A 51952-nucleotide genomic window follows, 5' to 3' on the forward strand; every position below is an offset into this window, starting at 1 on the left:
TACCCATGTCAACAGTCTCTGTTACAACCCATCCAAAGTAGAAAAACTGGATGCAAAATGGGAAAAGTACTGGACTGTAGAAAACCTAGGAATGAGTGGGAGCAGGTTGGGAAGTAAATGTCCAAAAGGGGAGAGATGGGTTTGTTTCGCATCTATTGTTGGGAATAAAGTCTCAAGCTTAGTAAAAGAACAACTAGTAAATAAAGAGGCAAAGCCAGCACAACAATCTAACTCTGTATCGACCCAGTTCAAGACATGTAGTTGAAACTCAAACAACAATTAAAAAAATGAAATCTCAAAATTGAGAAAAAAAATCTGTTTGTGGAATTAGGGGAAAGGATAGGTAAGGAGCCGAATGTAACCAACTGCTGGGTCTGTGGAGGGCCTCTGATGACAGAGTAATGGCCAGGGAAAGGCAGGAGCTTGAGTCCAATAGAACTCCGTAAGTGTTTTTCACACCTCCGCGGCCGGACCTCCAGCTCCAGGACACGGACAGGATCGCGGCCGCCTCTCCCACATCCCTCAACCAGATCCAGCCTGGAACACTCACCCGGCACGAGCACAGCGCCAGCCTCTTCCACGGGGTGTCCCTCAACGGAGATTTTTCACCCACAACCGGAGACTCTTTCCTTTGACCCTCCTAAAGGCCACCAAAGACACCGCGTGGCCCCCGGGACCCCCCGGCCCAAGTCCCGACCCCAAAAGCGCTCCCGGTTCCCGCGGCTCCTCTGCCCGGACCGAGGCCCCCTCACAGCCCCTGGACGTCACCGCCGCGCCGCCGCCTGCCCTTGGTCGCTTCTGGCCCCGCGCCTGCGCACTGCGCGCCCGGAGCAGCGCTGCTCCCGCTCCCGCTGCTCCGCCGCTCCCGCTGCTCCCGCCGCTCCCGTGCCCGCGGTGCCCGCTGCTCCCGCCGCTCCGTGCTCCCGTGCCCGCTGTTCCCGCTTCCCGCCGCTCCCGTGCCCCGTGCCCGCGCTGTTCCCGCTCCCGCTCCCGCTCCCTGCCGCGCTGTTCCCGCTGCTCCCGGTGCTCCCCGTGCCCGCGCTGTTCCCGCTGCTCCCGGTGCTCCCCGTGCCCGCGCTGTTCCCGCTGCTCCCGCCGCTCCCGGTGCTCCCCGTGCCCGCGCTGTTCCCGCTGCTCCCGCCGCTCCCGGTGCTCCCCGTGCCCGCGTTTGTTCCCGCTGCTCCCGCCGCTTCCCGCTCGGGCAGCGCAGCCCCTCCGTGTCTGAGGCGGCGCGGCAGCTCCTGCAGAGCTTCTTCCTTCTGCTGCCCGCGCTCATTCCCGGCTTGGAAAAATCCCTTCCCGGAGCCAGCGACCTCCTCCCCGGCCTGATCCCTGCTGCTTTTCCCGGAGACAGGAACGGAAATTGTCCATTTTTGCCGTTCACTGCTGTGTAGGTTTCTGGCGGGTTCAGTCGGGACGGATGGGAGACGGAGAGATCTCTATAGGCAGGTCTTGGGACACAGTCGGTTTATTGTAAAAAGCTTGGGTATAGGGGCACTGCTCAGAGCTGCCAGACTCAGCTCTGAGCAGGCCCAAGAGAGCAAGCAGGAGAGAGAGAGAGAGAGAGAGGGTGTAAGAGCGAGAGTGGAAGTAAGAGCAGGAGTAAGGAAAGGAGTGGAAGAGAAGAGAGAATGGAAGTGAGAATTGAAGTGTGAATGTCTGAAGTCCTGGTTACAATACAATAAATCATCTTCTGTACTGAATATTCTAATTGTCACTAACCAATCTAATACAAGATACAAATCCTATAGTATTTACATACAGCCTATAAGAGTTCTTATATTACCATAGAGTGTTACATCTTAACTTCTAAAAACTACTCTTTGGACCCCTTCTGCTGAGCTAGTAGGGTCTGCTCTGACCCTTGGACCTGTTTGCAAGCAGAGGGTATTGTTCCATCAAGAGGGGATTACTTCAGTCGGCCATACCATTGTTTTCCAGTTGTTCAGTAACTAAGACTTGGTATTTCAAAAGTGGCTTTCATTTCGATGTTGCCTGTAATTTTCATATTCCCAAAATCTTTTGTCAGGCAGTCATATTTACAAGGCTTTCCTGTTTCATCTTCCCCAACACTGCTGGTTCACTGGTTTTTAGTGAAAAAACCCCTTTTTCAGTGAGTCCCCAGGTGCTGCAGCGCTGGTTGTGTCCAATCCCACAGCCCAGAGCAGAGCAGTGGGACAGAGCTGAGGCAGGAACGCCCTGGAACATCCCAGGGCTGATTTAGTCTGGATTTTTTCCTCCTCCTGGAGGAGTTTCTGGGGGTATCAAGGGTCCCCTAAACTGCCTCCCTCCTCCATTATTTGATCCAGTTCATTTGGGATCACTCAGAAAATCCTGTTCCCCTCATATCACCTGGCACCATTTGTTATCCTTGGTTCCATCTCTAGAGCAAACAGAAACTTCGAATTTAATTTAAATGAGATTCTATAACATTCAAGCATCACTTTTTACCACCTGCTCTTCCCTTTTCCTCTTCCTCACTTTTTTCTTTCCCTTTCTCTCTTCCACCTCTTTCTTTCCCTTTCCCTTTCCCTTCACATTCCCTTTCTCTTTCTCTTTTCCATCTCTTTCTTTCCCTGATTCCTGAATTTTTTTTGCCCCAGAATCCACAGCCCAAGCCACGTGCACACACTGCAGATGTGAAGTGTATTTTTACTGCCAGCAAGCACCTGGGAATAAAAAAAACCTTAGCCCCAAAGCTTGATGTCTAAACAGCAACACAGAAGTTCTAAACCAGCTGTCGAGAGAAACAAAACACAGCAAAAACAAAGCAGAAAGGGAGCAAAAACTTGTCACGCTGGCCGTGTTTCCGTGGGTGACAGGTTCTGCTGTGCTGGGAATGCAGCACCAAACACAAAAATCCTACTGCAACTCCTGGGTCCCACAGCAGGAAGGACATGGAGAGTCCCAGTGGGAATCAGGGATGCAGGACTCGGCTGTGCTGCCATCACTCCCTCAGGAATAGCCAGGTTTAGCTCATTCTGTCTGCCCAGAGAGGGGGGATTTGCTCCTGAATCCCCTGGAATGTTCCAGGCCAGGCTGGACACTGGGGCTGGGAGCAGCCCGGGACAGTGGGAGGTGTCCCTGCCCGTGGCAGCGCTGGCACTGGATGAGCTTTAAGGTCTTTCCAACCCCAAATCGTTCTGTGAGTCTTAGAGCCCTGAAATTCTCATGACAGAGGTGGAACTGCAAGAGCTTAAGGTCCCTTCCCAAAAAAACCCCATTGCACGACTCTGCAGCTTCTGGAGCCCTGGGTCCATGGAAATGCAGTTTCAGAGGAGCTCCGAGGAAATGGTGTTTTGGGGAGAGCAGAGTGGCTGGAACAGAGGAACAGGAACAGTCTCCTCGAGCAAGCCCTTGTGTCTCAGGGAGCGGGATCGGCTCGCTCCTAACGCACCTGGTGACTCCCAGAGCGGGGGATGGAAATGCAGCCCTGGTCCGAAAGAAACCCTGCCCGGGAAGGCGGGCTGGGATTGTGAGCTGGCTGCGGGAGCTCGCTGTTAAAGGCGATCTTTTGGCTGTAAAGGTGCGCCTTTGTCTCTGTGCGAAGCACCCGGCCGTAGCGCCCTTTGTGCTGCTGTCTCCTGATTTCCTTCAACTTTTATTAAACCGTCCCTTTTCTTCAACTTTCCTTCAAATTCTAGAGTGAAGCTCGTTTTGGCAGCTGCGCGTGCGAGGATCCTTGTGCGTGCGCAGATGGCCGCGGGTGCGCGGATCAGTGCGCATGCGCGGGCGGGGAGGCATCACCGCCGATCCCTCCGCGGGCAGGACCGCATCACAAATAGTCCCTCCTGGCGGATCACTCCGCCTGCGCATGCGCATAATCGCTGAGCCCTCCGCGGGCGGGCCGCATCACCGCCGATCCCTCTGTTCTGAACGGGATTGTGATGTTGGCTTTTTGCATGTTCCATCATTGTTAGGAATGGATTGTGATGTTGATTTTTTCATGGTCCTTAATGTGAGAAAAGCTTTGCCTGGGTTCTGTGATGTAATGCTGTAGAATGTCTGCAGTTTGGGTGCTCAGTTTGGGAAGGATGGGGAGGGGGTCTTCGCATTCCTGAAAAATCTTACCAGAAGAAAAGAACCCGAAACCAGACGGAATGGAGCCAAGGAAAAAGATAAGACTGATAAGATGATACTCAGCAACTCCAAAGAATTAATGAATGATGCATGATGGTGATGAATAAAAATAAGCGATGTACTTTTAAAGCCGATCTTTTGGCTGTAGAGGTGCGCCTTTGGCTCTCTGCCGAAGCAGTGAGGGCACTGGGGCCTTACTGGGAGCTCTGTGAGGGCACTGGCGCCCATACTGGGAGAACTGGGAGGAGAGCACTGAGGACATACTTGGAGCACTGGGGCCATACTGGGAGCACTGGGAGGTCACTGAGGCCATACTGGGAGCACTGGGAGGGCACTGAGGCCATACTGGGAGGTCACTGAGGCCATACTGAGAGCACTGGGATGTCACTGAGGCCATACTGGGTGTGCTGGGAGGGCACTGGGGCCATACTGGCAGCATGGGACCGCCGTGGGTCCACCGGTGCAGCTCTTTTAGTGACACGGGGCAGCGGCCACTCCTGCTGCAGTACCTTTTGAATATTTCTTAGACCATTGTCAATATTTTATTCCGCTCACACTTCCCAGCCTTTCCCGTGCTGCTCTTTTTAACCAGCAGCGCTGCCCCGATGGTCCCGCGGTGCAGCTCTTTTAGTGACACGGGGCAGCGGCCACTTCTTCTGCAGCAGTACTATTAAAGCATTTTCGACCATTCTATTTTATTCCCTTCACAGATGCGACCTTTGCCATGACACCTTTGAAGCAGCACCCGTGCCCCAGCTGCCCCTCGGTGCAGCTCATTTTATCCTGAGGAAGCGGCTCCTCCTGCTACGGTGCTGTTATTAATTCTTAGACCATTCTCTATATTTTATTTGTGAGCAGATATTTCTACTGCAAGGTATGAAAGAAACAACTGAACTTCTTTGCATTCCATTTCTTACATATCTCAAAGATAAGGTCAAGGACAGCTGATAGATTAAATTATGAATCATCAAAACACCCAAATTGTGTTCTTGTACTATAGGATGCTCCTGCTGAGTTTTACACAGCTTTCAATTTACAGAATACAACAACAAAGCCCTGCATTTTGAGCTTACTGTCTGGCCACAAGCTGACCTACCACTCCCATGAAGCACCACTGTTCTACTGGAACCAGAATACGACCTAAACTGTCTTTCCTGCATACTGTCTACTCAGGGATTGCAGTAGTACACTCATTGTCTGTCTTCCACCAATTATCCATCCTAGACGTTTTGCTATACATTCTATGTACATTTAGATAAAATTCTTCCATTCTGTTTCCACTATTCATTCTTTTTCAAACCTTAGCTCACCTTAAGATCCCTACTTTGGGACTGGAGAAGGTCTTGGATGTATCCTTTAGGATCCTTGGAGAAACTCAGCATAAAATCACGTTGTATTTTCAGCTGATTTATGGACTCAATTGTCTCATGAATCTGACAGAAAAAAAACCAAAGCAGATATTCTTTAATTTCTCCCATGCTCCAGTGACCATCAGGTCAGCTGTTACTATCTTTGCATTCCTGGTAATGTACAAAGGTGACAATTCTACACCACAGACTTGTGCAGGCTCCTAGGGGTTTTTCAATTAAAAAAGCGGCAACTTAACTGCAATCCTGCCACTACATTTTGGTTTCACTTGCACTTATGCAATACAAGTATGTACAAGTATGTACTTCCTGCACTGAACTCCTGCATGGCACGCAGAGCTAAGCCATGTCACTGTACAATGTACGGCTTCATGTTCTTTGCCGGAATCCACTTGATTCCTTCACCTGTGGAGAGACATGCAAATCCCTTTCCCCATGTTATAAGATCATATGGTCTTTATATTTTTCCTGCTTCTAAATTCTTAATTAAAACTGGGGGGTGTTCTTTCAATTTTGCTTTTTTGTTGTTCAAGAAATATCTGTAAATGAGGGGGTCAGGCTCTTCTGCAGAGCTGTTCAAGAAATTATAAACATACAAGGCTTTATTCAACCTTCTTTGAGGTGTAGCCTGGGCTTCTCCCCCTTTCTGTTGATCTAAAATGCGTTTTAAAGTTTGATGTGTTCTTTTTAGGGTACTTTTTAGCAGTTGTTTAAGATACGGTGAGCAAATACCACTGTATCTTACAGCTCTTCTTAGTTCTTTAATTTGGAAAGTGGGGATGGGAACCCACGTTTTAGGACTGTCAGGCTGTTGGCTAGCTATCACAGGCTTAGTTAATAGACTAAGACTTTCATCTTTACAGATTTGGCGTCTTATTTCATGCCAATCTGTTAATTGAGAAGAATCTGAGCACTTTGGAGGATTTTTTGATTCAGAAGGTAGCGCTGACAAACTCTCAGACCTCGTTTTCTCTTTCTGGGTCGCAAGATCCCCGCCGCTCGCTGGCGGGACTCTGGGGCTCATTGCAAACAAATCTGGCTGCTTTTCAGGGTTTACCTGTGTTAGATTTAAAGCACCAGCTCTGGCAGAGCGGCTCTCCGTCTCCCTTGCCACTAGAGCTGCATAATTCCCATCCGTTCCCCCCCTGCTCGCGGCTTCTGAGGCGAGGCTGCGCTGCGCGGAGGGATACGGCTTGGCGGCGGAGGGATACAGCTGCACGGTGTCGGGATACGACTGCACGGTGCCGGGGGACCCCGGCGGGGGCGGTGATGGCACGGCCGATCTCCGTGGTGGCGGGCGAGGAGGCGGTGGAGCCGCGGGGGACTGGCTCCGTGACTCCGGCACGGCCGATCGAGGCGGCGACGGGCGAGGGGCGGGCGGAGCTGCGCGGCGGTGGGGGGGGGGGGGGGGGGGGGGGACGGCGAATATTTCCACTCACGCTGCACAAGCCGGGATGAGTTTTGCGGTTCTCTTGTCCCGGCGTGATATGGCATTAAATAATTTGATTCCCACTGAGTCCCAAAAGTCTCTGGTGTAGACTGCTTTAGAGTCAGCGATTGGGACGTGGGTCACAGTCCATGCTATGAGATCTTTCAGTTCTTTTTTTGCCAATTTAGTTGGACGGGACTTAATGAGAGGTTTTAGGTGCTGATAGACATCCTTCTGTTGGGCAGACACATGCTGACCCATGACTGGATTACTCGGTGCTCACCTTTGCCGGCCCGTCGCGGCAGGTGTCTCTCGTTGAGGTCCGGTCCAGGCTCTGACCCGTCGCAGTGTCCGTCCGGCCTCCACGCGCCTTCCTTTCAGGCATCTCCTCTCGTTAGCAGCTGCACACGCTTTCCTTTCAGGCGTCTCGTTTGCAGCTCCTCAGGTCACTTCGTTTCAGCGACCGACTACACGTTCACCGAGAAGTCTCCTATATGCGGAAAAAATCCCTTTTTGCCCCTCTAAAACGCGGGCGCCAATTTATAGGAGAAAGTTTCACGAAGGATGTCCGGACTTCAGGCGGCTCTCATGAAAGCTGTTTATTGCATAGGCGAAGTTACAGCATTTCAGGGAGTGGGTATCCAGAGCCAGCTCTACAGCTGCCAGCTCCAGCTGTAGGCATACCTGAAGCCACTTTCTGTTCAAGTTACAAAGCATTATATACTTTTCTTTGCAGAGTATCTTAACACATAACAACACCTTTACATTTGCCTATAGCCTATCATAACTACTACCATCACCATATTATAGTCATTATTATCCAATCACAAGAGTAAGTAAGTTACAATTTAAGCTTACAGTAGAAAATTCTCAGACCTTTCTTCTTCTTGCTACATCAACATTTCTTGTTTGGCTGCCATATCTCTCTTTTTGGTGAAGACATGTTTTCTATTTACTTACGCTCTTCTTGAGACTTATTTACTTGGTGAAAAACATGTCTTTGTAGTCACATACCTTTGTCCTACTCCTAGAAATCTCCTTCCAACTCATCTCCAACCTTTGCCTTCTCAGTTACTCATCGATCACTGTTTCAGCAAAACATCTTTTATTCTATACCAAAACTTGCTTCCATTTCTACCTCATCCCCAGTTTCTACATTCACAGATCTTTCTGCCAAGCCTACATACCTGTGAAGCTTTCTTACCAAACTTTCATCCTCCCCAACAGGAAAGGGAATGGGGGACTGGCTTGTGCAGAATTCACCTTTATGTGATTATGGGAGTATATGGCTCCTACCAGAACCTGCTGGAAGTAGAGAAGCACAGCCCCAAATCTCTGCACTGTGGGTGGAGTCACAGAACCTAAACTGGCACAAACTGGAACCCCAAAGTTAACCATGAGAGAACAGGCCAAAATAAAGATCACTGTCCCTATGGAAAGGCAAAAGGAATTGTCTGGGACTTGGATTGTCCCTTTAGGTGATGCTGGTTGCTGTGATTTATATAATTCCATCCGACTGCCAGAATTTCCCAGCCCAGGGGTTTTGGCTGACACAGCAGCACGAAGATCGTTCTCTGTGTGGTGGCAAGATTTGGGTTTCAGTATCGGCTTTCCTAGTTTAGATGAATTATACCTATAGCCTTGACTTCCATGCTGAATTCCTCCTGGAATAGCCTCACAGTGCCTCACAGGGAGTATTCCTGTCCCCATGCGGAACTGCCGTTTAACACCAGCTTTGTCAGAAAAGGTCCCAAGGAAGATCAGTGGGATCAGGACAAAGACAGGTTTATATTCCATAGAATTTTCTATTTATAACCCTTGTCCCCCAGCCCCACTGATGTTCTTGTGGGGGTCTTGACCAAGTTCCCTGGAATTCAGCTGATTTTCACCCACCCTGAGGTCGAGCTCCAATGGGTGTTTTAAAGCAGGAGAAGGTGGTAGCTGGGCATGCTCCCAGCCCAGAAAGCTGATTTCATTTCAGAGCCTGAGGAGTGGCCTCTGGAAGTTCTTTTCCCTGAGGAAAGGGATGCACATACCCACCTTCAGGGCACCTCAAGTCTGACTTGCCTGTTAAAACCTTCCCTAAGGTTCTGCAGTTCTGGTTGGATCCCTGAAAAACTCAAAGCTTAATCCAAACAAAACTGTATCAGACTTTAACCTTTTATTTTACAGCATCTCCAAGGGCTGTTGCTTGGGATCTAATTTTTGTGAGGTAAGATTCCCTTGGCTTTAATAACTGCTCTTGCGTGATATCCTCAGGCTGGAAAGGAAGGGATTCAGACACACCTGGGTGAGTGTGTAGGAGCTCTGAGAGGTTAGCCCTGGGAATTGCTGACTGAGCCCCTCCTCAGAGACAATGTGCTGACATTCCCTAGTCCCAGCTGGTTTCTTGGGGTATTTTTGGGGTGCTGGTGGGGTCTGTCTGGGGCGAAGGATCTCAGGGTGCCTGTTCAGAGCAGCCCACCGAGGGCAGAGCTTTATCTGTGCTCATCCAAGCACTACCTGGGCATCCCAGTGCCCATCACTGTGTTCCCATCCCGGGGATGTGTGTTTTGCAGAGGAGACCCGACTGGGAGACAGCTCCATCTTGTGCCAGATGGAAGTGCTGGCCTGGCGCTGCTCCATCCCTGGCTCCCCCAAACTGTGCCACGAGTCCTGTAGCCGGAAGGCAGCACCTTCTCGCTGCCCGGCCCACCTGGAACTGCTGGGAAGGAGTGGGACGTGGCACCGGTCCCAGGCGACCCGCCAAGGGCTCCAGTCGTGCCCGTGCCTGCGGTGCACCCCCAGGCTCAGCTGCTGCCTGGGAGCAGTTCTCCGGGACAGCCGCCTTCGGTAGCAGAAAAGGCCTAGTGGCACCTCCAGCCCCGAGCCCAAAGGCACTGGTGTTCCACACTGGAGAGGTGCTCCGGCCAGGAAGGCTTTCTGGCTGTTGGCTTTGCCACGCCATTCTCTGCCACAGCAGCAGCCTTGGCCATCGCACTGCCCCGGCTGCAGCTCTGCTTCTGGTGCCAGCAGAGAACACAGTAGTGGAGGGTCCTGTGCTGGCCAGGACCTCTGGGAAGGGCAAGGAGCCTGTTGGGAAATGATGGCCTCTGAAGGCTGCCCTGCTGGGGGCTGGAAGGCTTGTGGAGGATAGCCATGCAACGGGGCTGTGTGTGGCCCTCCGGTTGAGCTTCCCTGACCTCTGGACGCTGCGGAGTGTGCTGCGTGCCATGGGCAGGACACCGCAGGGTGCAGCTCATCCCCCGTAAACACAAGGACAGGAAGTGCTGGTTCGCTTTCTGCGGCTGCCAGCCTCCTCCTGCCCTGCACTCCCTGGCGAGCTGGGACACACAGAGAAAACAGTACAGCATTTTCAGTGGTCACAAATAAATGCATTTGAAGAGTTTTTACTATTACTGAATTCAGGTATTTTGGTTTGACAAAAAACCAAGACAAGACCACACAGAGTCTCCAAATCTCCAGTATGTGAAAGGAAAAATAACAGAGTAAGTGTGGCAGTGTACAGCCATTACCAATATAAGCAGTGTTAGTCAGCTTCTCAACATTGCTTTTTAGTATTTTATGGGAAAAACATTCAGCCTAAAACTTCTTATCCGTAAGCTATTGGGGGTTATAGGAGAGGGAACCTGACACTTAGTAAATTGCATAGGAACCACAGCTTAAAGTTACTCGATGTCTTCTGGCCTCACAGGATGAGGCAGAGGTATAACTGATTTCTTCTCTGTATCTCTGGAAAGAGCTTTTCTCATATCTATAGCAAAAGGAAAAAATGTTGTTATAGTAACACAGTCGTACAAAGCCATATTAAGTGACTTCTCCATTAAAATAAGGTAATTTTGAATCAAGAAAATTTCCTAGAATCATATGACTACCTCAAATTGGAAGGGACCTATAAGGATGCAACACCTTGCTCTGCACAGAACTACCTAAAACTATACTGTATGATTAGGAGCATTGTCCCGATATTCCTTGAACTTCGATGGGCTTGGTGTCATGACCATTTCCCTGGAGAGAGACCATTGCAGTTACCAACCACCCTCTCAGTGAAGAAGTTTCAAGTCCCTGTTATGGGAGGAAAGGAAGAAAGCACTGCCATTCCTTTGCGTTTACTCTTGTTTTGCAGTTGATTTTGCCAGAGATGCTACAAAATGCGTAAATGGCAAGATTAAGTTTTGTAACTGATATAATCTTAAGTAGGAAAAGTTACCTAAAGGAGGATACAAAAATCCCACTAATCAGCTATCTGAAATTGTTTCATATACCAAAAAAAATAATAATACTCTTACAAACAAGCCCAGGAACCCTAAATGTGAGAATCGTTCCATTCAATTTGAGACAGAACAAGAACTTACCGTAAGCATCTTCATCTGGCTCCCCACTGCTAGCTGAGTAGTACTCTAAGACTGTCCGGTACACACTGTAGCCTAGTTGCTTATACATATTTACAGCAACCTGATTTGATACTCTCACAAAGAGATCGACAAAAAATCCACCCTTTCTTTAGCAGGGGAGGAAAAAAACAAACAAACAAATAAACAAAACCACAATAAGGAATCGTACGTCAATGTATTTCTAAATAACAACCCATAAATTGTAATCAAACCAAAGTGAGTCTGATGTAGTACACTAATCAAACATCTTTCACAATGTAATAACAGATACACTCCTTTACCAAGGGAAAATTCAAATATAGACACAAATTTCATTTTATTTTTGTTGCACGGCCCTTCTACACCAGTTAGTGAGTGCAGAAATTTGGACAGAAAGAACGGGACAAGATAAACACCCCCACAGGCCTAAATCCATACGATACGATTAAAAAAAAAAAATCCATGTTTTAGATTGCTTGGATTAGGAGGAGTGGAATCGGTCACAAAATCCAGTTGCCTAACAGGAGATAGCCCCTTAACTTCACAAGGCAAATTTTTTCAAAACATGGTACTATTTTCCAATTTTACCAACCATAGTACGGTTACCCTACCAGAATCAGTTAAGGACATTTCCCAGTGGGTTCATCTGACACTAAATTAAATTTTCTCAGGTACAAGTAACCAAACACGGAATGGCAAGTAAGCTGAGATACTCTCTGCAGTACAAAATTTGTTCAAGATTGTGCCTGAGGGTATTGCACAAAGCCCACAATTACTGAACAAGTATGTTGGAGGCCCTACAGGAAACAGTGGTGACATTTCACAAAGCTCTTTTCCTGTCAAGAAATGTTCTTTTACACAGTATCTCTACTGGAATTCAGGCCACGTACTCCTCACTCTGGCAAGTTAGCTTTCAGAAAAACTGTGAGATTTTAAACTGCTAAGCAACTTTCGTAACTCTTTTTCTCCAACTATGAGGAATTTCAGAAAATCAGAACACTACGTAAAGCCAAATTCTGCATGTAAACCAGGGACAGGTGTCTGTAGAAATATTACTTTAAAATATAAATTTAAACTAGACATACTACTCACTTTTCTGAAATTTCTTCCAGGAGCTCCATCAATTTAGCAGCCAAACCCAGACGTCGAAATTCTGGTGCAACAGAGAGAGCAGTAACATGTCCATGCCATTCTTCCCTAGCCACAGAGCCTTCGGCTTTGCCCATGACTGTGAACATACAGAGCGCATCAGCACAGCAGTGCCTTTGGAGTAATGCACTGCTCGCAGCCAGACGACTTCACAAGAGGAATACGCCATGGATAAACAAATGTTACAATGGTCACGGTAAAGGCTCAAACAGGGGTGTCTACCTTATCACTCTATGATTCGGCGGCCACTAAAAATGTCATTTTGCTCAAATATTACAACAGTTTCTTGACTAGTGTAAAAAAACACTGAACAAGTTTGCAGATTCTTGCTTGAGGTGGCTTCTAATGCAAATTTTAAGCAATTCTCATGAGTCTTTCCCTGAACCAAAATTTAAGATCTGACTAAAATAATGGAGGAGCAGAGGGCTAGAAGCTCAAAACTACCATTCCAGCAACTACTGGGGACTTCTGGAGATTATGGGGGAATAGAGCTTGGGAAGCTTCACCAATCTGGAAACAGAAAGCTAGGGCCCTGCAAACACGACGTGTCGAAGGGGAAAAAAAAAAGAAGTGGAGGTGGGGATGGTGTTTTGGGGAGCTTCCTTCTAGTTTCTCTCCTTTCCACACTGGGCTGATCCAATGTGAGTTTATTAATGAACATTCACACATCCACAATGTGCTTTTACAGGTATCACAGTCACTGCTAATAAGCAACTAGTGTGGTGGGTACAGAGAAATGTTCTATATAGCACGCATACTTGCAGCTTTAGTATGTCAAATACTTTATTTCTCGGGTCCCTGCAAAAAAGATTACTCTGCCCCACCCCACCTCCTGGCAGTTCTCTTTGGCATGATTTCTGAAAAACACAAATATTACACAGCAAATCAGCAAATGACATCCAGGCCCAAAGCTTTCCCTTACAGGGCAATGCAAAACGCAAACCCAGCACTTTTACTGACTCTGTGTAGGGAGTGTAGGGACTTAATTCCAGATTACAGAAACACCCATTCACCAAATACGGGTGGATGTTACCACAGCTGCGCTAGGAACATCAAACTGGAAGCTACTGCCGTGAGTCCTGCATAATACCCTAAGACATTTAAGAAACGGGAAGATGCAACGCAACGTTCCTCTTCCATGTTGGATATTTGGTAAACGCGAAGAGTAAGAAAAGCTCCCGCGTCACAATCCCCGAAATAGGCAACGAAGGGAGACGTTACCGCCGGAACACCCGGCACTCACTGTAACCCATCAGCTCCCCGCCGGGCGCCTCGGCGACGATGAAATACTCGGGCCAGTGGGCGAGGTACTGCAAGTAGAACGGAATCCCGTACTGGGCGCTCGGTTAAGGAGCAACTGCGGCCGCCACGGCTGCGCCGCCCGCGCCCGCGCCCGGCCCCGCGCCCCTGCCCCGGCGGGAAGGATACGGTCTCGGTCAGCGGGTCCAGGTTGCTGTGGGGGAAGAGAGAGCGGCGCTCACCACGGGGTCGGCCCGCCCGGCCGGCGGGGCGCCCCGAGGACCCCGCGGGGTGGGGAAGCGCGCAGGGGCTCGGGGGCAGGGAGAGGGTACAGCCGGCGCTCACATGTTGTTGAATCGGAAGAGATCGTCGCACGTGAAGGCGCGGAGCGTTGTCATGATGATGGTGATCACGACGATGACGGCGAGGGTGACGGTGATGACGCTGCCCCGGAAGCGCTCCCGCGCCCAAGGGCCACTTTCGCCACGGAAAGCCGGGAGACGGGGCACCCCCACCCCCTACACAGCCCTGCCCCGCCCCGTAGAACTAGCCCGGCCCCATCTCGCCCCAGTCCTGTCTCGCCCCGCAGAACCGCCCTGGCCCGGCCCGGCCCGGCCCCGTCCCCGCCTCGCGGACCCACCCCGGCCTGGCTCCCGCCTGAGAGCTGCCGCAGCGGGCCGTGCCGAGCCGGGCGCGGCGCGGGATCCCTGACCGAGAGCAGCGGGCGGCCGGGCGGCCGGCAAGGCTGAGCCGGCCCGTAGTGGCGGGAGGCGCGGTGGGGCGGGGCCCAGCGAGGCCGCAGTACCAGGAGCGCTCTGAGCTTGTGCAGCTCCACCCCGAGCGCACACACACACTACACGTAACGCGACATGACCACACGCGGGAAAAACAACTCTGCATCTGGAAAGACGCCGCCGGACGAGGCCGGACACAGGCTGGAACTGCCGTGCCCAGCACATGCTCCTCTCAAGAGGAAAGAATCCCCCACCGGCTCTCAGCACCAAAACATGACTGATCTTGAACACCCCTCACCACTACACTGACTTAAGCAGCTCGCCCGTCCCACTTTGCAGTCTCTCCACCCCACCCCCTCAGATCACTGGCCCTTCAACTTCGCTTTCAGAGGGCTGCGTGTCAGAATCCATTCTCAAGAAGGACCTCATCAATTTAACTGGGATGCTGCTGCAATCAGCAGGCAGGTCCCTCTTAATCATTTGCAAAAACACGGGGCTGGAGGTCATGCCAGCCAACATTGACCTCTTCCACAGAAACACTGTCCTCAGTAGTGCACAATACTCCAGTCACTTCTTCTACAGCATCTCCTGTGGCACCCAGAAAAACAAAGAAACAAGATATCAGCTATGCCCATAAGCATTCACCTACTCCACACGACCCGCTGTGCCATTCCTCTCACCTCCATCAGTGTAATTCAAATGCTCAGCTATTTCTGAACAAAGTTACCTCTGCAAGGGACCCAGATCACTCTCCAGTTACTCTGAAGAAAGGTTTGCTCCAACGTTTGAGGCTATACTGTGGGTTTGATTTTTGTCTTCAAAAATTCTGCATGAGATACAGTGCATGGAGTTTGGGTACATGTTTTGGGAAAATGAAGGATGTCTTCCTTAACCTGGAATATGGAATCAGGAGATGCTGGCAAGGCTACGCCAGACAGAGCGTAGCAATTGGAGATCCGTCAGAGTTCGGATAATTTAAGGGTCAACATTTTGGTAGGAAGAAGTTGATTCAAGGTCTGTAGTTACGGTGCAACAGTGATGTGGGATGATAGGAAGAGACTATGCTTTTCAGGATGGTGGTGGAGGTGTGAGGGGGGATATGAAACTTGGGAAAAGGAATAGACCATTTCAAGGCTGATTCTTGGTCCTTTGCGGTGTTAGCGAATGTACAGCTTCATAATACTCTCCCACCTGAGGCATTCTTTTCCTGCAGAACTACAAGAATGATAGATATGATGACACACCCTTAAGAGGAGAAAAAGCTCAACCATTCCCTTGACTGCCATGACTAAGACACTCTCTCCAGTCACCCCGGACTTTGGGCTGTTTTGCTGTACTCAAGATAAAGCCTTTACTGCTGAGGTGCTCAAAGGCACTCCTGTTACTGTGACTGAAGTTGGTTCAAAAGCCGGTCATGGCTACAGCGGTCTTACTCTTATCAAATTAATTCCCAGTACTGTAGCCTAAACCAGTATTTCCTATTCAGTGAGTTTGGGTTTTTATTTTAAATGACTGACTACACATCAATATATAGTTCTGCTAGTATGAAAACTGTGCAGGCCAAATCTTGGGTGGCTATCTCTGCTGAGTGAAGAACAGGTAAAACAACTTTAGGCCTTACTTAAGCATAAGTACAGAGATTATCAAAGACTTTCTCCCTTTCACAATTACCTTTTACTGTATATTACAAGTGGAATACCATTCAGTCTCAGCTACGATGTGTGGAATGTAAATTAAAAGGCAATTTTAGCACTCCTATGAAGACAAAGGGGATTTCACCCTTCAGAGAACAAGTATTTTCCACAGCTATTTTTATTTTCAATTACACCATAATCGAGCATTGACAATTAGTGTCTTAAAAGCTACAAAAGCAGGATTTCAACCCAGCAAGAAATTTAGAATCAACTTTAAATTCAATTACAAGTCACTGTCCTACAGGGACCTTCTCTAGAATGTTTAATGTTAGCAAGTTTCACTATACATACTCAAGGTATGCTGTATTTCAAGTATCAGTGGAATTTTGTCTACGGGACTCATCAATAAATGAAGACATTCACATATTTAGAAGAATCATAATTGTGGTTTTACTGGTATCAATTACCGTGAGAAGAAGCAGCTGTTTCTCAATATAGAAAAGTGATGGCAAACTTAATAAATACTTAAGTGTGTGGTATTTAAGTGCATGGCTTAGGTAAAATTTTGTTGGTTGTTGTTTTTTTGGGTTTTTTTGTTATTTTTTTTACTATTCTTTTAAAGTGCTTTGCATGATCTACCATCAAAAGAGGCCTGTGTGAAGGCCAGTACTGGCATGGCTGATATTGCAGGAAAAGAAAAGTTAAGCATTCACACAGTCAAACTTTAATTTGAATATTATATTTTTAAAAAAAAAAAAAAAGCGCCAAGGCCCACACATTTAGATACAGATTAGAAATGTTTCTAGGTATCTTAGAATACAACCAAAGAACATGTTACACTCAGGTCAGGAGAACCAGCCTGTTCTGATACAATTTATAAACTGACAAAGTCCACAGCAAAGCAATTGCTTTACTTCCATAATGTAAACACATCTGAAAGAAGAATATGCTGACAGTTTCACAGATGAGATTATAAATCAGTAAAACCAAAGCAACTGGTCATGTAAACCTTTTGTCTCCACAAGGCTTAGCTTACAAGCTCAGGCTGTACATTTATTCTTCGAAGGACATCTTCTGGCATACAAAAGACAGGATTGACGGCCTTAATTTGTTCTTCTCCTAGTAAAGATAGTCCAGCAATTCCAAATAAGGTGTGAAATGGATCAACCTGGGAGAAAAAAGAAAGCTTGTGTTTGTTCCCAAAAGTTAATCAGTTTTTCACTTGTACGGAATGAAACTTTTGTTTGCCAGCAGGAGAACTGAAAATCTCCATGGCTGGGGAAGACAATACAACTGAACAAACTTTCATTTGCGCTAACATGTGTTGACAGGCAAGACAATATCCATAGCAGGCTTTTACAATACTACAATTTACTCAGAAATGCTTATCAATTATCTGCTGCTAAGACGATTTTCAACTCTGAGTTAGACAGAAAGCACTCACATGTGTCTATTAGCATGTGGTATCACAGAATGGTAGAAGCGAAGATAATTAACACTTTAAAAGTAAACTGGATCATCTACAGGTACCACTTCCATAAATTCCCCATTTGTTCTTCAGAAACATCATAATGCTCTTTAATGGTCTCCAAATACAGAGCTATGCTGTAAAACCTTGAGAGGGAAGCTGCAACCTATTTTGCTAGAAAACCTCCCAGAACTATAAATAAAAACACCCCTCCCAACCTCTACTGCTAAAACCACGTGACCACCACCTCCTCCCAAACGAACAGATGTAAAAACAACCCAAACACAAAATCCCCCAAAACAACAAGGTCTGTTAGGAATGAGTTTCTGCAGGAACAAAGCAAAAACCTGGGCATCAGCATTTCTACAGGAGTAGAAATTTCTACACTTCAGCAATTGAAGACAGGTAAAAATCATACAAAATGACTGCTAATATAACACGGAAAAATTCTCCCAAAGGTGCTCTCATTAGATATAGAGAAAAGGCTCTGCAGAGCTGCTCTTTAAGAAGATACAAATATTTCAATACTTAAAGCCAGAAAAACATTTAGACTAAGTGCTGGGCTTTTCTTGGAGAATGCTGAAAAGGGAAAACGTCTTCCTGTAAGTGCCTTAAAAATACAAAACACTTCATATCTTAAGAACACAAAAACACTTTCTAAATGACAGATAGGAGTTAACAGATTTCTCCCCCAACTGGGAACAAAGTAGTGGTTTACAAAAAAATAAAAAGTTACTTTATTTTTTAATGCATTTCTGGAGAAGGGAGCAGACACGGGCAGCCACAATAAAAACAGCTAATACCTCCCCAGACCGTTAACAAATAAGCCAAGTGTTCTATAGGAATTGCAATGAAGTCTCATAATACCTTTTATTTTATCTGTCCAGCACTCTTGGAAGATACGAACTTTATCTGCCATTTCACTGGGACAATCTCAATTACTTCCAGTTGAGATCAGAGAGAACAGACCGGCTAAACGGTAACTGCTCTCTCAACAAGCAAAAAATCCATACCACCAGCCTCTTGACGATGTTATCACAAAAGCTTCTTCCTCCCTCATCTAGAAAAATGCCAGCTAGAAGATGTATTCAGTGGCTGGAGTGGCAAAGAATGAAAATTAATGTATAGGGATTCTTAATAAAAACTTATGATTTATTTAGAACAGACAAAACCACCAAGAGAGTTGAAGACTACTTCAACTGCACCAGACTTTAGCTTGCAGATCATGTCACAAAACAAAATAATAAACCCAAAAAACCCACCATCAAAGGCAGTGTTTTTACATAGATCTTCCAAATGCTCTTGTGAGAAATGGTCTGTGTTGCATGTGTTACGGGAACCAAACCAGATTTTGTAAGGAATGGCCACTGACTTCACTGGGTCATACAAGTGCATTGTACAGTATGTACTCCCCAAGTATGCCTTCAATGGCAGTTCTACCCTCTTCTTCCTTCAGAGTAAACTGCAGCCTCTGCAAAATCCACCTGAACCGTGAGTTGAGTTACACTCAAACAAAAGCTGAAATTTCCTGTTGAAATTTTCACGTGTATTTTATTTAGAAAAAATATTACTTACCATATCTCCTGGTCTGTCAGCAAACCCTCCAGTCTCCTCATCCTGGCAAGCCAAAATAAAGCAGCGCAGTTTCTCTCTGTCAATCCACTGTATCCTACCAATCATCTTCAAAGAAGCAAGCACCCACCACGAATAACATACGTCAGGTAACTGGCAAGCAGAGAAGCAGATTAATATTTGATTTTGTTTTAAACCTAACATTGCAAATTTTACTGGTAATTCTGCACATTACCAGGTGTGCTGTCATAATACTGTTGCAGAGACACAACATTTAAGAATGTCTCTGGAGTAAATGAGTTTCTTGACAGAGTCTCCTTTCAGCAGGCTTCTGTTTTCAGGAAGGGGAACTTCCTGAAAACTTCTTCCCTTCTTCAAGAAACAAGACCACAAGAATGTGATTTTTAAAGACTTCACCTTCTGTGAGAGAGGCTGAAAAACCACAGCGCTTTTTTCAGGAGGAAATACAAAGAAGTTCGTATCAACTATTTGTATTTTTGGGGGGAGGGGGGCAGCAGGGGAATCTGTTAGTTGTGACTATCCATTTGCCACAGATTATTCTAGGTTCCTAGTGTGATGTGGAACACTATGACACTCGGGATTTATATCCAGTAAAACAGTAATTTTTATACAAATCCTATAGAAAAGATCCTTCCCGAAGTCAGAAAATATTAAAGACCCAGTTTAACAGGATAATGGTTCAAGCGGTCACCAAGACATCCTTCAGTATGTGTACTTCGCTATACTGAGGACTCAAACGAAGCATAGCTAAGGACTGTGTGAAAAGTGCTAGTATCAAAATAAAGAATCAAGATGAAGGACTGACTTCCTTGAAAAGGTTACTAAGTACTTTATAGAAGTCCTGACATTTTGCAGAAGTAGTTCAGCTTTAGAAAAAACAATCGCTACTGAGGTTTGAACAAAGAAAAGCAGCCACACAATACCTTCTCTGGTCGTCCATTGAGACCTCCAGAAGGTAACTGACGTTCACAAAGCCACCAACCCAGCAAGTCAACATTTACTTGATGCAGCTGGTCTGTTATAGCCAGAAATCCTGTGCAACAATAGATCTAAAATTACAGACATAAATTTTTTGTGTATTTAAAAACTAAGTATAGTTTAGCAGACTAAAAGCAGGAAGATCTCAAAACAGCAATACGGTCATGTAAACAATGCAAAATAAGCGCGCACACATATCAACTTTTAGTTTCAATGACTTTTCCTTCAGAAAAGTATGTTATTGTTACAGTCGCTTTTGTACAAAAGTACCAGTAACACAATTTATTTACATAGCAGTAGTATTTTACTAATATAAGACACTAATAAAAGGTGTGGAAAGTGATCCTAGGAGATCTGACAGAGCCATATAATGTTGTTTTAAAAACACAGATTCTCAAGCCACAGTAGTCAAACTGACTGCTGCAGGCTGGATATGGCCTTTATCAAAATTCTGTGTTCAGTCTATGGTTTGTTCCCATACCTGCCTTTTACCCTAATGCTTGCAGAGAGTAAACTAAAGACCAAATGAATTCCCCAGCAGAAACAGGCTAACCCAGATCATTAACTACCTTGGCAATTCCACATATATTCAGTCATGTCACGCTTACTTTCAAAGTGCCATATAATACATCTGCATTGATTAATCCCCTTTTAATAATTAACTTAAAAATTAACATTTTTTTTCTGGGAGATAACATTTACAGTGCAAGAGCATACTTCGGTCACATTTCACGTGGTCACTAAGAAAGCAGCGAAGCACAAAAAGCCAAGAATCATCAAATCACTAAAGTTGGAAAAGACCTCTAAACTCATCAAGTCCAACCTTTAACCTCATAGCACCTAATACTACTAAACTGTATCACAAAGTTCCACATCTACTCATTTTTTGAACACTTCCAGGGATGGAGACTCTACCACTTTCCTAGGGAGCCTGTTCCAATGCTTAACCATTCCTCAGTGAAGAAATTTTTCCCAATATCCAACCTGGATCTCCTGCAGTGCAACTTGAGGCCATTTTCCCTTGTCCTGTTACTAACTGAGTGGGAGAAGAGGCCGACCCCCACCTTGCCACAACCTCCTTTCAGGTAGTTGTACAACAGTGAAGTCTCTCCTGAACCTTCTTTTCTCAGGACTAAACACTCCAGTACCCTCACGCTGCTCCTCACAGGCCTTATGTTCCAGACCCTTCCCCAGCTCTATTACCCTTCTCTAGACATGCTCCAGCACCATCGTGTTCTTTTTGAAGTGACAGGCCCAAAACTGCCCTCAGGATTGGAGGTGCCCCAGCGATGGCCAGCACAGGGGACAGCAACTGCCCAGGTCTAGTGGCCACGCTGTGGCTGGTACAGCCGAGGTGCCACTGGCCTTCTTGCCCACCTGGGCACACCTGGGCTGATGTTCAGCTCCTGTTGACCAGCACTCCTAGGTCCTTTGCTGCTGGACAGCTTTCCAGCCACTCTTCCCCAAACCTGGAGCATTCCAGGGGGTTGTTGTGACACAAGCGCAGGATCCGGCACTTGGCCTTGTTGAACATCACACAGTTGGTGGTGGCCGATGGATCCAGCCTGTCCAGACCCCTCTGCAGAGCCTTCTGCCCTCACATGAATCAACACTCTCACACAAACTGGTCCTTCCTGTGAACTTACTGAGGATGCACTTGATTTCTTTGTCCAGACCACTGACGAGGGTATCAAACAGGACTGGCCCCAAAACTGAGCCCTGGAATATTCCACTCGTGACCCTTCGCCAACTGGATTTAACATCATTCCCCACTGCTCTCTGGGTCCGGCCACACAGCCCGTTTTTCACCCAACTGCACCTGTCCAAGCCATGGGCTGCAGCTTCTCTGGGAGAATACTGTGGGAAAGCGTGTCAAAGGCTTTACTCAGGTCTAGGTAGACAAATCCACTGCCTTTCTCTCATCCACTAGGCAGGTTGCCCAGTCATAAAAGGAGATCAGGTTTGGCAACATTCCCAGGAAACTACTGAACTTCCATGGAGGTGAAAGAGATAGCTTTTTAAGGAGTATGTGAATAAGCACAACAGGGCTAATCCTCACAGGAAATGCCAGCTGCAACCAGAGTAGGGTTCAGCTATTGAACCGACTTCCTTGAACACCAGAATATGGTCCAGCCATTTAGACTATATGGGCAATGCTACTGTACATAAAACTATAAGGTAAGTACATGTAACAGATTTAACTTTTTTTTCCTGATTTTAAACAAAGAAGGGGCAGGAAACCCAACACTTGTCAACAAAACGCCTCCAGTATTTTCATGTGATGAGGTGAATCCTGACTATGGCATTACTCACCATAATTATGCAAAATAAACAGGTAACTGCAACAGCATTCAAAGTTGATTTTTTTCACACATTCAGGCTAAGTGCAATAAACTCTTCCACGAAAAGAAATAAATATAGGAAAGGTAAATTTAAAATTAAAATTATTTAAATTATTTAAATTATTTAAATTTCCTGTTAAGATTGTCTTCCTCAGGAGATCCCTTAATTTGTTCTAATTATACTACTGCATTTTCTTCTCAAGTAGATTTTACTGAGCATTTTTCAGAATTCACTGTCACCAGTAACACTAGTAACTAGTGACTAGAGCTGATAAATATTCCCATTACTAAGTTAGGTATGTCATCTTAAAACTGACTTTCCTCAAAAAATTAAGTAATGCTTGACAGGATTCTTGGTTCATTTTTATTTGGGTTCATTGGCTGATAAATCTCAAACATGCTATACGATTGATCTTTATGTCTCATTATGATCTGTGTCAGAAACAGTGATAAATCTTGTCCACTGTCCCTTGATACCCATCTCAAATTCTCTAAAAATCCTCAGGCTAGCAATTTCAACATCACTATGCAAAGACTGAAATAGAGTCCTAAAAGTTATTCCATTATGATCTTTTTTTCGACCTAGACTAAACTCTCAAGTCTCGACCCACCTTCTCAGATTAGGTTACATATCTGTTCATTTATTTTAACTGAGACACTAGAATCAGGCATTTGGGAAACAAGAGGTACATCACTTGTCATCACTGATACGTGTTGTAAAGAAACATTTATAGGCAGCATGTGATGCTTGCTAATTGAAAATATTTCCCTACAAAGAGAAACTCACCTGTCCTGCATGTGATTCAGAACCAGGTCTACAACCAAATCCTCCATCAAAGTTCATACAGGACAAAACGAATTCTACTGCTTTTCCCACATCAATAGCATCCAGCTTTCCCTGCAAGTCAGAAAATAACTAATGCACTTGGTATTCTACCAAACTCATCTTCTACAGAAACTTCAGCAGTACCAAAGAGCAGTACTAATCGATTCCCTACTTGTGCAAGTGATGGTTTAGGACTTACTTACCAGAAGTGCAAGAGTTGCTGCAGCGCAGAAAGAGAACCTTGTATCTATTTCTCCTATAATGTAGGGGGTAAGGAATGACATAAAGATTATTTTTTCAACAAACATACATTTAAATCACTACTGAAAGTATGGAACAAAATGTGAAAATCCTAGGTTCTACACAGAAAACCAAAAATCAGCTAAAAAAATTCCCCCCATACAATTTAATTTTCCAACTTACCAATTATTCCCCCAGTAATTTAGAAAATGTACCTTACTATTTAAGTGATGTTTTAGTATGCATAAAAGTCAACAACTCATTTAGAGCTGGACAGCTACATATCCAAATCAATTCAACTAGCGGTAATTTACAAAAAACTGTATAACTTTGGATTTTATCTGTAGTCCTCTACAGATCATTGCAGAGCAACGGAAATAATGCAAAAATAATCAGACAACTCTTACTCTCCCTTAAATCCAGGCAAAAGTAGAAGCCATTTCTTGTTTTACAGGAAAACTAATTAAAAGTTACAAGGTTTCTTTTGCATATTTGTACCTGGAAGAAAAACCAAAGCTCCTACACCTGTAACAGAATGATTGCTCGTCAAGTCCAATACAACTCTTGTAGCACAAACTCCAAGCAATTAATACTTGAAGTCACAATTTTAAATTGAACTGAGCTGCAAACATTCATTCTTTTGGTCAAACTTACTCAAGACTTCTCTTCTTAAGAAATTCACCAGCTGAAACACATAAACCAACAATCTGCTGCTCTGTCCTACATCAGGTATTGCACTCCTTCAGCTGCACCTCTCAGAAATAATGCCAAGCCATTGTGCAATCAGTACACTTGTGACAATACTTCAACAAAAAGGATGCGGCACTTGTGACAATACTTCAACAAAAAGGATGCAGCAAGCTATGAACCAATTTAACGCATAGCATATAATCTACCTTTACAGTAGCATACATATACTGGTAAGATCTCAATTGCTGAATTTTACCCAGACAAGAACATGAGTGATATGCAATAGATTTTATTAAAATTTAGGTCTTCCATGGTGATAAATACTTTTAGAGTGACTAAATATTTACGCCACAGCTTAAAAATGCCATGTTTGTTCATAAAGAATTTGTATGCAGAAACAAAATTAGTATTAACAGAAGTTCATGAGTACAAACACAGTTTTTCTCGCTCCCACAGTGAAAAATCCTTTCACAGTTGACATGGATATGGATCATTACTGACTACCATCAAATACCAAGTATAAAATGTTCCTTATGAAACAGCGTATCTAGTATATCCAAGTACTGTTAAGTTACAAATGCCCAAAAGTTTTCTTCTTTAAGAACTGGACACTTTATTCTAATACAAGAATGGAACTGAAGTTTAGAATATTTATGAAAGGAATGAAACATAATTCTGTCCTTCACAAACCCTTCTTTTTCATGACTCAGAAAATACAAGTGCTCACATACAATACATATACAAAAAGACCATCCAAGGAAACTTAAGTTTACAGACTTACACAAGTCAACCTAGACACTACATTTAAAAGAACTAAAAATTACCCCATTCGTCTCCAGCAAATGATCCGTCTTCTTTTTGCAAGCTCTGTATATATTCAACAATTTTATTTACATCAACTACATGGAGACTATCATATAAGATAAGAATCTGGGGGGAAAAAAATGACACAGTAACAATTAAAGAGAAGCAAAATTTAATTTTTTTTTTTTAACAAAAAAAATAGTGGATTTATAAAAGATGTGATTTAATTCACTCTGAATACTATTTGGTATGGTTTATTAAAAAAACCCTTTTTTTCACTTTAGTAGTTAATCTCTGCACTGTAGATTACCTCTATCTAAAAACTTTAACAAATTCTCAAAGGAAAATACAGACAATTCAAACTGGAACTCTTTCATGCTTTGTTACTTTCCAATGTTGAGGTCTCCTTTCAAAAGCATAACCAGGTTTATTCGTTTTATCTTAGCAATACGTAGAACAAAGATTTGATTATGGTTAATACTGTAACGGGACAATGACATCTTAGAGGTGCCAATTTTTTGTTTTGCACTGCGGCTACTTGGATATGTGTATGTTAAGCTGCTAGTTACTAATTCCACTTACAGTGCAAACTTGTCAACAATTATTAATTTCAAATTATTAGATTTTTATTTACATTCACTTTTAAAATATAACTAATAGAACCAAAATGCAACAATTTAAGAAAAAGTATGAACAATATGATTATACACCAAATATACAGTGAATATATTCTGGAAGAAAAGATAAAGGTTATAGTAGGGAATACAATTTTCCAAACCAGCACTGATTTAAACCAGCAAACCTGTAGGACACAATGTCGTGTGAAAATAACAATACTGTTTCTGCGCCTCATCTGACTTCATGTTTTTACTTCCAACTTGCATAATAGGTAAAGAGTAATTAGGAATTTATTATTTACAACCAAATGAAAAAAAAAAATCCCAGTTGAAACTAAGCAATATTATAGTGCCAATCCTGAAAAACACTGGACATTATGACTTTAAACCTCGTTAGCTGGAATCTTTCAATTGTTAGATAAAATTTAAGTCTTACGGAAAATTCAAAAAAAAGAATGTACGACTCCAACAGAAAATATATTATCACAGCATGCACCTTAAATGCAAATCTGAACAAATTACTATTAACTGTGATCACAAGAACATATGACCAGACCCTTTAAACATCCTGGATATGTGGATAGGACTAAACAGTTTGTTCACTAACACCATGCATACTCAGTACGATATGCTGGTTAAGTTTACCACAGAAATTTTACATCAGCATTTGCGAACACTTTTTCAGTCTGCACAACTAGAGCTCAATTCAGTTAACATGAAAACATCTCCTAGTAATATCAAGTATATATTTAAGAACTAACATCTCTAATACGTTAAGTAACGACCTCAAATTGTACCCCCTTATACTGAACTAGAATTTGTGAAAGGAGTTGGATTGGACAGTTTGGAAAAGTTCAGACATCACAGCCTAAAGAAACTTTAGTTTCCTGGTTCTCAAGAGTATTCAGAGTAATTCCAGTGCTAAAGTGGTAATAAAAATCAACCTTAGAGTATTCCGTCCTACCTAAGGGGTTCAAACCCAGTATCTTAAATCTAGCATCGTTTCTGCCTAAAAAACCATTCCGTATTATTTATTTGTAATGCCATTAAAATACTTCATCCGCAAGATTGAATGAGAGAGGCGCGCTGCAAGCAATCAAGCGAATTGTTTGGAAGTGTTTGAGCCTTTTCGGTACTTTTTCACACAACGGTTTGCACGAGCAGAACAAACCAAAACAAAAACCAGAACAAAACAAGGGCACAAGCAATAGTGAGAAAATAAGTCTATAGTGGAGATTAGTTGCACTGAAAAAATAAGATTGAGAGTTACTTCTTATCAGGGGGAGTGTATGCACCAAATAAATAAATAAAATGCTCAACAGACTAGTATCATTTTTAAATTATACTCCCTAAAAAAACCCAGATAAAAATAAAATCAAAATTTTGCTCTTATTCCGGTCATATGTATCTTTCACCTCAATGTACGCTAAGAAGAATTTAAAAAATCAAAAATTATCTACAAAATGCTCTGGAAAAACCTGTAGCCAAGGAGTATTTCACGATAACTTACAAAATTGCTAACAGAATGCAGTAGCCATTGACTGACCATTAAAAGTAAAACATTCCCAAATACAACAACTTTTAGAAAGTGATACAGATAATCCTAAAGTTTTGTCCATTCGATTTTTTTAATAAGATAATGAAATAATTTTTGCCATGGGCTTCCAACAGTAACTGGTTCATAAATCTGCAATCATCAAAATCTTACTCACAAACACTTTTTTCTAAAACTACCCTACTACACTTACCTGGACAGCACTGAGGGTATACAGAAGATGAGGATCATGGCCTATGCTGGCACTTATTCCACCACATTCATGTTGACACGATTTAATGAATGACAGAATTTCTTCTTTGTTCATTCGGTGCAGCTGCCCCATGAGATCCATTGCTGTCAGTCCCCAGTACACACCACTCATCCTCAAATACTCTGACATACAGTATTCCTAAACAGTGCATTATTTTAGCTCTTGATCAGATAAGCACACCATCAATACAGATCAATGAAAATACATTAGTTAACTTTGACAGTTTCTAGTTAGTCAACCATCTTCCATCCGTTTAGCAACTATGCATCAGCCACTCATAGATATTCTGTACATCATGCACATGTGTATATACACACATATATACAGGAAAATGCACACGTATATACCTACACACACCACCCTCCCTTCCTGTATTTTTCTAGTTCAAAGCATCAAGCTCATCAAATTAGGCACAAACAAGTAGTTGGGCGCCAATTCACTTCAGAACGCTTATTATCTTGGCATTCAAAGAACCCCTCAAATTGCCACCCCAACTAGTCCCAAAAAATAACAAGTCTATTATTTCCAAGTGCCGAAACTCTCACAATCTGAAGTTGCACCAGGAAGTAAAATTTTAGATTGAATTCTCTTACATTGATTACATCACCTACACTACATAAACGTTATTTTTTTATATGCAGTACAATCAAAAGCAACAGTGCTTGGCGTGCTTTTGTGAACAATAAAGATAACCGCAACTTTTCTTCACATAAGCAGTTATTGACAACTTTCACCTACTAGAAGCAGAATCCCATTGTTGTGGACTACATCCAATCACGACTATAAAATTGATATTAGTTGTCCCATCAAAAGAATAACATGCAAATGCAACTCTACTTGTGCATTCTAGTGGTTGAAGAAGCTAGTAGCTTTTTTCTCAGGTCTCAGAGTAATTATAGAGCTAAAATGATAATCTTCAAATTTATACTCAGATAATACATGCCAAAACTCATCACAGACCTAGAGAAATTAACAAATACATCTTTATTTTATACTTTGGATTGCGGGGTAAAAAACAATTAGCTTGTCAACATTAATCTAATCCTTAACTCTGAGCCAATAAATAAAAGCTATTATTACTCTCTGTAACAAACTGATACCTACATAATCATCTTTCTTTGTTCCATATGAAGCTATATAGTCCGCATGTTTTTCTGAAAGTAATGTGCTTGGGGCATCGGGTTTTATTACAACATCCTTTTGCGGTGTCCCCTGTAAAAAGCACCAACAAGTCAGTTGCAATGTCAGGACAAAATGCTTTAGCAACTTGGCATAATTTAGTCAACACCCGTGACCGTGACTCTGGGAAAAAACATCTCTCCAAGTCTTCTGAGCCTAGGTCAGGTTGCGTATCTCACGCCATCACTGTTCAGCCTGGCTAAACCTTTCCCCGGGAAAGGCTGCGAACCAAACCTTGCAATAAATCTAAGAAAGAACCCCAACTTGCCAGGAATAACCTGAAGCGCCGGACGCAGGAGCCCTTTCCCGGGCCCGGCCCTGCCGCCCAATGCCCCCCCGGCCCCGCGGGGCCCGGACCAGCCCGCGCCTCCCGGGGCCGCTGCGCAGCTGGAGAGGCGAGCGCCACCCCGTCCGCCCGAGCGGACCCAGCGCGACTCGCGGTCCCCCAAGGCCCATACAGCCGCGCGCTGGAAAACAACGCCTTCCCGCAGGCGAGAGAGCCGCAACACGCCGCGGGCCCCGATACCCACCATGTTCACGGCAGGCACAGGAAGAGGCAAAGCGGAAGGCAGCGGAAGGCAGCGGAAGGCAGCGGCCGGCGCGGCCTCGCTGTTCCCGCCCCGGACCCGCTCGGGCCCCGCCCGCCGGCGGCTGCGCAGAACCGGACGGCGCTGCTCGCCACGCGTCCGCGGCCCGACGCTGTGCCCTTCAGGGGCCGGTAGCGGCAGTGGCGTTGTGACTTGCTGCAGCTAAAGTCTATTCTGAAACAGATAGTAAATTTAAGGTACACTAACTACAGCTGTGCACTTTCTTGCATCACAGCAAACAGGACAGCATTCAGAAATAACTTCGGTTTCCTTCCTCAGCTCTACGGAAAAGCAAATCCAAGAATTTAGTCACAGGTAAAACGGATAAACATAACTGCCCCTTTGCTCAAAACTGTCTCTTTTGCTTCCTAATTAAAACTGTCTTGGGTGATTATGCTCATGATTACCAACTCTTGATGCTGGCACATGTTCCCCTTGAAGTATACCAGGCAGGAACATCAAACAAGAAGTAGTATGTATAATGCTGGGTTGCATAGGACAGTCAAAAATAAGATCTATTTCTTGCATACGTCAAATACTAAGCAAAGATGTTGCATTATGGGTCTTCCTGGAGGTAAGCCAGTAATTTATAGGGATTAAACACTTTCTTTAAAGAACTAACTTCCCAGGTACCCTACCCAAGAAGTAAGGATGGCTGAACTTATACCTGATGATAGTACCATCCAGCACTAAGTTCAGATGAGACATAAAAGAGACCAGACAGAGGCAGGGATATTTTGGAGGGAAATTGGAAATGAATTAATAGAATTATTGAGGTTTGAAGATACCTCTTGAAATCATGGACCACAACCCATCTACACCAAGTAGGCTTAGCTAGAGCAGGTTGTTCAAGACCACTACCAGTTGAGTTTTGAGTGTCAGATGGAGGCTCCACCACCGCTGCCAGCATGTGACATCCCTCACAATAATAAAAAAAAAAAATTCTTGTGTTCCAGTGAAATGTCATGTATTTTAATTTGTCCACGTTGCCTCTTGTCCTGTCAGTGGGTACTACGGAGGCTGGCTCCCTCTTCATTGCATCCCATCAGGTATTTATGCACATAGATAAAATTATCCCTGAGTTTTCTCTTGTCCAGGCTAAAAAGTCAGCCTCTTCTCACATGAGAGATGCTTCAGGCCCTGAATATTTTTGTTCAAATTCCTGGGGCAAGAGCATAGAGAAACTGAAATATGGCTATTAACATACTTCAGAATTCGTATTTTGGATTACTTGTCCGGTGTAAGTGATTTGACAAGCAAAATGAATACAAACCACAACCACACTTCTCTCAAAAATATTTTATTAGAATGTAGCACTGACTGTCAGAATGACATTTGGATTACCTTATTTTATAGTGAGAACAGAATCAGTGCTTAATAATGAACAGAATAAAAATATATTGAAGGATTTTTTTTCTTCATCCCTTTTTAATTCTGTTGAGAAACACACTAAAATCTTTTTCCATAAGAACACAGAACACTACAGCAGCGCCAGATGCACTTTATACATTTCTTTAAGCCTTAAATTTGCCAACATGTTCACGAGCTATGATCATCCTTTGAATCTGAGCAGTTCCCTCATAAATCTGAAAAGAAGAATTGCAATAATGTTACTGGGTGATTTTAAAAAAGTTTTAACAGGTATACATTTGTAAACCTCCACGACACTAATCCACTGTGGATTAGGATGTACAGGAAGACAGAGAAAACAGAGAAAATTCCAGTGTGACAGAGTAATTACAGTGGGCTAAATGAAATGTAACTCATACAAGATACTGAGAAAGTCTTGTTCTCTCAGGTGCTCTTACCTAAAGTCAGTAGGGCTCTCATGAAAATAGGCAGGTGATAACATTCCTCTTATTTCAGGAAGAAAATACATAATTTAGATTTTACAAAGTAGGATCTGAAATCATGGGTAGACGGGAAAACATTACTTGTCCTTAAGTGTTGTATTTTCTTTGACTAGCCTTTCAGGGTCATACCATATGTTATCTTTGATCCACTTATTTCCATTGCTTCTTGTTAACTAGTACTGTCTCCCATACAGTTTTGCTTATGGTTTTCTTTATTCTTGCATTTTCTTCTTCTTGCATCATCACTCTATTCTGTTTGTTTGCTGGCAGCAAAGTCAGAAATAGAAAAAAAAGCACCTCTGAAGTTCTAATGCCAGAGGAGGCTGTATGCTCCATAGTCACACTGCAATGTAATGCAAGGACTGAGGCGACATAGCTTAGAGGTTTTAATGTTTCAGCTCCCAATTCTGCCAGAACTTGGTTTGGCAAATTGCTGAAAATCATGCAAATTCACTTATAGGAATAATCTTTCCAGGAACCTTAAAGAGCATTTTAAAAATAAGGATGCTATAACCCGTGTTCACATTAGTGTTCTGGTTCAGAACAAGCTGTTGATTGCCAAGGTGAATTCTCTGCTGCTACTTACCCCATGTTGATCCAGTCCACAGAGCAGACTGTGTTTTGTGAATACTAGGTGCCTTCTGAAACCAACTCAAATGGAAGTTCTGTTTTCTCCCTGTACTAAACACTCACCAAACCCTAGGAAAGCCATAATGGTCCAAGCCTACAACTGGACCCTAACAACTGCATGCCTATCAGGGACATACATTCCAAGGGACCAAACAGGCTTGCTATGAATTCAGCCTGCTCAAACTGCTTAGTGTGTGGCTGTCGGGGTCTCAGCAGCCGTTCCTGCAATCTACCAAACTGCTCCTATTGCACTAAATTTGCACTTGCTGATGAAGACAGGCAGGAAATTCAAGTGTAAAGACTTGAATCACAACTCACAATCCTCTTAAGTAATTATAGGAAAGGTTTTGGTTCATAAGCTGATGGAAATAGTTTCAAAATTCCTCGACTATTAAAGAAAGGAAGTTTTCCAAATTCAAGAGTTTCCAAACCTAAGAATTTCTACCAAAGCAGCCTAGATTTGTAGCCAGACAATACTAGGGCAGAGTAGGGACATGTAAAAATGTTAGCAGTAAACACAATAAAAGGATCATGTAATACCAAAAAGGATCAAACATATGAAAGACAAGTTGAAAAATCAAGTTTTTGTGCATGCAACGTATGGCCAAAAGTATATACCATCTGGAATTGAGCAGTAATACAGCAAAGCATAGTGAAGTGCAAGATATAATCAAGAGACATGGACAAAATAATTGCAAGACAAAAGCCTTTCCTGAATTCTTTTGGGGATGAAGTGGAACTGACAGTCATCAAAAATTTAATACTAAATCAGATTAATTACAAAAACAAGCCTACTTAGCCATGCATTTGGATCACTGTGATGAAAAAACTAAGCAATAATGGGATTCTGTAAAATCAATCTCAATCAATCTGAGTTTCAACCCTCACACCATCGTTCTCTAAATAGCATGCAACCTGACAGGAAAAAAATCCCAATCATAAAGTTCAATTAATCATTCATTTCTTCACTCACATAAGTGAAGTTAGTTATAGGGACCTTTAGATTCCAGCATAGCAGTTGTCTTTCCTTAAACTGAGAAAAATAAATTCTTGGCTAGTGGCAATAATAGTTTTCATTTTGAAGTCAGCTGTAAGGCAAATATTAACTTCCTAGAATCTTGAGAATGACAGCTGTTATAGCTAACAATCATTACAGGTCACAGTCTATGTGCATTTCTTGATATCATCTATTTTGTTATGTTTTATCTAGTCACTATTTATGTTAGATAATGTCAGTAAAGATTACGCCTTTTGCTGAATGCAATTAAAATATTCTTGCTGAATGAAGAACTGTAGCATAGTATATGCCAATATACTAATTACAAGATGTCATGGAATAATTTCTTGACAGTAACACTGCAGTAAAAAACCTGGGATAAAAAACATGTGAGATAATCATTTTACGTGTCATGGTGTCAGCTAGGATAGGGTTAATTTTTTTCCTAGTAGCTGGTACAGTGCTGTGTTTTGGTTTTAGTGTGAGAATAGTGCTGGTAACACATTCATGTTTCAGTTCTTGCTCTGTAGTGCTTACTCTAAATCCAGGACTTTTCAGTTTCCTGTGATCTGCCAGCAAGGAGGTGCACAAAAGGCTGGGAGGAAGCATGGCCAGGAGTGCTGACCTGGAATGGGTATACCCCTGGAAAGGGGTATTTCATGCCATAGAGTCACACCCAGTATATAAACTTAGGGGGAGTTACCAGGAAGGTGCTGATTGCTGCGGGTGGATAGGGTGGGCATTGGTCACTGGGTGGTGAACAACTTGATTGTGCATCACGTGTTCTTCTTCGGTTTTATTCCTATCTGTCTCTCCCTTTTATTATTATAATTTACTTTATTTCTGTTACTAAACTGTTCTTAACGCGTGAGTTCTACCTTTTTTTTTTTCCAATTCTCTCCGCCACCCGTCCAAAGCAGGGAGGGGAAGGGAGTGAGCAGCTGTGTGGCTACTTAGTTGCCAGAGCAGTTAAACTACAACACCATGACACCCAATACTGATGATACCTCAACCACAGCATTCTACACAGTTTATGATACCAAAGTTTCAAACAGAAAGTTTAAAAGTAACAGATGATGTTACTGGAAACAGAAAGGAAAAATAAAACCAAAAATCCCAACCGAACAAAAACCACCTTTTCCCTCGTAAGTCGCTGGGGTAAGAAACTGCTTTACTGTTCAGGCTAAGACAGCTGAACTATAAGCAGACATCAATCCAGAATACAGATAGATGGTCAGCAGATTTGCACCTCTGAAGGTTTTCAAGAATAGTGCGATACGTAAACCACCTCTACTTACAAAATACCAAAGCAAGCGTTGGTATTTTGATCAGGATTTTTTTCCTAAGAGTTCAAAAACTTCAGAATTGAGAATCCAAGAATTGCAAAGAGTTACCACATTAGAGGGGAAAAAGAAAGAAAGAAAAAATATAATTTATTTCTTTTATGTGGGTTGAGTTTTCATCAAGTGCAATGACTTTTGTATGGAAGTAATTTCCTGATTTGAAATAATTTCCTCATTTGAATGACTCTTTAAATGGAAAGATTACTGCTTTCATTCTAAAATTATTTTTTTTAATAGGTGTACATCATGATTTGAAGTAAGTAGCCATTAGTTTATTCTATATAAAATCTATGCATTATCACATTCTGTTTTACTTACCTGGTAGATTTTAGCATCTCTCATTAGTTTTTCTACAGGATATTCAGTATTAAATCCATTTCCTCCAAAAATCTGCACTGCATCTGCAGCTACTTGGTTTGCAATGTCACCAGCAAATGCCTTCGCAATGGAAGCATAGTAGGTATTCCTACGACCGGCGTCAACTTCCCATGCAGCTCTCTGGTAAGCCATCCTAGCGAGTTCAACTTTCATTGCCATTTCAGCAAGCAAGAAAGACACTGCTTGGTGCTATGATTAAATAAACTAGGTTAATATTGCCTGCTTAAAATTCTATGACATCCAAGAAAGACATCATCTCCTAAACACAGTCATTTTTTTCAAGAAACTCAGTAAGTTGTACAAGAGAAGTTCTACAGAATACGCCTCAGGCTCTCATATATGTATGTTGAATTATACTCTTTAAGTTTTTGATTTTCAAGTCCATTTAGCCGTAGGGATTAAATAGTGATTATGAAGTTGTTCTTTCCTATTTATGAGATTGGTATTTACCTTGCAGTTTATTCATATTTTTTCAAAACTGGTAAGCAGCATGATTGGCAATGTATACTATTAGTGTTAATACTATATGTCTTGTTTCACATACTTCAGATGTTTTCCTCTTTCCTGAAAACCCCTCTTTATTAGCACTGAAGAACTTAAGTATTCCCTTCTGGTACTTAAGTTTTGAGGTTCTGGGCAAAGTTTTCTTTCTGCTTTTACTACCATTATTGATAAATTATAAAAAATTCCTTAAGTTATCACATAGCTAAGTTTACTTATGTTGCAACCTATATACTTGGAAACCCCAAAATGGCAGAGGTATAATATAAAAATTAAGGAAATATAAATATCAAGGAATAACCTTGAAAAATCAGTAGCAGTACATCTGGTGTGAAAACATAAGCTTTTACTATAGTCTATCTGCCCCCACACTTACTTCAACAATTGGTTTCCCAAAGGTTTTTCTCTCCAAAGCGTATCTAGTAGCTTCATCAAGAGCTCTTTTTGCTAATCCAACAGCACCAGCTGCTACCTGAATTGAATACAGGCCAGAATAAAAAATCAGAAGTTCCTGCTGTGTTTTATAACCAAGTTTTTTCTGATACTTACGGGTGGTCTGGTCTTATCAAAAGCTCCCATTGCAATTTTAAAGCCAGCTCCTTCAGCTATCAATACATTTTCTTTTGGGACTCTCACATCTTCAAAGACGATGCCTCTTGTATCTGAGCAGCGTTGACCCATATTCATTTCCTGAAGTGGGAAATTTACAGATGTGCTACTAAATTGGATTATTCAAAGGTACAGCATGTTTTCATTCTTTTGTTGACTCAAAGCATATAGTTTTTCTTCCCCAAAACACTTAATCTAAAAGTTACCGCATACAAGACAAATACTAGTTTTGTACTTGCAGACCAGCATGCCCTTTACTTTCTCCTTATATGAAATTAGTTCTGTCACTGTAATCAGTCTTCTTGTGTTCCTCTAGTTCCGCTGTCTTTGAGATGCAAGTGGAAAAAAAAAAGAATCTAATATGCAGGAAGTACAGGTACACTACAAGTAAATAAATAAATGAGCTTTCCAAGTTTTCAGATTTCTTGCCTACTGTTCAACATTCAGTTTTACCTACTATTAAAAATAGTACCTTTTTTTTTTTGAAAAGAGAGAACTACCATTAATATCTCTAAGGCCTCTTCTTTGACCAGCAGTAGCTAAAATTAAAACTCACTATATGTGTCTTTACTGCCAAAATTGTCCAACTTGCTTCTTATTCTTTCAAAGCATACTACTTCTCATTTACTGGCACCTGCCAATACAGTAGTTCTCAAAGACTCTTTTGCAGCTGTTCAAAGTAGTCATCTTCCTTTAGACCATTCTGAATAATTCCTTTTCTGAACTAATAGCTTTAAAATTATGTTTTATGAATAGTTCCTCTATGCTGTGAAAATGAAAAGATGGTTGTACATAAGCATATGAAAATTTTCAGTTGCATAACAGTTTCTTTTCTTTAGTGGTACATTTGTTTTATTATTGGCTTAAACTGAACAATAATTCCTGGCTTGTCAAACAAGAAATACAGTCTATACCTTTCTTCCAATTTGGATCCCCGGGCTATCTGCTTCCACAATGAATCCAGTAAAGGCTTTGCTTGCAGGAGCTTTTGGATCTGGATTGGTACGTGCTAGCAAAAAGTACCTAATGTAGAACAAAGAAGATGGATGCAGTTTATCCTCACAATTAACAGGATATATTTATCTAGCACTTTGAACATTTTTATGTTCATTTCTACCATATAATAAATTCTGTCTGTAAGTTAACAGCCCTTCTTTCTTGCCCATCCTGAAAATAAAAAGAGAGGGAGCAAGAGAGTGGAAGTTTCAAAGATTCAAGATTTCATAAAATTTAATAAAATTATTCCGAGCAACATGCAAAGATTCTCTACCTTTTCTATGTATTTTAAGTCTTTATGATATTACCAGCTTCCCAAATAGTACAAAAGAAACCTATTCATAGCATGTAAATAAAAATTAATGCTTAGGACATACATTCTTGGACATAAAAGTTATCACCTGATTTCAAAGATCTTGATTTTATTTTTCTAGGTGCAAGTTGTAAATCAGTATTTCTCTTAGGAATTAAACAGCTGTAAATCACTTTTATGGTATTCAGTAAGGTCAAAAGAAATCTGACAGATTGTCTTTGGTGGGTCTGCCTTCAACAAGGAAATAACTAGAAAATTCAGCTTTTGGCTTTTGGGTAAGTGTATAAAGTTTTTTCCACTTGAATTCAGGAAAATTTTTGTGTTGTGAATCAGTGTGATGTAAGACATTATTTAAGAGGTTTACATTGTAAAAGCACGCTCTAGACATCACAGCCATATCTGCAATATTTGACAGACAGAAAATGTCTTCTTTTCAGAAAATGAAAATTTACGCTACAGTCCAACAGCGTTTCTAGCTTCACTAGGAGTAAGAGGTGTTTCTACTAGAATCAGATTTCATTTTGATAGCAGCAAGATTCAAGAGGCCGTTCTTGAGTGTGGAGTCATGATGTCATCACTCATTTTCCTTTTTAGGCTTTGCATAGCACTCGACTGCATTTGTATATGCTATCCTGATAGCTGTCCTGATAAACTGGGCAGAGATTAAAATTTAGCCTGCTGAAACACAGTGAACATTCAGATTCATATCAAGTCTTTAAAGAATTTAACTGAGAGCGGAGGGGTGGGGTAAAACCACTACATAACAGCATAAAACTATGACACCAGTTAACATACCAGTTTGCTTTCCCCCCATTTGTGATCCACATTTTCTGACCATTAATAACATATTCATCTCCTTTCTTCTCAGCCTTTGTCTTTATACCAGCCACATCGGAGCCTGCTCCAGGCTCTGTTACACAGTAAGCCTAAAAGAAATCAAGATGTGAAGTCTTGGGCAATAAAAGTTCTGTCTTTAGTCAACTACAAATTAATGCAGATTTAAGTGAACTGCATGGTAAAATCCAAACACCAAATAAACAAAACCCCCCAATAAAACCCCAAAACAACCCAACACATAACCCCCTCTCCCCCAAACGGCTGGCTGAGTAAGGGTTAATTTTCTATATAAATCCATAACAGTACACAAAATTGCCTTTTAAACAGAAACATTCTGTAACTCTTAAGTTATCACTTCCTCAGGCTTCAAAAATTCTCATGGGAAAGCTGAGGATCTTTGAAGTCTAAAAATAAGAGCACTGAGTAACATTTTATGTTTACCAAGTCCTTCATTTTAGGAGGCTCAGTTGTACAGATTTACATATATTGCACACAAATCTTTACCTCCTTCTATGTAACAAGTACTTTTTATGTAGTATTTAAGGTCACAAACAGAGTTTCATTCCCATCCAAGTTAAGGGTCTCCTTATATAGACCTTGTATTTTTCTTAAATGTCTATAGCCCCTCTTGAAAGGCAAATAAAAACTATTAATTTTTGATAAGTGACTTAGGATAGGGATATTTTTCCAAGTAGTATCTTCTGTTTGCTTACTGCATGTATCTCATTAGATATCTGCTAACTTTCAGTAAATTTCACTGTTTATATACAAATCAAAAAGGGCTAAGCTGTGAGTACATGCAAGTGTTCAGGGAGGAAAAATGGAAAAGAAAAGAGGAAGAAAAGAAAAGAAAAAAGAAAAGGAAAAGGAAAGGAAAGAAAAGAAAAAAGAAAAGAAGAAAAAAGAAAAGGAGTAGTACTATTAACATGGTTTAGGAACTTTCTACAGTATAGCAGTTACACTTACACACATCATTGGCTCCTCTGTCATTCTTCCTAAGTATTTTTTCTGCTGATGCTCATTTCCTGCAATGATAACTGGCATTTGCTGAAAGAAAACATTTAGATCGTTAATCTGGCTCTTTCAAGTGCAGAGATTGTAGTTTAAGGGATGTAAGAGAAGACAGAGCTTACCCCTAGGGAGTTTGCTTCAATGGCCGTTTGAACCCCTGTACATCCGTAAGCTAACTCTTCTGTAATAAGGCACGCCTCAAAACTTCCAAGGCCAAGGCCACCTATGGTTGAAGTATTTAATTTACTTGAGGGGATTTAAATTATAACATATTAATATTAGTGATTTACACAACATAATTAACAAAAATGTGTTCTTCCACATACATGTGATTGTGTACTGTGTTTGATTAAGCATTCTCATGCAAGCTTTTTAAATAAATCCGCATCAGAAGAGTAACAGGTGATTTGAAAATTACGTATCATGTGTCCAGAGTTATTGTTTGATCAGTGTGGGACAACTTGCACAAAGTGGCAAGAATGTACCACTCACATTTTTTTACTACTGTATATTCAAGAATTAAGAGTTCCTAGGAAGCAGAGAAAGGGCTCCTGAGCCGAACTCATTTGGGAACAAAGAAGTGTCCCTATTAGCAAACAACGGATGCAGAAATCTGTTTCTGGCAGAAGACAACACTATGGCCAACACTACATACAAATACAATAACAACTACCTCAAAAATATTTGCCTGAACTCTCAGGTGACTTCCTCGGTCAAAGAAATAATTCTCTTTGCTGTCTTTGTTATACCAACCCTCGACAGACATCTGTTACATGAATTTGTCTGGTCTCTTTTTGAATCTATGTAAAATTTTAGCACTTATATCCTACAGGGGCAGTAAGTTGCAAATTAACTCCACACTGCATACAGAACCATCTCCTTTCACTTGTTTTGAATCTAGCCTCTGCTGACGTAATTTGATGCCTTCTAGTTATACTGAAAGGGACAGTGAACCATCAATCCCTTTTCACACTCTCCCATGACACTGACATTTTAGTCACTTCTACAGAATTTACATCTCACACATTAGATAAAACTTTTATAACCTTTGTCATCCTTTTAGAAACCTTTTCCATTTCCCCAATACTCTCTTGAGATGGAAGGATCTGACCATATAACGAGTTAAAGAGGCAAGTGCAATTTGGATTCAGGCAGCACCATAATTATGTCTTCTGCTTTTTTCTTCATTCCCTTAAGGGTCCCTCTTGACCTTAGATTTTACAGTTTTGACCACTTCTGAGCATTAAGCTCATGTTCACAGGATCCAAAAATGTCTTTTCTGAGAGGCAGTATCTAGTGCACAGCATACCATTTCTCTGAAGTTCAGATTGCTTCTTTCCCTTCACATGCACGTAACTTTTTCTTTTTGGAATCGCATTGCCATTTTAACTCACTCTGTTTCATGACCTTCTCCTGCAGCTCTCTGAACCAGATCATCTTTTCTACACTGAATAACTTAGTATTATCAGCAAATTAGATAGATATTGTATATCACCTTTGCATTTACCCCCTTTTCCACTCTACAGACATGCCAAATAGCACAAGACCCAGCAAGGCTGTGCTGCTAATTTTGCCAGTACGAAACCTGATGATTATTCAAACTTATTTTGGAAGTTCAAGCATTCTCTATCAACCAGCGATCCCTTGTTCACACATTTATTAGCTACTTCAGAGAACACCAGTGATTTTATGAGGCATGAGTTCCTTTCACTAAAACCCTTCTCTACCATATCATGTTTGTCTGTATTACTCATACACCTTATAAGCCAGGACTCTGCTGTATTGCACTTAATCTAAACTGAAAAACTGTCCTTCTGGGATAAACTCCTAAATTGCACCAGCCTGTATCAGAGACTAGAACAAAACATGACCTTCTAATTTCTCTGCCTAATCAGCTGACACTGCACCAGGGGAACGTTAAGCAGCTGTAATCACAGTAGAAAAATCTGGTCATAAATTACTAAACCATAATCTGTCTAATTTGTCTCCTGATTACATCCACACCTAGTAACACTTGTATGTGTCAATTTGCCTACTGATTAAATTTAGATTATTCAAGTATGTGACTATTTATTCGGTACAGAATCCATAATTACACACAAGAATCTCATCTAATGTCTTTTCGTTGTTTCATTTTACAGATTAAAAAGAATGTTTACTTACCACAGCTTTCTGGTATGTGTGAATTCATAAGACCAAGTTCCCAAGCCCGCTTTATAAGTGGAACAGGATACTGAAACAGACATGGAAAAATCACGTTCTCATTCACCACAACCAAAACTTTAAAATTTATACAGGTTAAGATATTTTTTCCCCAATTTCTCCCTTACACTATGGTAGATTTACCTCTCCAGTTCTATCATATTGTGCAGCAACAGGAATAATTTCCTCCACAGCAAATTTACGAGCAGTAGCTTGAAACTCCTTCTGTTCATCAGTAAGTTCTATTTTTAAAAAGGAAGAGAAAAAGACCATAAATTCTCTACTGTCTTTTATTTTGCCAGTTGTCAAGACTATGATAAAAAAGTAAACAAGAGCATCCTTCCAGGACAACCCAAACCACCACTGTGCGGGGCTCTCCAGGAAGCAAAAAAAGCTCAGTTTCCTCTTCCTCCTGGGAAAAAACCCTCCATTGTTCTCTGATCAACACCTACAATGCACTTACTTACATCTGATGAAATGATCCACAAAATATTGAAGACGAACTAGACAGGACTGTGTAACATAAAATGTATTACCAAAAGAAACAAGAATGCTGTGCTAATTAAATGCATAAAAAGACAGAGGTTGCCCAAAGATCCTGACTCTTCAGTTTCAAACATCTAGCTCTGATCCTCTAAGTTTGCTTGTATATATATTACATATAAAATGCCAAGATGAAGATGATTTCTTTTTTTACATTTCTTGATAACCAAGTTCAACTGTGACTACATTTAAGTACTGTAACATTGAAAACAGCAATATGAGGTAAGTATTCAAAGCTAAGACACTCTGGCAATTAAAAAAGCTTAAGACAGACATGAGTTAAAAAAAGAAGAAACTCTTAAGAACACTGCACGCATATCTGCCTCAGTTGAGGATAAAGTTACTTTGTTTTTCAAACTATTTTTTTAATAGAAATCTATTTTGAACAAACACCTTCATTTTAAATTCATGGTGAGCTACCATATAGGATATTATTTCTTTTTAACTCTGCAATTTGCCCATAATTGTTATATTTCTTTCAAAAACTGTATTACTTACCAAAGCTAAAGCCAGCTCCAGGTTTGCCTACATGTAAGTTTTGAGCAGGTTTACTAGAATGTGACCTCCATCCATGCCCTGCGATGGTTTGAAGCATTTGCTAAAGAGGAAGAGAACATGAGGTGTAAGATCTTTACAGCTCAAGCCTTCAAAAACTACTAACCTATCTGCAGCATGACTTTAAATGCAGATTCCCTCTCTAGAAATGGTATCACATCAAGTATAATACAATTACTACAGTCATAAAAGAATTACTGGCTACCTTGTGTTTTGCTCCTGTGGCAAGCAGCACTTACATGAATTGACAGCTCTGCCAGGGATCTCAGCCTTTAACAGGACCAAGGGCGAGTGAACTGCTGTATGCACTTTTAAGTATTGTGCAACTGAGTATTTAAAATTTATTAAGCATAATTAAAATTTATGTTCACAGAGACACAGCAATATATATTTCTTTCATTTATACACACAATCATCAAAACTTCATTTTCTGGCCCTCTAGTGAATCCTACTACCCAATGTTTACCTACATGCAGATTTAGCAAGATTTTAAAAACAACCTACCTATTAGCCAATATATCAGAATATTTTGATAATGTCCTAGACTCATCTCTGCTCTCTTTTATTAAGCTGCTGCCACTGACACTTGGTGATTATTATTATATTCCAAATAGGACAGAACACAGCAGACTATCTGAAGTTTATTTTTCTTCCTAATACTTATCACAAATTTATTCTTTTTCATAGTAAATATTTTCTTTGCTTTTTTAAGTTTAGAGCCCCAAATATTGTTGCTACAGCTATTTTCAGAATGTCTTAATACTGTGCAAAACCATGTCTGAATCTGTTTTAAGAGGTTGGTTTACTCTCTTCAAGAGCTATGAATCTCTGAAATGGTTGGAAATTAGTGAAAAATACGTAATTGGATAATTTTTAGGACAACCCAAATCAATACTGCAAAAACAAATTTGCTTGAACGCTAAGAAAAGGCTTCTGCTTGATTTTCTTATGTGAAAATGTAGACTTTAAAAAAATTGAATTAATGACAGTGATGCAAAAAATATCACAGAAATTTTACTGTGAACTCTAGAAGACAAGGACATTACAGAAAGTTACATAGTTGGGGAGGCAACAAATATCTTCAAAAAAGTTACAGTAGATAAACTGTCCTCTTAAAAATAATAATGCTATGTGATAGATGGTTATAACACAGCACAAGAAGCATGAAGAATACTGCAAATAATAGGTATCAACACAGTGAAAAAAATATTTTCAGAGGATACTGAAAACATCTATAAAGTTCAAAGGTGAAGAAATGCAGAAGGACCACTGCTAGGCACAGAAGAGGGAGAGGCTATGACATATTTGCATACTGTGCTGGTAATGTAAGTTTATTAATAGTTCAAGATTGCATTTTCCAGTAGGTAATATATTATTAATTTCAAGTTTTTAAAAACAATAGACATTGCAAAACAGCATCTTGCTAAGTTTTCTGTTACTGCTACCTCTCATATTAAAAACAATACCACAAACATCTAGAAAGACCTCGATTATTCAGAATGATTTATACCTTATTTTATCTGGAAAAAAGACAAGATGAGGTTGAAAAAAAGTCAGGTGATTGTATTTTTTTTTCTTTTGTTTTTTTAAGGAGCAGCCCTTAATACACTAATGCATAGGTTTGCCACCAAAAGGTTTTGTCTGTGCTTGGATTCAAACTAATGCTAAAAGTGATATCCTGTATGAAAGGAGTTGTAAAATTTAAACCAGTGAACTTAGGTCTGTTGTGGTATAGTATGCAAGGTAACACTGAAGATTATCTGGAAAAACTCAACAGTACCCCCACAAACAAATATGGACAGATGGGATTCATACCTGGAAGCTGCATGACTGATCAGGTGACAAAGGATGAGGGTTTGCTACATGTAAGAATTTGGATGACCATCTGTCTACTTGTCAACTTTCCTATTGCTTGACTCTGAGGAGCAGTTAGATTCAGTGAGAAACTACTGCTAGTTATGTTCAGATGAAACTCCTACTGCATTTCCTTGCGCTATTGTATAAAATCTGTCACAATTACAAATATGATCATCAGTGTAGCGAGACTAACAGTGGAAGAATGTGCTGTCAGGAAAAGGGTGTTACAAGGCTACTCACAAAAGTGATGCAATCTCTTTATCACCTTGATGCCAAAAGAACTATAGAACCTGTTTGAAAAGATGTACATCACAGAAAATGATGGGACAACAATAAGCTAAGGGTCACTAACCTTGATTTTCCCTCACATATCTCAGGGCAAAAATGAAAAGAATTACCAAGAGGAGTTTGTTGTTGGGGTAATGTGTCAGGAGGGTGAACTTGAAATACTAATTTCCTCCCTATGGGCTTCCTTTGCCTAAAACATTACTTTTGATCCGTAAGATACCAACTTCAGATGGAGACTTCTTCCCTCACTGACTTCCTTCACTCTCACAGCAACACTTGGGACCTGTGGCCAAGCTGCATCAATTTTGGGAAAACTAACACTGCTGCCAGGAGGCTGTGAAGGGCCTTTCAAGTAATTCAGACTCACGAATGCCTCTGGAAATGGGGAATCCAGAAAAAGGCATGTGTAAATGCTAAATGTGTTTTGAATAGTTTTTATTTTCTAGTTTGAAGCTGTGAGGTTATTGGTGGTTCAATACAGTAGAAAGTTTGTACTTAAGAAAACCAACTATTATACGTCACACATATTTTTAAAAAATTAATATACGTAGTACAGTTACGTATTCTAAAGGAAATGCATTGGATAAAATACCCTGAACTATAATCCCGGTGTTTTGAAGCCGTCTCCACCGTCAAATGGGAGGTGCCAGACACACACTTGGCACTGGGCGGCCTTTGCCACATGAGGAGCCCCCGGGCTCTGCAGTAACGCCGCTGAAGAACATCATCTGGCAATACCCATTCGAACCGTGAGGATTACGGCCATAAACTCAGGTAATAGTGCGAGGCAGGAGAAACAGCACAGCGGGCAGATTCCAGCCCCACCGGCTCTCCCCACAGAGGCAGCCCTTATGCCTACAGCTGTCCCGACGCTCACGGCGGGCGGAACCCGGGCTGGCCCCGCCGCTTCCGCCCTTCGCCCTCTGCGATCCCGCGGCCCTTCCCCGCCGCCCGGGCTCCCCCGGCCGCCAGCACCGGCAGCGCCTCGGTTCGGTTCGGTTCGGTTCGGTTCGGTCCGTCCCGTCCCGTCCCGTCCCGTGCCTCTCCCCGGGCCTTGTGTCCTCCGAGCGTCCGCCCGGCCCTGCCGCTCACCCGCGTCGCCCTCAGCGCAGCCATCTCGGCGGGAGTGCCCTACAGCCGCAGCAGCTTCGGCGGGGCGGTGCTCGGGCGGCCGGGGCGGTGCCGCGCGGGCCGCCCACTGAGCGGAGCGGCCGGGGAAGCCCTGGACTCGATCGCCCCGCCCAGCTCCTGCGAGGAGAGCCGCGTTCTGTGACTGGCCCGGCCCGTCCTCTGAACACGGCCGGTGTCCGAGCCGCAGGCTTGGCCAGTTTGCTGTCTGTTTGCTGAGTGTCCTAGGCTGGCTCCAATCACCTACATCATTCACCTGTTAGCAGAAAAGCCCGCGTAAGCAGTTTTACTGTAATTTGCGCCTCAGGGAATCATAAACTCGTGTTTCGGAGGTGTGCCAGGAACTGGAGAGTGGGTGGGCCTGGCGCACGGGAGTTGTTACCAACTGTGTTGATAGTTACATAAAATGTGTTTATAAATGCTCTTAATTCCGGTTGTGTTTTAAAGGAAAGGCAATGTTTTCGGAAATCATCTGCGGTGCTTAAAATACGCTCTTCTGAATATTATTGTTTCGCTGTTGTACAGCAGTGTTATTTAGGGGTTTATTAAAACAACGATTTCAAGAAGAATGGCACTCTTGATTTTTCTACGAATTCCTTTTTTGGTGTGACATTTTAACAGAATTAACAAAACAAAGTATTTCTCTGGAAGCTTGATTTTGGATAATATTTTATTTTGCATAAGAATACAAAATAATATGCCATAAACACTTTTGCATCATTATTACCTTTTTATGTTTGGTTCTTAATTGCTTGTTTTGTTTCTGACAGTTGACAGTATTGATTTTGTAGTTAATACCAAAGAAACAGTTTGATAGAAAACGAGCCATGCAAAAGTTATTTCTGGGCATATTTATCAACCGTTTGAAAGGAGGTGATTGTAATGTTTTATAGACTTCATACTGTTGTGACTGTAGGTGATTACTTAAGGGAGACACGTAGGCAGCTTTGATTCAGTGCACAGGCTGCTGCTTTTTCACTCTAATATCAGTAGAATTTTTTTTCCTGTAGTTTAAGAGTAATTGAGCAAAAGACATAAGCATAATTTATAACTCTATGTTGCTTAATTATTTTTGAAGATTCTGTATGTTCCTGTTTCAAGTACTCTATACCTTTGGAATGTAAAGCTGTAGTGGGGCTTTTAAATACCAGTGCTCAAAGTCTGCATTTTGTATTCCATTTTATATAGGGTTCTGTTCCATAGGTCATGTTTATGAATGTAGTGTGGGAATTTAATTACTGAGCAGTCCATTTTCTGTCTATATATTATTTAACAATTTGTGCAGTTTCTGTGTATGCAATATCTTTGTATTCCTCAGTTTATTTATCATTGCAACACTATGTTGTGATGATATATAAGGAGATACGCTAATCCCATTTGAAAGCTTTAAAGTTTGAATTTTTGATTTGCGGCATGGATTTTACCATGCATATTCTGAGATGGCACACATGAAAATTCTAAAGATGCATAGATGGGTTCAGAGTCTGTATGAAAAGCTGATGTCATATGTAATATATCCTGTGATATGTAACAAGCGACTTCAGCTGACTGATCATGCTTAAACATCTGTAAGGATGCTGTACACTAAGCATAGTTGCTAGCTGCAGGAAGTGATTTAAATCCTACAGTGATCAGAAATACAACATTATTTCTAGATGCCTTTGAGATGAGGATGCATATCCCTTTAGTAGGTGAATAAGCTTTTGTTTCAGGTGAAGAGGCAGCTTTGAACTGGGTTGAGGACATCCCTACAGCAGGATAAATCAGTACACTGAGGGAATGCTGACATCAGGAAGTAATGCAGAACAATGCTGTTTGGTTTATACAGTGAAATGTAGTATTCAAGACCTATAAAACATTTTGGAGTGTTTTTACTTCAGGCTTGGCAGAGTGCTCCCTAGTAAGGGGCTAGAACATGTTGGGTACACTCCTAGATTGTGTCTTCCAGTAAATTTCATCCAAAAATCAGTTCATGTGTTTTGAGATCTCTCTGTGAATCAAGTAAGGCACAGTAAGTGAGGACAATTTGGAGATTCCCCTCAAAACTACACTCCTCACCTGAACTGAACTGTTCATGTAGACCGAGACTGAGAAGGTTGTTGTCTGAAACTGTCCAATTGAACAAATTGAGTCAGGAATACACTGTAACATCTGCTGTTCTCCAGGTCTGCCTTACACTGGAAGCATCTTTGCATGTGAAATTGGCTACTTGCTTCTGAAGACAGATGTCTATACTTTCTGGAAGCAAGCTTCTGTAGTAAAAAGCTGCTGACCATCTGTGATCTCCTGCAGGGTTGTAGAGGTTAAAGAACAGAAGTTGTTCCAGAAAAAGGAAGGAAAGAGTGCATGGAGCCAAGACAAAAGTGTTCAAGGACATTACTGCTAAATGACAGGAGCAACTGGGTTAAGGTAATAAAACCAGCTGCTCACTATGCAGCTTGCACTTACGAAGCTATACCCTTGCTTACCTTCCTTCTCTCCTTCAAATTGTTTTCTTACTACCTCTCTTCACATCTCCTTGGGTAAATGAATGAGTATTTTTTTGGCAATATGTAGTCAACATAGTTTTTCCAAAGGCAATCTGGAGGAGAAAATTCAAAGCCCAGGTGGTCCATGTCTACTAAGTATTTGGGAATTGAGGGGTATGAAAGATGGCAAGGTTATCTGTCAAAGCCTGATCCACTATATCTTAGAGGTTCAAACTTATTTACGTAAGGAGTGACAACAGATAGAAATTTCCATAAGTTGTACTTAGATTTTTTTGCATTTCTCTCTGAAGCAGGAAATATAGCATCTGTCTTTCATTTTTATTTTCTCAAATGCTTACTACTGTGCCATATTTCTTAATTAATATTCCTCTGAAAACTTTTACTACAGTAAGAATTGTATACTGCACAGTATGTTGCTTTATTAATCTATAATACTCTCTTCTATATTAACCAGCAGAATGCATGATGCTTACTGCTGAAACTTATAACTTAGCAAGTAAACACAGTAAGATTATTACATTGCAAACTACAGCTCATTGTCATGGTTTAGGGATGGTATTCCCCAATTTTTAGTTGTCATGTTGAGACTCTCCAAACTACGTTGCCGCTCACTCGCTCTCTCTTCTGCTCCTCCTGTGGCAGGCTGGAGAGAAGAATTTAGCATCTGTTACTTGGAAGGGTATGCAGGGCAATAAATTGTATGATAAAACATGGAGGGAGACACATTCTTACAGGAGCAAGCTAAATGGATTATGTGCTGAAGATTTGACACTGCTTAGTTGTAATCCAAGTTTGTACAGTCGATTAATAATCTGATCTCTGAATTTCACTTCTGTAAATTCCATATTTTTCCATGCTCCTCCCAAAACATTAAAAAAGTATAAATTTTATTATGTAATGTTAGATATAGGGTTGTTTGAAGATATTGTAATGTCGTAGTTTAGGAACGGTACTCCCTAATTTAGTGCTCCCATTGAGACTCTCCAAACCACGCTGCTCCTCGCTCACTCCCTCTTCCCCTCTCCCTCCCCCTATGGCAGGCTGGAGAGGAGAACCGGAGGCACAAAATGTAAAGATTATAGGTTGAGATAAGAACAATTTACTGGAAACAGCAATGAGATAAGAAAAATTAAAAGTAACTGCAACAATAATAATAATAAAAGTGTGCAAAAGAGAGACAGTGATTCACATGGAAAATGCTGATTAATCCTGACTACCCCAACCAGAAGCAGCCCCTTCCCCCTACCCCAGCAATGACGAGAGGTGATATAGAATAACCTCTTGGTCCTGGCCATGTGCCTCCTGGCCACTGCAAAAATTAACCTTGTCCTGGCCAGAAGCAGCATGCTTATCCCTTAAAGTTAGGAACTCTATTCTAGACTGAAGTGTTAATTTTTATTAGTAATTTTTAGTGTTTCACAGGTTTGGGGTTTTTTTTAATTGTTAACAATAAACAGGATTTTACCATTTGTTAATGAACTTTCGTTTTAGAAATGGAAAGCAACTAGAATTTTCTGCAGTGATTTGTGTACTAAAAGTTTACTTTTTACTTTTGTGTTTGTTTACTGAAGTTACTGCAGTAAACAAACATAGTAAAATTTAGTGTGTAGGTCCTGAATTCATGATCTATAAAGCAGAATAATTTTTGATGTAGTGCAATGCAACAAGCATGGTAACTTCTTCTTAATAGAATTAGGATATAATGTTTTGCTTTTCTTTGATCCCTGATACAATAGTAACTTAAAATATCTTAAACCAAACATTTTTTCCTAAACTTCTGTTGCAAGCTCTTGTGATATTTGTATTTTGTCTTGGGTTGTCTTGGCATTTAGTTGGGGGGGGGGGTGTTAGTTTTTTTTTTTTCATGGTTTTTAAAGCAGTAAATTTATTGGTGGGGAAAAACAAAAAAGGAAAGCACCTTTATGGAAACTTCTGAAGGATCTAAAATCAAGAGAATGTGATTCTTGAATTAAAACATTTTCAAGTATATTTTTATATTGTTTAATTCCTGGGTGTCACAAACAGTACTTAATTTAAAATTTTCAGTCTTATTAAATTACAAAGTCATAGCTGCTCTAAGTCTTGAAAGTTTCTTATTTTGACTACTATATGTAAACACATCAAATATTTTTCCTAAATGTCATAAAACCACACTGTGTTATATTCATGTGACTATCAAACATGAACTGTAAGGAAAGAGAAGGGACAGATGTACAGAGCTTGAGAACAAATAAAAAACAAACAGTGGCACCCTGTAATAATTTTGCTCTCTATTGACTTTCTGAAGAAACAGAAAGTCAGTAGAAAGCTCAGAAGATTAACTTTTGAACCACACCTTAGTGTAAAAATCACCTGTCCTAATTTTTTTTTTAAAGTATGATGAGACTTTTTTGGGACTAACTGCTTTAAGAAACAAGTACTTACTTAGACAAGCATGGCTTTTGCTTGCATGAAAGATAAGTTAATCATTAAGAAATAGAGGTAGATCTAGCCATGTGTAAAGGAAGCATCTAGGACATTTTTGCACTAAACATGCTGCAGATGGCACATTAGCAGCCTAAAAATCCTCAAGATATACTGTTTGGTACATTTCTTCTTGTAGAATCAGATATTAATAAAAGTCCAGTTGTAGTGAACATATCTCTCTCAAATGAATTTAACAATTGTAGGTTAGAACCCGGAACAGTGAAGTCACAACTCTGCCAGCCCAAGCTGACTAAAGGTGAGGTACCAAATAAGCAGCACCGTGACAGTACGGTGGGTGGGATTTTAATAAACATTTATATTGTAACACTCCATTTGTGGCTCTGCAAGACCATACCAGTGCTAACATTTAATAGTGTACAAGAGCCTAACCATGTAAATCTGTATTGATACAATGTAGACACTAATTTTATAGTAAAATGTGTATACTTATTTTTAGTAAGGGCAGCAAATGATAAAAACACAAAGTAAAACATGCCTTAAATCACAAGAGTTCAGTTTCTGTATCAGCTGACAGAACGTAAGCCTGCATAATAAAGACAGAATTCAATCATGATTATAGGTGTTGCTTGTTGTTAAATTGTATAAGGTAGAGTTTAGAAACACTAGCTGAGATTATAGCCCTTTTGAGGCACATGCAGTGAAAAAGCAAAGAAGGGGAGAAATCTTGGGTTGGAGATTCTGGAAGAAGAATAATGGAATTGACCATATGAGCACAAGAAGGTGGTGATTGAGATTTTCATGTAACGTTCATGTGACAAACAATGCCCCAAACAATGCCCTTTGCAACATGAATAGCTGAAGCTCATTTTGCCGTGGAAGCAACAAGACTTGTACCAGGTCAGACCAAAGGTTCATCTGGCATAGTATCCAGTTTATGGCAGTGCAACAAAGAATGGTCAGGAAATGGTTCCAGAGCATATCATTTACCAATAACGCAGTGATTCTTTTTATCTTTTTTTTTTTTTTTCAAAATTTTTTATACCTTCCAAAATTTTTTCAGTTTGTAAGTTTCCTGAGCTGGAGGTGATACCTCTGTGTTTAATAATGCTTCATAGATGTCTCTTCCATTAACTTGACTGGTTGCTTTTTGAATGTGTTGGGAACCACAGCTTAGTTTCTACACTATGAAGAACCACTTCAGCTTGCTTCTTTTTAATCAGACAGCTGCTAAATTCATTTGTCATCCCTACTACTTGAATTCAAGCAGGCACTGAACCATCTTTGAGGCAGTCACCCTCTTTGGGTCAAAGATTTAATAGAAAAATATCTTCATACCCCCATAGCCATTTCTTTTCCAAGCTGAATAATCCTCTTTGAGTACTTTCTACAATGTCTTAGCTTTGTGTCAAAGAATCAGAATCATAAAGTCACTCATGTTCTTGCAAAAAGATAAGAGTATAAGTTCTGTGCTCTTTTTGTGTGATTTTCTGTTACCTTTTTTTTTACTACCTCTGAACAGTGAAAAGTTTTGTATATTATCTATGATAACAAGATGTGGGATGTAATGGTCTACTCAAAGCTCATCTTTGTATGTAATTATTTCTCTGCACCCCTTGTCTGTGTCATTTTACATTTTATTTGCCCTGAGCTTATCTGAAATTCTTTCAGCCCCATAACTATTGGCATCAAATTTTCCCACTTCAGTATTCCTCTCCTTTTTAAAATCTTTGATGAGTATCTGGAACAAGAGTCCCAACATACAAGCCTTTGAGATTCCATGGGTGACTCCACCAATTTAACACATTTTTGATTTAGTCTTCAAATTAAAAAAAAAAAAAAAATTCATAAGGTTATGTGG

The 51952-nt window shown here is 41.4% G+C and overlaps 3 protein-coding genes, 1 long non-coding RNA gene and 1 other non-coding gene across 5 annotated transcripts; 1 reads left to right on the plus strand and 4 right to left on the minus strand.

Moving 5' to 3' along the window:
* Window positions 1-10249: 10249 nt before the first annotated feature.
* Window positions 10250-14172, minus strand: NAA20 (N-alpha-acetyltransferase 20, NatB catalytic subunit). The gene is made up of 6 exons (XM_039556114.1): window positions 13983-14172; window positions 13827-13851; window positions 13642-13732; window positions 12342-12477; window positions 11232-11377; window positions 10250-10630 (listed from the first exon to the last, which is right to left on the minus strand). Exons 1-6 carry the CDS (start codon window positions 14033-14035, stop codon window positions 10545-10547), a joined length of 537 nt encoding a protein of 178 aa, XP_039412048.1. The 5' UTR covers window positions 14036-14172; the 3' UTR covers window positions 10250-10544.
* Window positions 14173-16165: 1993 nt separating this feature from the next.
* Window positions 16166-29161, minus strand: RABGGTB (Rab geranylgeranyltransferase subunit beta). The gene is made up of 9 exons (XM_010408700.3): window positions 29081-29161; window positions 28476-28583; window positions 27312-27509; window positions 24967-25072; window positions 23416-23468; window positions 23174-23284; window positions 19990-20115; window positions 19049-19198; window positions 16166-17173 (listed from the first exon to the last, which is right to left on the minus strand). The coding sequence occupies exons 1-9, from the start codon at window positions 29081-29083 to the stop codon at window positions 17033-17035; spliced, it is 996 nt and encodes a 331-aa protein (XP_010407002.1). The 5' UTR covers window positions 29084-29161; the 3' UTR covers window positions 16166-17032.
* LOC120410431 lies at window positions 28250-28332 on the minus strand. The gene has a single exon (XR_005602563.1). It is a non-coding gene; the product is annotated as a small nucleolar RNA SNORD45 (small nucleolar RNA).
* A 1260-nt stretch (window positions 29162-30421) lies between the features above and the next one.
* On the minus strand, window positions 30422-45247 carry ACADM (acyl-CoA dehydrogenase medium chain). The gene is made up of 12 exons (XM_039556113.1): window positions 45143-45247; window positions 41849-41948; window positions 40952-41049; window positions 40769-40838; window positions 38728-38828; window positions 38561-38641; window positions 37553-37683; window positions 36363-36471; window positions 35389-35529; window positions 35216-35311; window positions 34279-34527; window positions 30422-30723 (listed from the first exon to the last, which is right to left on the minus strand). The coding sequence occupies exons 1-12, from the start codon at window positions 45164-45166 to the stop codon at window positions 30652-30654; spliced, it is 1272 nt and encodes a 423-aa protein (XP_039412047.1). The 5' UTR covers window positions 45167-45247; the 3' UTR covers window positions 30422-30651.
* Window positions 36465-41401, plus strand: LOC109145921. The gene is made up of 2 exons (XR_002047625.2): window positions 36465-37032; window positions 40747-41401. It is a non-coding gene; the product is annotated as an uncharacterized LOC109145921 (long non-coding RNA).
* Window positions 45248-51952: the final 6705 nt, after the last annotated feature.

This window comes from Corvus cornix, chromosome 8 (genome assembly GCF_000738735.6).
Source record: "Corvus cornix cornix isolate S_Up_H32 chromosome 8, ASM73873v5, whole genome shotgun sequence".
Classification (NCBI taxonomy): Eukaryota; Metazoa; Chordata; class Aves; order Passeriformes; family Corvidae; genus Corvus; species Corvus cornix.

Coding starts and splice junctions, on each gene's coding strand:
- RABGGTB (XM_010408700.3), bottom strand. Junction 23,469..24,966: donor ATTTGCTGGAGACGAATGGG/GTAATTTTTAGT, acceptor CCTACATTATAG/GAGAAATAGATACAAGGTTC. Junction 23,285..23,415: donor CAGCAACTCTTGCACTTCTG/GTAAGTAAGTCC, acceptor TCTGACTTGCAG/GGAAAGCTGGATGCTATTGA.
- NAA20 (XM_039556114.1), bottom strand. CDS start 14,035: ATGACAACGCTCCGCGCCTTCACGTGCGACGATCTCTTCCGATTCAAC. Junction 13,852..13,982: donor CTCTTCCGATTCAACAACAT/GTGAGCGCCGGC, acceptor CTTCCCCCACAG/CAACCTGGACCCGCTGACCG. Junction 11,378..12,341: donor CTGGAAGAAATTTCAGAAAA/GTGAGTAGTATG, acceptor CCCCTGCTAAAG/AAAGGGTGGATTTTTTGTCG.
- ACADM (XM_039556113.1), bottom strand. CDS start 45,166: ATGGCTGCGCTGAGGGCGACGCGG. Junction 41,050..41,848: donor TGGAGCTGGCTTTAGCTTTG/GTAAGTAATACA, acceptor TTTTAAAAATAG/AACTTACTGATGAACAGAAG. Junction 37,684..38,560: donor CAGAGGAGCCAATGATGTGT/GTAAGTGTAACT, acceptor GATTTCTTTTAG/GCTTACTGTGTAACAGAGCC.